The sequence below is a fragment of the Zingiber officinale genome, chromosome 3A (genome assembly GCF_018446385.1).
Source record: "Zingiber officinale cultivar Zhangliang chromosome 3A, Zo_v1.1, whole genome shotgun sequence".
Classification (NCBI taxonomy): domain Eukaryota; kingdom Viridiplantae; phylum Streptophyta; class Magnoliopsida; order Zingiberales; family Zingiberaceae; genus Zingiber; species Zingiber officinale.
The window spans coordinates 39,487,295-39,559,383 of NC_055990.1; the positions used below are offsets into that span (position 1 = coordinate 39,487,295).

At 40.8% G+C, this 72,089-nt stretch overlaps 1 long non-coding RNA gene across 3 annotated transcripts; it reads left to right on the forward strand.

Annotated features, from left to right (window-relative positions):
* Window positions 1-11,201: 11,201 nt before the first annotated feature.
* LOC122051769 lies at window positions 11,202-41,449 on the forward strand. 3 transcript variants are annotated; one of them, XR_006131538.1, is made up of 4 exons: window positions 11,202-11,811; window positions 11,884-11,994; window positions 12,143-12,250; window positions 41,253-41,449. It is a non-coding gene; the product is annotated as an uncharacterized LOC122051769 (long non-coding RNA). The 3 variants fall into 3 exon arrangements; XR_006131539.1 differs by having other exon boundaries at window positions 11,202-11,790; XR_006131540.1 differs by lacking the exon at window positions 41,253-41,449 and adding an exon at window positions 39,563-39,623.
* The last annotated feature ends 30,640 nt before the right edge of the window (window positions 41,450-72,089 follow it).

A 72,089-nucleotide genomic window follows, 5' to 3' on the forward strand; every position in this document is an offset into this window, starting at 1 on the left:
ACATTGGTCAAATGTCTACATGATTAGTGTAGTTGTTTGATTAATTTATATTGTATATAACATGGTATGTTGTGTCACACACAGAAGATCATGTTATCAGTTCTTTATAAATTATAAACAGTTGCTCACGACAAGATGGAAATGAACAAACCATTGGAATAGTCGTAGTGTAATTAGGTATTAATTTATCTTGACTAATAAATTACACTAGTACACTTTAAGTGTATTGAGTAGGACCATTTAAGGTAAGTTCTCTTTATACTGACTTAATAAAAGAACAAGACCTTAGTTATTATGGAAGTGTGTGTTCTTAATCCTAATATAATAACAAACACATATATTTAATATTTATTTCTTTGACTTATCAAAGGGTGAGATTTAGCTCAATAAATCAATAGGTCTGATAAGTTGGGAAATGATATTACTTATAGTGTGTGTTGTTGATTATAGAAGGAAAATGTGTTCTAATAATCTAGGTTGCTAATGTCTCCAAGAAGAGCTCATAAGAATTGTCATGTTAAACCCTGCAGGTGGACTTAGTCCGATACGACAATAAAGTTGAGTGGTACTACTCTTGGACTAAAAAATTAATTAAAGTGAGTTGTAAGTAACTCATTTAATTAGTGGACATTCGACATCTTAAACACAGGGAGACTAACACACTCATAATAAGAAGAAGCCCAAAATGTAATTTGAGATTGGTGCGGTAGTTCAATAATAATTCTTTAGTGGAAGGAATTATTATTGATGAAATTAAGTTGGGTGTTCGGGGCGAACACGGGAAGCTTAATTTCATCGGAAGACCAAAACCAATTCCTCCTCTCGGTCCCTATCGTAGCCTCTTATTTATAAAGTATTATACCCACCTATACCCACCTTTATACTCATCCTAAGGTGGTCGGCCAAGCCTTGCTTGGAGCCCAAGCAAGGGGTCGGCCAAGTTAATCCTTGGATGAACCAAGTGGTGGCCGGTCCTAGCTTGAGTCCAAGCTTAGGTGACCGGCCACAATAAAATTAAAAAGATTTTATTTTTTAAAATTTTTCTTATGTGGATTCCATGGTTTTAAAAGAGAGTTTAAAATCTAAATCTTTCCTTTTATACCTTTCTACAAAAGATTAAGAAAATATTTGATATCTTTCCTTATTTGTAGATTGAAGGAAGATTTTAATTTTGATAAAACTTTTTTTTTGTAACCATGTTCATGATTTAAAAAGAGAGTTTAAAATTAAATATTTCCTTTTATAAGTTTCTACAAAAGATTAAGAAAAGATTTGATATCTATCCTTATTTGTAGGTTGAAAGGAGATCTTAATTTTAAAGATAACATTCCTTTTTGGAAATCATCCACATGTTTAAAAGAAATATTTTAATTTATAAAATTTCCTTTTATAACCAACCATGAAGGGAAAAATTATTAGAGAAATTTTTATTAAAATTTTCGGAAACAAATTAGGAAATTTTAATTCTTGTGTTGTTAAAACTTTCCTTGTTTAGAGCTTTAATGTGGCCGACCATATGATTTAAGAAAAGGAGTTTGATTTTAATTAATTAAATTTTCCTTTTCATGGCAAAGAAATTAAGGAAGGTGATCCGGTGGTCAAGGCAGGGGACCCATTGCAAGAAGTCAGCGCCACGTGGAGATCAAAGGGCCGGGGGGTCCACCGGAGGAGGATGAGCCGACCGGACTCGGAAGAAAAGGATAGACCGATCGGCTAACCGTGGAGCATCCAACAGTAAAAGGTGCCCTGACAGGGGTCGGGGTTCCGACGCTCAGTTGAAACAATGTCTAAGGGCCGAGCGGAAGGCACTCGCCCGGAAGTCTCCTCAGCATATCAGTGCAGGCGACAGGCGAGACGTGAGGGGCGTGCCGCCCGGCCGACGCAGGGGATGAGGGTCGTCCGGACGACGGTCTCCGTCCAGCCGGCCGGACGTACGTCCCGGCTGGCGGTGGGTAAAGGGGGAAGGAACATCTTCTGATAGCCGTCAAGTCCTATGGCTAGGTCATACTCCAAGTCTGACAACGAGGTGTTCTGTTGTCCCATCGAAGACGTGATTGGACTGTAGCAGTATGGCGTCAGGTAAGCTTTCTGACACACACATATCGAAGTATGGGCTTCGGACATGTATGCGCCTCGGTGGGCGTGCGGGAGCTCTTTCACCGCTCTATATAAAGGGTCCTCACCCTTCGCCGGAGGTACGCGTTCAAGACCTTTGGAGCTACTTTTTCCACCACCTGCTTACCTGACTTGAGCGTCGGAGGGTCGCCGCCGGGAACCCCTTCCCGGCCCGACTTCTGTGCAGGTTCGCCGGAGCTTCGTGCCACCAGTCGAAGATCCACGTCAGCAGTCGAAGAGCGCCCCGTGCCCAGCGTCCGTTGACTCAGCATTCGGACAGGATCATAAGGTTTTATTTAAATTTTCCTTATTTGTTAAGACCAAGGATTATAAAAGAAAGGGTAGGGGTGCCTTCATGGCTAATAACTCTATTCTATTTTCCTTCCTCTCTTCCTTGGTGGTGGCCGGCCCTTGCTTCTTGTTCTTCTCCTTTTCTCTTCCTCTTTTGTGGCCGACGACATCAACACAAGAGGAGTCCTTGGTGGCCGGTTCTAGCTAGGAGAAGAAGGAGAGAAAGGAGGCTTTGTTTCTAGCATCCCTTGGAGCTTGGTGGTGGTGGCCGAACCTCACATCTCTTGGAGATTTTTTGTGGTGGCCGAAACTAGCTTGGAGAAGAAGGAGCTTGGGTGGTTCTCGTCTTGGTAGATCGTCGTCCACACGACGCCCAAGATAAGAAGAGGAATACGGTAGAAGATCAAGAGATCGTTGCATACAAAGAAAGGTATAAGTAGTAATTATTTTCCGCATCATGCTAGTTTTTCTTTGTATAAATTCCAAACACAAGAGGCATATAATTCTAGGTTTCAAATTTGTGATTCGAGTTCGTGTTTTTTTTATTTTTTGAATTTGTGATTCGTTTGTTCTTTTTGGTTAAACCTAATGTTATTTTAGGAAATTAAATATTGAATTTCTATAAAAGGCTTTGTCGAGACAGTGGTGGATGATCCCATACCCAAGAAGGCCTAGTGCCTCGCCATGTTAGACCTGAGAGCCGATTTTAGAAATAAATATTTAATCAACTTTGTAACATAAGTATGACTTGGATCAATAGTGTTAAGTTCCGCTTGCAATCTAAGTCTAAACCATTAAGAACAGATAAGTTAAATTTGGAATCAATAATGCTAAGTTCTGTTTGCGATTCCAAATTTAACTTCTAAAGAACACAATAGGTTGTTAGGAAAGGTTTGACACTTGTACAAAATTTTTGTACAGTGGAATCGGTACGATCTTCCTAGGACCAACCAACAACAATCATCTATTTAACAATGAATCATTAGAAAAAATAAGACATCTAAATTAGAAGCACAATAAAGAAATATACAACAAGATTTGAATTATAAATTACTACATCACACAAATTCTATCCAAAATAGGAATCATCCAATAAGTTCAATCCAAAATGGCATTCATCCAACAAGTTTGTCTTAAATAATATCATAATTGTTCAAAAACATATCAAAATATAAGATTCAACGACTTAATTCAAATATCTAATTCATTTTCTAATTGGTCGCATATGGGTTGATCTTGGAGAGATGCTTCATCACGTATTCTCTCTTAAATGCCTTTGGCAATGCAAAGAAGTTATCAACCTTGTGGTCATCCTTGAGAATGTACTCCCCGATATCCATAATTTCTTGTTGAGAAAAATTAGAAAGTTCCATTAACTCATCATATATCCTCATTTTTCTATTACTGTTCTCAGTTTGTTTCTTGAAGTAGGTGGGAATTCCCTTCATCTCCTCATTCGTCTATGTAATAACAGTGACATACTTGCTAATCTCTCCTACCAAGTCACCTAGAACATCATTAGACTTCCCTTTTTTTTTTCTTTCTAGTGGTTGCCTTGTTGTTTGATGGACAAATTGAATCTTGAGTCTCCATCTCAGATTTCTTTGTTTCCTCTCTGACATATTCTTCATCTTTGTGAAATTCAGCATGTTCATATATTTCACACTTAAATGTGTCAGTTTCTTCATCGCATAAATTGATCTCTTCTACTGCATCAGTTGGGGTTTTTGCACCAACTCCTGTGGCACGATCTTTCCCCCACACAGACATTAAGTGGTCAAGGTGGGGGAACTCTTTGTTCCTTAAACCAACAGTAGCCGGATGATTCTTATTAAAAATATATTATTAGCAAAAAAAACCCACAATCATCAAAGAAATGAAAACCTTATGAAATTATGGGAAAAGTTATCATAACCCAATCATCAAACACATCCTTTGATGCAGTGATACATTTCTCAACATCGCTCCACCCAAATCCACTGCCATGATTTATCATCTCGTTGATAGCATGGAACTGTCTCTTCAGTAGCTTGTACCTTGACTCGATATGAGGGGTAGCCTTCAGATTACTTGATGGCACTTTAGTAGCTATGAGTTTCTCTAAATGCAACAAGTACCCAATTCTAAAACCATTCTCGCTCTTCCAAGCTAAATCTTTGCTCAACTCAACTAGGCAGTCAACTAATGCAGCATCCTCTTGTTTTGTCCACAAGTGTTTGGTGCTATGAGTTTTTCTTTTAACCTTCATTGGCATTGAACTTTCTACAAGTTCAGTTAGGCTAAATAGAACTGGTTGTGAAGTTGGTACATCCTTGGTTATTGCTACACCCTTTAGACTCTTTTGACTCTTTCCTTCCATTGGAAACTGAAATTAAACAATCCAAATACAACATTGTGCATATGAAAAATATAATCTAATTGTTTAAATTGATAATATATAAATCTCAGATACAATCAAATGGTTTAACATAAACAAAATGTTCAAACATAATTAAATTGTTCAAATTTTTTCAAATGGATAATAAATTCAAATACAACATAATTAAATAGTTCAAATACATGGAAATGAAACTCAAATTTCAAGAAACAACACTATATTTAATTAACTAATGATTGTCAACTCATGAACATATCATCTGCAAGCTTGTCTCTCCATTCTATCCAAGCAACACTGGTCTCATAATACCTTATCAAATTATCATCATCGTCATCGTAATCATCGTCATCATTGTGACTTTCATTTGACTCAAGGACACTTACCTCAGTCTCTATTGGATCAATTGTCATTTCAGATCTTATGAAATTATGAAGAATACAACAAGCAGATATAATCCTACATTGAGTCTTTGATGAATAAAAAGACTTATCTCTCAATATAGCCCATCTAGCTTTTAAAATACCAAAACACCTCTCAATGCAATTTCTCGCTTGGGAGTGTTTCATATTAAAGTACTCTTTGGCTATAGTTGGTTGGTAACCTTGCCTCCATTTGGCCAAGTGATACCTTTGACCTCTATATGGTGCCAAAAATCCTTCCCCATTTGTATAACCAGCATCACACAAATAATAACAACCTATAAATATTACAAGTGAATATGTATTAATATATAGAAGAAAAGATATACAAACAAAATATTTGTTAACTATATTACAAGTGACTATTCTTTTATGACCATTATAACTTAATTACCTTGAGTAATCTTCAAGTAATTTCTTCTACTAATAGCATCCCTTAAGACTCTACCATCTGCCACAGATCCTTCCCAACCTGGTAAGACATAGCTAAATTGCATGTTCTGTGTGCATACACCCAAGACATTGGTTGCAATTTCACCTTTTCTGGTTCGATACCTAGGTCTATCATCTACTGGGAGTTTGACATTAATATAAGTCTCATCTAATGCTCCCAAACAACTCTACACTCAAAGAAGTATCATAAAATTAAATTAATTTTATTGCGTACATTAAAATAATTAAAAACAAATTTATGGAAATTATATACTTGTACCTTAAACCATTTCAACCTCTCATCTGTGTGATTTTCTGGTATTGATTATGGTTTCTCAAGCAAAATATTGTGTAACCTTAGAACGGAGTTCAAAACTAAATGAAATTGTCTAGCCAGATCTAGATGTTTGACGTTTTAGGACCCTATTCTTCACATTATGTGCAATAATGTGAACCAAAGATATTACAAGTTCACTAATTGACATATTTCTGGTTCCTTGCAATTGTCCACGAGTCGTTAGAAAATAACAAAGTTTGGCTAAAGTCCTTCTATCCATCCTACAATTATCCACACATTGTCGATCACTACGAAGAATCATCTCATTTAAGTTTATAAACCTAATATTATATCTATACAATGGTTGATCACCATATGATATACTCCTCCTGAACCTAGCATTTCTTCTCTTGACAGTTAAGACAATTGTCAATAACAAAAGCAAAAAAATCTTGCTTTCCATCATCTTCATATGCATAATGAATACAGAAACCATTTTCATCTCTTGCCTTACTGACAATCAAGTCATTGCAACCTATCATATAAAAAGGACAATGAACCAAATTGAAAATTAACAAGGTGGAAAATCCCAATAACTAATAAGAGAAAAACAAATACAAACATAGTGTATTGACAAAGATGTATTAGGCATAGATCACAAAACTGAATGGGATGAGCAAGTAAATTAAAGGTGGGTGATGGAGATTTGAAATGGTCAGAGTAACCACCATTGGACACAAATACAAACATAGTTTATTCATTCTTTACTTTTGAAGAGAAAAAAGTTGCCCTTAGAAAACACATAGAAAATAAAAGGATCGACATCAATGCAGTGAAATTTCGATTGTGAGGAAGATCTCAAGATTAGCTAATAACTTGAAAATAGTTTGCCAAAAAATTTCACAATAAAATGCAAACAGAATAGGCAAACTGGAGTTTTTTTATCTCTTTAAAAATGACTTTTTTTACCCCAAAGCGAGATCCTCTTGAAGTTGGACTCCAACTGAGATGGAGAAGCTTGCTGCCAATGATTCCAAGGGCCTGAGGTGGAGAAGCTTGTTGTCGCCGCCGATTTGAAGAAGACGAAGCAGGAGAAGTTTATCGTCATCGATGAAGAAGGCAAAGCGGGAGAAGTCTGTTGTCACTACCGGTTCGAAGAAGACGAAGAGGGAGAAGTCTGTCGTCGTTGGTTCGAAGAAGACAAAGTGGGAGAAGACAAGCCGAAGTCTGTTGCCGCCACTGGTTCGAAGAGAATCTGTCACCGCTGCTCTAGGGTTTGCGAAAAAAGGGAAGAAAGGTGTCTGATAAACAATGAAGGAAAGTTATATTTGAGAAAAAAATTTACTTAACCCCGGAATCGTCCAAAACCTTACGATTTAGAGGTTTTCTGATTCTGAGATATAACCTCATTTTGCTAACGTGACAAGAATCAAATATAACTTTGGAATCACTCATGACCCTGAACCAAACGGGGTTAAACAATATAACCTTGGTTGGATAACCAAGGTTATAGAGAATAACCCTGAACCAAAAATGCCCTAATCGTCTATGTCGATAATGGTTCATGGTTTAGAGCTGCTGGTACATGATCTCTACAAGAAAAAAACTAAAAGACAACGCTTTTTACGCGTTGTCTATGTGACTAAAAAAGCGTTGTTAAAAGCACTGTTATTAAAAGTCTGCTCAAAGACAACGCTTAAAAAACATTGTTGCTTTTTTGCAAAGACAACACTTTTGCAACACTTAAAAAGCATTGTCTTTTTTTTACAAAGACAACGCTTTTGCAAAACTTAAAAAGCGTTGTTTTTTTATTTACAAAATCGTCGTCTATTATATTTACACCATGAATTGCTTAATTAAACGATTATAAATAATATAAATTAAAATACCATGAAAGTACAACTAATCAAATTTCTTATTATTGAACCACAAATGTATCATACAATTTAAACAAAAAATATGTAAGCATAATCCACAAAATTTGGATCCATGTTAAGTCTTATAATAGCAAAAACCCTACATACTAGACATACAATATTAGTTCCAATATATCTTGTTTCTTCGAGTGGAACTTTTCTTCTCAAAAGTATATATATTGCATTCTCTGCAAGGAAGAAATATATTGCATTATAATTAAGATGAAGCAACTCACATAATCAATATATTAAATTGTTATATTATAATTAAGATGAAGCAACTCATATAATTAATACATTAAATCCGACCAATGAATGAATTTAACAAAGATAATAAGCTAACAACAGATGCAACATCTATATATTAAACTTAAGACAATAAACAAGCTCATATAATTAATACACTAAACTTAATGAACAAATTCTACATCTATAAAATGATATTTTTAAGTAACAGATAATGAATTATACTTTGAAAAACAAAAAGTAGATACCTTATTAGTGATGTTGCTAGAGAGATAATCAAGTCCTTCATACAAACCTTCACCTAGCACAAGTGCTAAACAAGTAAGTGTGAGTGATCAATGTGCAACCTCAAAACCTGAGTAATATGGCAGAGAAATAAGTGTCCCATAAACCAATAGAATTAAATTGTGAGGTTTAAATGGGTATCAACGATGGGTTAAGCTCATTAATTTAGCAAAAGATCTAATAACAGGAAGCCTAGATTCTTAAACATTTTAGAAAACTCAAATTCCACTACAAAAATGCTCTTAGAATATCAATTTTCATTAAATTGTTGTTTTATAGCTAATCATTCCTTATTCCATTTAAAGAAGTACATATTCTTACTCTACTCCGTTATCCAAAGAATATTTAATATACATGTTATAGAATTATGAAATTCCTTCACTGTCTAGAAGAACTTTATCACCTTCACTGTCTTCGTACTGTAATGTGTATAGATAGTAGCCAAGACTCAATCCTTATAAAAAAAATACATAATGAAGTACTAAGATCTCAACTTACCAAGAGTTTGATTTTGCATTTCTCTCCATCAATTGCTATTCTCTAACCAATACTCATTTGAATCCTTTTTTTTTTTGTAAAGGTAACAAAAGGATATATCACCAATACCAGCAACACTCAAATATAAGAAAAGTTCTAATAAAAATATACTTGTGTATATATATAGACACTAACTGCATGCATTACTGATGAAATCTGCAACAAATTGATAAACAAGAAATTATCTGCAACAAATTAGTTAAACTACCAAATTGATTTCCAAATTTTGAAATGATCATATCAGGAACACACAAATGAACTATCCAGCAATTCATTTCTAGATATGTAAAAACAAAGAGTTGGAAACTCTTGCTCGTATGAAGAGAAACTAAAACTTTTGAATTTTTAGCAACATAAAGATAACTGTTAGACAAAAGCTAAAAGGTGGCGTCTCTTACCGGTGCCCAATCTTTTAGCACTGGTAAAAAGATGAACTAGTATATATGAAAGTCAATGTGGAGACTGTAGAAGAGGACAATTGGAAATCCAAAACAAAATAGTTTAACTATTCCTCTCTCCTCAAAGCCCCTTGTACTTGCTAACAAATAATTTACAACATCCATGAGTATTTACTTGAACATATCTAACATCTAAATTTAAATCTTCAAGCTTTGAGCATGGTTCAAATTCAATACCTTGGTATCCATTTTTTCTAAACTAATTTATAACAGTTAGCAATATCAACAATTGTTAAGCGTCAACAAACTTAGAGAGAATATCATGCAAGGATATACAGAAGGCAGAATGGAAGCAAATATGCCTATTTAACTTTGTAAAGGGAAAAATGAAGTAAAGGTAAATAAGGTACCTCAAATTTGGTGCAACGATCTCTCATGTACATAATTCTCTCAAACGTTGTCTTCCCTGAGCCGACGACGGTGACTCGCTTTCCTCGCATGAGAGCGGTACCACCGATGTTGTCCATGTCAGAGTACTTTATCGAGTGCATAGTCATTCCATCGAACACCTAAGCTGCACCCCATCACGCAAAATTAGGGAAATTTGGGGCATTGCTCAACCTTCCGTTGCACAGGATCAAGAAATCCACCCAATAGATCTAGGGATTTGATGAGATTGAAGTTCAATTGCTGAAATTGGAGACAGGTATGAGCATCAAGAGAATCAGTTTGAGGATCTTATCTCGGTGGAGGGATCACCCTTATAGCTGCTCGGTGAGGTGCCATTCTCCCTTAGCGACACCAGTCCAGAGGTCCTACGCGGCGATCTCCTCTTCGGATGTCCCGACGAGGTCTATCAATACCACACTAGAGTGGAACTTGATACAGCGGAGTAGGTCGAAGTGGCGTGCATAAGATTCGAGGTAGTTCATGACCTGATCGTGGCAGGGGAAGATCTCAGTGACGTCTGGTCGTGGTGAGGTAGTTCATGACCTCGGTGGAGGAGGCTTGGTCACGGGCGGCGCGGATGGAGGTTTTGCATGGAGTCAAGGTCTTCGACGGAGATGGAGGTTTTCACCGGGAGGTTTTCACATGGAAAGTTTTTGCGGAGGGGTTTCAGCGGAGATGGAGGTTTTTGTTGCCTTCGCGTGAAAGGGGTTCGGGAGGAGACTGAAGACACGTGAGAGGGGTTCGAGAGGTATTCAGGAGATAAGTGGGTGCTGAGTGAAATCTAGGGCTTTTCTACTCCTTGATTCAACCGTTCATATCATCCCAAATTTAGATGAGAACTTAACAATAGATAATATTTTTTTAAAAATTATTATCGTAGACACTAAAAAAATACTAATAGACAACACTTTTCAAAAAAACGTTGTCTTTGACCTATAAAAATTAGTAATAGACAACAGGTTTTAAAAAAGCATTGTCTATTAGTAAGAAAATAAAGAGATAGACAACGTTTTGCACTAAAAGCGTTGTAAAAAGGAAAAAGACAACACTTTTTAAAAAAAACGTTGTCTTTTAAGTGTTGTTAAATCCCAATTTTCTTGTAGTGGATTCATCACGGTAGAGGTTGCACTTATTTAAGTTGTGTACCTATTTCTTTAGGGTGCATTTGGTTTAAGTTATCATATATAACCTTGGTTATATGATTACTAGGTAATCACATAACAAAGGTTATAAGGAATAAAATATAACCAAATGTGTAAAATACGGCGCCTAAATTAACCTTAAGGGAATTTTCAAGAATTTTTAGAATTTTTTGAAGCTCGTATGACGAGTTTAAGTGAGATCAATTATTCGGCCATGAGAAAGCCTGTTTAAGCTACCCATTTAAATGAGAAAAAGTTTTCTTTTTCTTTTTCTTTTTCCTTTTCCTTTTCCTTTTCTTTTTCTTCCCCCATCGACGAACCCCTCACTCGACGCCTCCTCTCCTATTCTCTTCCTCTTCGTCGTCGAACCTTAAGCTTCCCTAAAAAATCCCGATTCTTCCTCCTCTCTCGCGCCGTCTCCTCTCTTCCTCTCCCCCACGCGGCGTGGAGCACCGATCATCTCCCTCTCGCGAAGCCGAGCAGCATGGCTCCAACCACCTCTTTGCCTTCCCCAACCGGTGCTGCCGCGACACCCCATCTCCCTCGATCGTCGAAGCTCAAATCTCGCCGCCACCTGATTGGCGACGCAAGCAGCTTCATCATCGACGATCGAAGCACATCTTGAAGGCTAGCCGGCAACTCAATGGATGCCAGCTATCTCAAGAGCAACGGAGCTCCTCTCCCTCACGCGCCTTTGGCCTAGATCGACTGATTGTCGATCCTTCACCGCCGCCTTGTTCCTCCTCGCGTCTCTGCCCTATAGCGATCGTCGCCGATCCTCCCTTCACTCCGTGATGCCGCCGACCATCCATCTCCTCCCTTTCGATCAGCTGAGCATCAACAGGAGCTTTGGTTTTGGAAGATCAATAGCAGTTGCTCTTCCAGCAGTTGTCTCCGGTAGTAGGGTAAGGGATCTTTGGTTTTGGGTAAGAAATGCTTGGCTTCGATCTAATTTCATCTTTTAATTTTGAGATATTGAAGTTAGTTGTTTGATCCAGCTACTATAGCTCCTGTTGTGAGCAACAGGATGACCAAATTTGGCTTTGGCTGGCGGTGCTGTTAAGGAGGTTTTCCCAACAGTGGGTTGATTCAGGAACAAACGGATTTAGGTAAGTTGTGCTTGGATTTATTAGGTTAAAATCGGTTTAACTCTAGTTGAGGTGGGTAATCAGTAATCGTATTCGATTATGGTTATCCTAAATAGGTTTCAGTATGTGAATTTAGATAAATAAAATATATACATATTGATTGATGTAGGACTCTGATTCGAGACGAGCGTCTCGACGTCGGATTGGTTTGATACGATCTCCATTTTTTAGGCGGGCAACCTTACATGGGATTTCTTTTGGCACACGCTATTTTGAGGTGGGTATCTTGACTTATCTTTTAGATATTGTCATTTAATATGCATAGTGAATTTTAATGAGTAGTAATAATTATGTTATATCTGCATCGGTATATCATTGCTTGATTCCTTCAGCATGCTTATTTATTACCTCTTTTGCATCCATTACCCTCTTGATTATTTATACTCATAGAGGTAGTGACATACCATGCCTTATGATATATCAGACTACACATTTACCATATCTAATACGTGTACCTAGATCTTCTTATTTGAACCATTTATTTTTGGTACATGTTTTATGGAGATAGATATGGTTAGGATTTTCATGCTGTTAGTTAGATCCCTAGAGTCAATCATTTGATGATTGTTGTATGGACTCATTGTATCATATTCTTGTATATAAATAAAGGCATTTGTTTTTTGGTTATTATACTTACTTGTATTTGTGCCAAATAACTAAGTATAATAGCATCCTTGAGTAGAAGGTTCTTACATATATCAATCGATTGGTTGAATCGATAGTGAGATGATATAGGGAATACTACTCTTAATCATTTCTAGTCGAGTATTAACATTCAGGGACAATATTAATGCAACGAGACTAGCATGTAAGTCAACTCGATGACTTGATCTCACAAGTCATGGATATAGAGATATCAAGTTGACACATGGGTATGCATTGGAGAATGTATACTGAATGACCCGCCATGAGAAAGTATCATGGATCGTTATATGAGTGTCATATACTTTCTCATGTGGCTATTAGTATGACTATTAGTCCTTGGACCTGAAGTCACCATGGATCCCTACATAAGGAGTTACGTATTTGGCTTCGTCAAACGTCACCCGTAACTAGGTGGACTATAAAGGCGATTACTAGGTATGTAACAAATTATGCGGAGGGATGTGAGTGATATAGATGGGATCTATCCCTCCTATATGACGGGAGTGACATCATTATTCTTGATAAAATGAGACCATTAAGTGCATGGCCATGCTCAAATGAGTCAATATGAGATATTGAACTCATTTGATTGAGTGAGTCTACTTGGAGTTCAAGATTTAGATTGATTATAGGACGACACGGTCTATGCCTCACATTGATCAATCTAGATGTCTAGGATAGAAGGACATTGTCACATATTGTGAAGAGTCACAATTAGTAGTCACAAGGTGATATTGGATCTCAATATTCTTGTAACTTGGGTAGTAATGATGTGTTGCTAGATACCGCTCATTACTTATGCTACTAAATGGGTTTAGGAGCATTGCCTACGTTACAAGAACCTATAGGGCAATTAGATGGAGATTAGGTTCATTTGATGAACCTAAAGGATTAGGTTCATGTGATGAACCAAATTGGATTAAGAGTAATCCAAATTGAGCTAATTGAGTTGGACTCAATTTGGTTCATGTGTTAAGTGAGTCTAGTTTGGACTTAGACTCATTTAATTAATTTAATTCAATGAATAGAGATTCATTAAATTAAAATTGACTTGAACCAATGGTTAGATTAGATCAACCAAGGGAGAGAAGTGGTCAAGTTTGACTTGACTTGAGAGGAAGATGAAGGGTCAAGTTTGACTTGACCATTTGCCACCTCATTGGTGAGTTGGCATTAAGTGGGCTTATGATGATGTGCCACATCATCAAGACCACTTCATGGTGTGCCACCTCATGAGGGATATCAAGAGTTTTTGACTCTTGAAATTCCATGGAGTATATAACCACTCACTTGAAGGTGGCCGATCACTTTTGTGGAGTTACAAGCTTGAATTGATTTTTCATTCAAGTCATCTTCTTCCTTAAGCTCTTCTCTTCTCTCCCTCTCCTCCCTTGGCCGAACCCTAAAAAGGTGATAGCACACCTTTTGTTTGGTCTCTCCATCTCTTGCTTGTGTGGATACACATAGAGGAGTGTCTACTTTGACACTCTCGAGATCCGGCGAACTTTGGACGAGCGGGATTAAACGAAGGGCTTCGCATCAAGGGTAACCTCCTTTCCTTTGTAGATCTAGTGTAGATCTAGGTTAGAGAAAACTCATACTCGAAGTTTTACAAAATTTTAATCTTCGCACGGATCCGTGGCATGGGAATTTCGGAGTTTCCGCAACGCAAAAAGCGGTTTCTGCGGCTCGAAAAACCCAACAGTGGTATCAGAGCCACGTGCGAAGCGAGTATGAGTTTTAATTTGTATTTTTATGAAAATTACAGATCTATAACTTTCTGTGAAATTATGATTTTTGGTATTTTATGGGTATTTTTCTTGTAGAAGCGAAGCACAAGTGTTTAGACACTTGTAGGCTTCGATTACCGAGAAAATATTTTCGAAACGGCAAGGTTTCACCCCAAATCGTTTTGGGACAGTGGAGTAAGGCACTGTAGGATTGCTTAGGAACACTCGCGATGGTTATATTGCGGGTAGGGGTGCTGCCCCTGACCCCACAAGGGGCTTCGTTCCGCGATTGCGCCCGAAAATCGCTAAACGGGACCGCTAAGAATTTTTACTCATAAAAATTATAAAAAAATTGGAAAAAATTAGAGAAATTTATAGAAATTACATAATTTAGAATTATGTATTATTTTGTGATGATCACGGCCCAAAAGACCCAATTAGATTGGAAATTTGTGTTGTAATTCATATTATAGCCCGTGTGTCTTTTTCTGTGATGTGCGTGTTGTATATGATACGCGACCTACGCGTCGTGCCTTTCCTATTTTAATATTCCTGTTGTAAATAGTTTAGACTCGAATGTAAATCGAGTTTCACCTTTGTAATGTACAAATTGGAGCGGTGGAAGGTCCACTCTAGACGGAGTTACGAGGAGGGCGCGAGCAACACAAGGTAGTCAAAAGGAAGGAGCTTGAGGAGTTGTTGACCTTAGGTTGACCATCTGATCTTCTCATTGGCTTGAGAAGATCGTAGTAGGGCCATGACTAATCATAAAATATTTAATTAATTGCTTGTGTGTGTATATGTGATACATGCTAGAATAGTAATTAATTAGCGCCTTAACGATTAGATTAGATCTAAATCGCGTACATGATGCCCCCTAACGATTAGATTAGATCTAAATCTGGTATATGATACACCTCGTCGATTAGATTAGATCTCAATCGCGTCAACTGTAATACCTACCATGCCGTGATACCTATCACTACCTCGATCACATGTTGTTGTTGAATCAGCCGAAGCGAGGCACGTATTATCTTGGTAGTGCGGAGGAATGATCTTGGTCGCGCTATCGGCGTGGGTGGTCAACTCGATTAGATTGAGTAACTAGTTAACTCGATTGGATCGAGTTTAACTATGGGCATTTTCCAATGGTTGGTAGATAAGTCAAAATCACGTTTATATTAACTCTTGGGCGAAGCTAACTCGAGTTTTAATATAAATGTGGTTTTGATCCTATAAACAAGAGTTGCGTAGAGATGTAATTGGTTATCACCGATCATACTAAGTCTTGGGCGATTTAGCGAAAGCTAACTCAGTAGTATGATGTGGATCTTGTCCACATGAATTATAGAATTGGTGGGAATATCATTTAATTAAAGGCGTAATTAAATGATTAATAGAATATGATATTTATTTATTTTACGTATTTTTTTGTAGATAACCGTGGCGTCGAATCTGAACTCTTTCTCCTACGTTAGTCCTTGAGAAGACATTTCAGCCAGAGCAAATTTCTGGGATGCAGGGAACACGAAATCGTTCTCACGCGAAAGCGTATGCGTTCGGGCGGCCCGTTCAGGAGGCACCTCACATTGCCCGCGGTGGCGTGATGCTTCTGAAGCGTCGAGATGATCGTTAGATGTGTCGTGTCTTATGCTCGCGACCGTGAACTCTGAGCTGAAGCGACACGAGTTGATGGGCGCGTATGATATGGTGAACATCTTCGTCGACTATATCGAGACAGCGAGGCGAGAGATTCGAGATCTACAGGCCTTTGTTTGGTCTGAGATCAGATGAGACTCCGTAGGCCCGTATGTACTCGAAATGATTGGATGCATAGAAAACCTCTGAGGTTAGGATTCCCAGGCGAGATGGCGGTGATCGATCTTGATCCTTGCGGATAGCTATAGTCGATTAGTTACAAATTATAACGTGAGCGAAATTGACAAGCCATGCTTAGCGTCTGAAGGCTACGAGCTCGACCTTAAGAAGGTTAAGCCCATTTTATACGGTGTAAAGGGAAAGGCGGAGCTAAAGGTGAGGGAAGGTCGACAAAGCGAATCTTGAGCATAAGCACAACATTGGCCATGGTGGGTCTTTGAGTTAGAGGAACTGCAAAGTGTACCTGGAAGATCTTAAGAAGAAGTGAACTTTCAGTTATACATGTTATAGAAGTCGATCTATTTCTTCGTCATGGGTATTAGATATCGGATGTGCTTCACGTTTGTACTAATGTCTGTGAGAAATAGCAGGCGTTGAAGGCGAGGTGGCGAGTGGACCTCTGGCGTGATGGAGCCGAGTTCTTCTTTATTCTTGTAGGAACTTATCATCTATCTATACGCTTTTGTAGAATTAGATGAATGTTGTTATGTGCTTTAACTAAGAACGTAATTTGAGTTTCTTGTTTGGACAAGAAAGGTTTTCATTTATAATAACAAATGTTGTTCGGTTTATTTAAATGATATGTTATATAGTGTACCTCGATGAGCGGACTCATATTCTGACCTTGAAAACCTATCTATAACGTAAGTACGAGATTGAGTCGAATGGCGTGAACGAACCTATCTCACGCGTCGCTTGGGTCGTATAAATGACGCTTATCGACTCCGTAAAGATGGTTTCTTGAACTCGTTTGATTTTGAATCATATGAGACGTCTGAGTCGTACCTTTTAGTCGAGATGCTAAGACTCCTTTAGTGAACAGGTGAGAGGCGGTGACTTGTTGGGTCTTATCGTAGTGATGTATGTGACCGTTTCGATGTCATTGCTAGAGGTGGTTATAGGTGCTTCATTACATTTCTTGATAACCAGATATGGCTATATGTATTTGATGACCGTACGTCAATCCTTTGAAAGTTGAAGAAATTCGAGAATAATCTGAAACCGACTTGGCGAGTATTAAGATACTTGATCGGATCGGTGGTGAATACCTTAGCCGTGAGTTTCGTAACTATCTCTGAGTGTGAGATTCTATCTCGACTCACTCCTCCTGGAACACCATGAGTGGAATGGTGTATCCGAAAGGAGGAATCATACCTTATTAGATATGGTACGATCTATGATAGTCACACAGATCTTCCTATGTATCTTTGGGGCTATGCTGAATCTGACCTTCGTTCTCAATGAGTTCCATTAAGGTTGTAATAAAGGCCATATAGGATATGGTGGGAGAGATGCCGGGTGTCTTTTATGAGGATTTGGGGTTGTGGGGCTTACGTTCGACGTCGAGTCTCGAATAATGGGACCCAATCCGACCAAGTGTTATTCGTTGGATATCCGAGGAAACGAAGGGATATTACTTTACGTTCCCCAACACAAGGCGGTTGTGGCTAAGACTAGGGTATTTCTAGAAAGGGACTTTGTTTACAGAAAGACTAGTGGAATCGTTCGATCAAGAAGTTCGAGATGTGGACCATGCATTGAAGCCTCGATGGAAGTTGAGCTGGAACCGTAAAATGTTGTGGATGATGTTGTTCGGAGTTGAGGAACAACCGAGGTTCAATAGACTACCTCTTGGCAGTCGATAGGGGTGCGTCGTTGGCACGAGATATTCGTTTCTCTTGTCGATCGTGATGACGTTATGTTCGTTGAGGATGAGTCTACCTCTATCGAGAAGATGAGACCAGTTCAGAAATGACTAGATGAAGGGAGAAGATCATCGAAGTATACCAACCAAATATGGACTTTGGTTGATCCACTGAAGGAACCCGTTGGGTGTAAGTGGGTCTTTAAGAGAAGACTAACATGGATAGACTTATTTATAAGGGTCGCTAAAGGTTTCAAGCAAATTCGTGGTATTGACTATGATGAAACCTTTTCTCGATGGCGATGTTTAAGTCCGTTCGGATCGTGCTTACCACGATTATGAGATCTGGCGGATGGATGTCAAAGCTGCGTTTCGAATGGAAACCTACTCGAGGATGCATACTAGCAGAGTATACAAGCTGCATAGGTACATTCATGGACTAAAGCAAGCTTCTCGGAGCTGGAATCTTCGATTCGATGATGCAATCAAACAGTTTGGTTTCATCAAGAATGAAGATGAACCTTGTGTCTATAAGAAGGTTGTTGGGAGCTCAGTTGTCTTTCTTATATTGTATGTGGATGACATACTACTCATTGGGAAAGAGATCCCTTTGCTGTAGTCTGTCAAGACTTGGCTAGGGACTTGTTTCTCAATGAAGGACTTAGGTGAAGCATCCCGCATTCTAGGCATACAGATCTATAGAGATTTATTGACAAGGTAATTAATGGGTAAACCCCTCCTCTTACAAATGTTTAATTTTGTATACGTCCACACTGTCGTCACGGTGTTTTGAGGTGTTGGTGAATTTAAATAATATTGTTTGAGGAATCGATGTTATTTTAAATTCAAAGACGAATATTTGATCGAAGACGGATCGACTATTAATTTTATTCGTCGTAAAATAAAGTTGACAAGATAATAAAATTAATGAATAAAATCTCCTCTTCGATTTTGTATCGTTCACTATCGTGGCATACAAAATTTATGGGGATTTAAGGAGTTGATCTTGACCGAATATTTTGTGATTCTTAGGATTTAAAATGTTTGTCGATCCCTAGTCATACTATAGAAAGACTTAGTAGCCGATTGTAATGATTGAAAATAGGACTTGGACATTAAGGTGGATCTTCTTAGAATTAAGAACAATATAGGTGTATTTAATTCATTAGTTGAAACGTGTTTAGTGGTGTTATCTGCGGAACACGGTGTGAATCTGGATGTCGTTAATCGTGTCATGATTCGTTCTGAGGTTCGAAACCCGTGACTAAATGAAAATTAAAACACCGTCACATGGGCACTCTTGTAAAATGGTAGTTGTTGCGGTGGGAGATGTTTATCTTTTGATAAGAATAAAACATGAATTTTGAGTAATTGTCTTTACGAGTTTAGAAAGAACTAGTTTTCGGTTTCTAAAATATTAAAGAACTTGATATTCTGTCTCTTTAATATGAAGTTGTTATTAAGAAAAGAGGAAGTTATACGTTGCGTGCGTTGGTTAGCGATAAATCGATAACTCTCGTGATGCAACGAATGGAAATTAGTAACACGTCTTCTAACTTTAAGTAACCTTAATGAACCAATTATATCTTTGGCGTCTAAGGCTGGGTTATATTAACTTGAGTAGGATTCGTTGGTAGGTGATGAACTTTTGGGTTCGTTAGTAGTGAAATCTTTTCGACTGCGAGTGCTTGGAAGAAAAATAACGAAGCTTTTAAGTCAAGGGTATGGGTCGAAGATATGTTGAAATTGGTTCGTTCGATTAATGATCTATGTTATCAGACGAGAGGTAGTATTGAAATTTAAATCATTTTATGAATATTGAATCTGAATAAATTTACTTAATGTCCATGAGGTAAGTACTTTGATTAGTTGAAAGAGTACGACTGATGTGGAGAAATGTTAAAGTAAAAGTCACTATGGTAAGATCGTAGTGGCAGTACCTCTTGGGAGAATTTAGAGTCACTTATCGAAGTAGGGATTCAATCCCAATTGACTGCACCTGACAGAATGGTGTAGAAAAGGAATGTATAGGACTCTTATGGAAATAAGTAGATTGATGAGTTATTTAGAATATTACAAAATCATTTTAAGGATATACTCGGAAGCGGAAATTAATATAATACCTTCGAGAAGAACTCTACTCGTATAGAATTCTTTGAATAGGCGTAAGCTTTATTTGAAGCATATTCGGATTCAGATGATCGTAGCGTATCGTAAGAGCGATGATAAGTTGGACGAGGAATTCACTTGTTTGTGGGTTATCTAGAGAAATGAAAGTAGGTTTATAGTCTTAAAAATCGGAAGGTTATTATTAGCATCAATGACCGATTTTTAGAAAAAGGACTATGTAATAAACCCATGCCCATAAGAAAATTTTCTTAAGGAAATAATAAAGGCGTATACAATCTAGTACCCAGTCTGCAGATGAGATATCATGAAAGCTATGACACGTATCATGAATGATACGTGATTGCGAGAAAGTGTCTTGTCATCGCGATGGGAGGTTGTTAAGCGACTAAAGGATTAAATGTTTTGGGAGAGGTTTTGGACTCGATCACGGAGACGTGAACACGATATCGAACGTATATGAGCACTCGAGATAAAGATCTGACGTCTTGGCGAAGAGTAATGAATAATAGAATTAGAATATATATTACAATAAAATCTGGAAGCTTGTAGAAACACGAATGGTGTAAAAGCGTTTGGGTGTAAAAGGTACATAATAGGAAAGAGGATGAGCGGGAAGGTAGAAACTTTCAGCGGCTAGATGAAAAGGAAACTTTTTCATTGGTAGCCATGCTTAAGTCTATCCGATTCTTTTATCTATTGGCAGTGGATGTCGAGACAGCGTTCATTAATGGAAGTCTTGAAAAGCATCCGTATAAAGCGACGGAAGGGTTCGTTGTAAAGAAATTAGGCGTCTTGTGTCTGACTCGATCGATCCATGGTGAGACTTAGGTCTTGGAACAACCGGTTTATCAAGTAATCGAGACTATGGATTTATTGAGTAAGCGGATAAGTCTTGTGTATCTGAAAAGTGTGATGGAAGCGTGGTGGTGTTTCTTGTACTATCGTAGATAACATTTTGGTAGTTGGAAACAATATCAAATGTTGTCGGAAATAAGGGTATGGTTGTCGAATAATTGATATAAAGGACTTGGGAGAATGTATATATTTTGATATCAAGTAATAGGGATCGCAAGAAAAAAAAATATATTACTTATCCCAAGCATACATCGAAAAAATCCTTGCTCGTTTTAGCGTGAAACTCTAGAAAGGTTTCTTACCTTTTAGCGTGAGTGTCTTTATCTAAAGAGATGTCTCGATGACGTCAAAGGAGATTGAGGACATGTAGGCGATTCTTTATGCTTAAGCGGTTAGACGACCTAATGTATCTTTGCGAGATCAATCTATTTTGCGAGGCGTAGTTAGCGGATATCAAGTAACCCTAGAGGACGTTGGAGCGATAAAGCGTATATTAAAAGTACTAGAGCACTAGAGATTATATCTTTGCTTACTGGCGATTAATTTGGTTCACTGTAGGTTGCAGTTTTGACTTCGATCGGATAGGGACGATAATAAGTCGACCTCGGGGTTTGTGTTTACTTTAGGAGGAAAAGTCGTAACTATGGAAGAGTGATAGCGTAGGTGTTTTTTGGACTCCATGTGGTGAGTATGTAAGCGAGCCTCAGGGGTAGCCGTAAAAGGTGAATGACTTAAATAACCTCGAGATAGACTTAGATATGATTTAGTTTGTCGAAGATTATTCTGATTTTTGTAATAATAATGGTCTGATATGAACTCGAAGAAACCGTGAGTCCATAAAATGATAAATCTGATAGGTAATCTTACCAATCGATTGTATATGAGGAGAAGTTGTTGCGCTAGATTGCATCGGATGATAACTAAGATCCTTAAAGGCGAGCTTTTTGAAAGCGTGGAATCGGATGTATGGCGGATATGTGACAGTCTTTTAGTATAAGTGGGAGATTGTTAGAATGTATCTTAAAAGCCTAGCTTTTGGTATAAAACATTTATCTAGAAATAAAATTACGTTGGTCGAATATCTACATTTGTGATAAATATAGTTGTTCGATTAATTTATATTGTAGATAACGTGGTGTGTGGTGTCACACTGAGAAGATCATGTTATCGATGCCTTATAAATTATAAATAGTAGCTCGCGACCGTGATGGAAGGAACAAGCCATTGGAAGGTCGTAGTGTAATTGGGTGTTAGTTTATCTTAACTATATAATTACACTAGTACGCTAAGTGTATTGAGTAGGACCGTTAGAGGTCGTTTCTTTTATCTTGACTTTATAAAAGACAAAGACCTCGGTTATTATGGAAGTGTGCTCTTAATCTAATATAATAACAACGTATATTTGATATTTATTTCTTTAATTTATCGATGGGTGAGATTTAGTTCGATGAATCGATAAGCGATAAGTTGGAAATGATATCACATAGTGTGTGTTGTTGATTATAGAAGGAAGCGTGTCCTAGTAATCTAGGTTGAGAATGTCCCCGAGAGGACATAAGGATTGTCGTATTAAACCTGCGGTGGACTTAGTCAAACGTGGCGATGAGTTGAGTGGTCTTACTCTTGGAGCTAGATATTAATTAAGTGAGTTGTCGGTAACTTACTTAATTGGTGGGCGTTGTTATCTTAAACGGGAGACTAACACTCGTGATGAAGGGCCCAATGTAATTTGGGATTGGTGCGATAGTTGATAATAGTTCTCTAGTGGAATAAATTATTATTAATAAATTAAGTTGTATGTTAAGGCGGCGGGATGTTAATTTTATCGGAGACGAAACCAATTCCTCCTCTCGGTCCACTATCGTAGCCTAGTATATGAGATTTATACCCACCCATTGCACCCGTCAGTGGGGCGGCGAGCTAGCTTGGACCCAGTAAGGCGAACAGTGGATGAGCCATTATGGTGGTAGGCGAAGGTTGGGTCCCGAGCTTAGGTGGTAGCCAGCAGAATATTAAAGGATTTTTATTAAAATTATTTCTTATGTGGATATCGTGATTTTAAAGAGAGTTTAAAAATTAAAATTTCCTTTTATAGCTTCTAAAAGATTAAGAGAAGAGATTAATCTCTTTCCTTATTTGTAGTTTAAAGGATGGTTTTAATTTTTGGTAAAAATTTTAAATCATCTACATGTTTAAAAGAGAGTTTAAAATTTGAAATCTTTCCTTATTTGTTGATTAAAGGAGGATTTTAAATTTTAAAACTTTCCTTTTAATATTCATGATTTAAAAGAGTTTAAAATTAAATATTCTCTTTTATAAGTTTCTAAAGATTAAGAAAAGATTTGATATCTTTCCTTGTTGTAGATTAAAGAGATTTTAATTTATAGAAAACTTTCTTTTATCCACGTGTTTAAAGAAAGATTTTAATTTATTAAATTTTCTTTTATAACCCAATCGTGAAGGATAAAATTATTGGACAAATTTTTATAAATTTCGGAAGCGAATAAGGAAGTTTTAATTTTGTTTAAAATTTTATTTGCTTGGAGAATTTATGTGGTGGTGGCCATTCTATTAAAGAAAAATTATTTTAATTAAATAAATTTTCCTTTTCGATGGCAAAAGAATTAAGGAAGTTTTATTAATTTTTCCTTATTTACCAAGACCAGGATTATAAAAGAGGGGTAGAGGAGGCTTGAAGAAGGTCTTCTATTTTTCTCCTCTTTTCCTTGGTGTGGTGGTCGACCCTTCCCTTTCTCTTCTCTCTCTTGTTGTGGCGAAATCTATCGTCTCTTGGAGCTTGGAGGATGTGGTTGGATCGAGGAAGGAGAAGGAGAGAAAGCGTCGTCCTTGGAGCTTGGTTGGTGGAAAATTCTTCGTCCTTTGAAAGTTCTTGTGCTTGGCGAAACTTGAAGGAAGAAGGAAGAAGGTGCTAGGTGGTTCTCGTCTCGGGAAGATCGTTGCCCATCTGACGTCCAGGGGTTAGAAGAGAATCTGATGAAGATCGAGGTTTTTAAAAGGTATAACTAGTAATTCTTCTTTCCATCATACTAGTTATTTTGGAAATAATACTAAATCAGAGGCATTGATTCTAATGTTTTGAATTTGTTTTCGATATAGTGTTCTTTTGTTTTCTTTTCCTTATGATTTGATTGTTCTTTTCGGTTGACATAAAGTTATTTTAGGAAATTAAATATTAGCTTTCCTAAAGGTTTTATCTGTCGGTGGTGGTTGCTCCATATCCGAGAAGGTGTGCCTCTTGGCGTCGATCTTGGACGATTTTGGAAATTAATATTTAATGGAATTAATAACTTGGGTGATTTGGATCGAGCGTGTTAAGTTCCGGAGATCCAAGTTAAAACCTAAAAGAACAAATAGATTAAGTTTTGGATCGAACGTGTTAAGTTCAGGCGATCAATTTTAATTTAAAAGAACACGTGGTAGCTAGGAAAAGGTTTAGAACCTTTGCTGAAATTTTTATGCGATGGAACCTTTAGGTTTTACAGTATGACAATAATTGTCGTGGATCACTAAATAAGGAGTTACGTGCTTTGGCAGTCGAGCGTCACCGTGGCGGGTGGACTATAAAGCGATTCTTGGGTATGTAATGAATTATGCAGAGGGATGTGAGTGATGTAGATGGGATCTATCCTCTCATGTGCGGGAGTGACATTGATATTCTTGATAGGTGAGACCATTAAGTGCGTGGCCATTGCCAGAATGAGTCGATATGAGATATTGAGCTCGTTTGATTGAGTGAGTCTAGTTGAAATTTAGATTGATTAGAGGATGTGCGATGCATGCCTCGCGTTGATCGATCAGATGTCTCAGGATAGAAGGACGTTGTCGTATATTGTGAGGAATCCGATTAGTAGTCCGGTGATGTTGGATCTCAGCGTTCTTGTAACTTGGGTAGTAATGATGTGTTCTTGAATCTGCATTACTTATGTTACAAATGGGTTTGGAGCATTCTAGCGTTCTGAGAACCTATAGGTCATGTGAAGAGGCGATTAGATGGAGATTAGGTTCGTTTGATGAACACAAGGATTAGGTTAAATGTGATGAACGAATTGGATTAAGAGTAATCGAATTGAGTTGAGTTGGACTCGATTTGGTTCAGTGTGTTAAGTGAGTCTAGTTTGGACTTAGACTCGTTTAATTATTTAATTCGATGAATGAGATTCGTTAAATTAAAATTGACTTGAACCGATGGTTAGATTAGATCGACGAGAGAGAAGTGGTCGAGTTTGACTTGACTTGAGAGGAAGATGAAGGTCGAGTTTGACTTGCCACCTCGTTGGTGAGTTGGCGTTAAGTGGACTTATGATGATGTCCACATCACCATGGTTGCTTAGTGAGGGATATCAAGAGTTTTGACTCTTGAAATTCCATGGAGTATATAACCACTCACTTGAAGGTGGCCGGCCACTTTTATTGATTTTTATTGAATTGTTTTTATTCGTCTTCTTCCTCAAGCTCTTCTCTTCTCTCCCTCTCCTCCTGGCCGAACCACAAAGGGTCTTTAGCGCCTTTGTTTGGTCTCTCCGTCTCTTGCTTGTGGATACAGCCAAGAGTGTCTGCTGACACTCTCGAGATCCGGCGAACTTTGGATGAGCGGGATAAGCGAGCTTCGCATCGAGGGTAACCTCCTTTCCTTTGTAGATCTAGTATAGATCTGGTTGAAAACTTCATACTCGAAGTTTCTGAATTTTAATCTTCGTGCGGATCAGTGGCGTGGGAATTTGGGGTTTCCTTGTATAGGCGATTTTGCGGCCGAAAAACCAATCAACGTGTAGTGTCGTACCGTCTTGTATGATTACGTCTTTGAGCGATTGTGACTCCGTTATTGTTGAGCTTCATTGCGATTCATGGATCTGCTGACTCGTCGTTAGTGGTATATCGAGGCGAGGTGTGTGGCGGTTGCTCTATCGATTGCTCATTTGGTCCACTCGTGGGTAACGTGGCGTGGCGTGGTAACGACGGTCCCTCCTGGATTGTCTCGAGGAGATGAGGCGTTGAGCTCCCACTTATGATTTGGGGTAGAAGGATAGGTGTACTCCGACAGCATCCTATCCACTCGGTCACTTATCAGGAGTAGTGATGGTAGAGTGCACAGTTGTCATAGCCCTACCCACTCGGTCTCACCATCGTGTGTGAGATGGCTGACTGGCGTCATGGATGACCATGTCATTTGCATCATATGTATGGATTGCATTTATTGCTTGTGTTTGCTGCACTTTGTTTGTTGCATATTTGGTGGATGCATATGATTGACATACATACAGGAGATATGACATTTTCGGTATGACGACCTTATTATTTTGATAGGAAGTCCTGGTGAGTACAACTTCTCCCATTCCTTTCAGTTATTGTATTTTTCATTATTATTCCAAGAGATTGTACGCATAATTATTACTATTGGTTATTTCTTACTATACATGTTAGCTTGGTATCCGTTGAGTGTTGGACTCACCCCGTTGATTATTACCATTTCAAGTTGAAGTTGTTAGGAGGTTCCAGTCGCTAGTCCCCACCCTAAGTCGCGATGGTTTTCTACCTTTGGACTTGTGGTTTCCTTGTTACATTTTTATATATATTTGTGATGTATAACTGTACTCGTGGATTTTTATCGAGTTTTGGTCTACTGCCTTTGTTTTCCACTGCGTTGGATATTTGTCGTGGGTTTAAGTTTTCTGTCATATTAGTGGAGTAGATTTTATTTAAATAAACTACGTGGTTGTGTCAGCTAGAGGCTGAGTTAATATAAACTGTGTGGATTGTTAGTTATTTTTATTGTTATTATTTCGACCGTGTTGGCCGAGGTTTGTGTGACCCTGAGGGCTTTGAAGTAATGTTTCATATTGTCACCTATACATGGGAGATGCTGTCGAAATTTTCTCAGGCAGGGACTCCCCCTGGGCTTGCCAATTCTTTTGGTATCAGAGCCCAGGTTTTTGCGAGTCAATCTGGGTAATTTTCGGATTTATACAGATTTCCGTCGATTTTTAGGTTCGGAAGTCCGAGGTATTTTTAGACAAAAGACACTGATGGCCAATTTAAATTGTTAAAACTAATAAATTTAAATCGCAGTCGAGGAAGCATCAATGCAATAGAAGGGTGGTCTGGTGCTACAATTGCAACGAAGAAGGGCACATCAAGGATGACTGCCCAAAGATAAAGCTAAAGACAAAAGACAAAAGACAAGGAGAAGGTAAAGTACAAGTCAAAGTCCTCCAAGCACAAAATCCTGAAAGCCACTTGGGACGATTCGACGTCCTCCGAATCTGAAGCCGAAAAATTCTCGGGACGAGCACTGATGGCCAACCATCTCTTTGAAGATGACTCGGACTCAGAGATGAGTATAGATCAAGGGGGAGAATCAGAAGAAAGCTGTGACGAAGGGGGAGCATCACCAAGTGAGGTAAGTAAGGTACGTGATCTCACCCCTACTCAATCTTTTCAGTTTATCAAAGTGCTTACGAAAGATCTAGCAAAATTAGGAAAAGAAAACGCTGAATTAAAATTGAAACTAGAAAATTCATGCCCATTAGAATTATTTAACAATTTAAAATTAGGAAATGATAAATTGAAACTACAAATTGAAAAGTTAAAATCTGATGCATGTTTAAAAACTAATATTTTTCAAAAATCAAAAATTAAAATTTATGGAAAATTAAACTGGTATATAAGAAAGCATCAGGGACAACTTAGATGAATTCCAAGAAATTATATACCCCCTAAGTTCTTAAACAATCCTGTAGGAAGGAACCTATACTAGGTTCAAAAATCTTTGCTACTTTAAATTATTTTTAAGTTAGGGCTTACAGCGAGAAAATTAAAAATTACAATTTCTTTATAAGATTTTGTCTAAGGAAGTGGTTGTTGCTCCAATAACCAAGAAGGCCTAGTGCCTCGCGACGACTTGGAAACCAAAATATTGAAATAAAATGTTTAATTAACTTTCTGATAAAAGTATTAAAATTAAAAATAGATAATACTCTGAAAAGTTTTTAAATATTGTTTTGGAAATTCTTCAAAAAAATATTTTTTAAAATGCGTCTTAGAAAAATTCTCAATAAGAAATTTTTTCTAAAATTATCTTAACTAAAGTTTTCTCTTATTTAGAAAATCTTTAACTTAGAAATTTTTTTATACTTTGTTCCCCACTCTTTTTGCTGTGATCAAAGGGGGAGAAGTTAAGTTAGAGTTTAAGTTTAAGAGGGAGTTAGGAAAATTAAAAATTTTTTTACTAACTCATGTTGCAAATTCTATTATTGCAATCTTTGTACTTAAAATGTTAGTTTAGTAATTTACTTAAAATTACTATTTGTTTGTTTTTAACCCTAACTTGAACTTGGGTTGATGCACATCAAAAAGAGGGAGATTGTTGGATCCTGTGGTTGTTTTGATGTGATCAACCAAGTTAGTTATGTCCTGTTTGTTTATTATCCCTATGTCTAAGTGTGTAAGAGCTTAGGAGCGCAAGAAGTCGAGCGGAAGACGCAGCTAGCGAGAAGGACGACACAGGAAGAGAGCCGACAGGCTCGGTGTGTCCGAAGGACGAGAGAGCTGCGAAAGAGTACACCGGTGGGCGAGAAGAACGTGCATGACGTTCGAGGGACGTAAAGCTGGGACGGAAGACTGCTCGAGGAAAAGACCAGGAATTGGGTTCGGGTGAGCCATATTCCGGTTGGCCGCATTCACCCAAGCTATCGAAGCATTGGAAGTCAAAAGGAAGTATAAAGGAGCTGGAACGCTAGTTGGAGGCGCCCTCAATGAAGTAATGGAGGCGCCTGCGTTGTCCTCAACCTTGGAGGCTCCTCCAACAAGTGTTGAAGGTGCCTTCAACAATGGAGGCGCCTTCAACATTGCTTGAGGCACCTCCAAGCTGGTCAACTCGACCGTTTGAGCGTGGATAGAGTTTTATCCGCTTGACCTGATTGGAGGTGCCTTGGACCCTTGTTGGAGGCACCTTGACTTTCGAGATAGAATTTCCAAGAGCTATTTAAAGGCCCCTGGAGCTAGGAAATGATAATTCAATCAAGCATTCAATTCCTAGCAACTTGTGAACTCGTTTAGTGTGTAAAAAGACTTCTCTACCTACAATGAAGGCGACATTCTAGTGGAGATGTTCAACCGCCTTAGATTAACAACCGTCTTGGTTGTAACAAAGTTAATTTCTTGTCTCTCATTTTAATTCTGCCTTTACTTTAATTGTTGCTATTTATTTTGAGTTGAAAATCTAAGGAGGGTATACTTTCATTTTGCATGCAATTCACCCCCCTCTTGTCGGCCCCGCTGCACCAACAATCCTAGGAGACATATTCATGCTAAATCTAGTAAGAGTAAACCTAATAAGACCCAAACCACTTTGCCAAAGGGAAGGAAAGTAAGTGAAAACCTAAGTATTAATCCCAATAAAGGGAAACATATGCCTAGGAAGGTGGGTAGGTCTAGGAATGTTCAAGGTGGACATGTTGACTCTAGGGGTTAAAATCCTAGAGTTGGAAAATCAAGCCTTAAAGGAAAAACTTGAGGAAATGGAGAAAGTCCTAGAGAGGTTTATTATTGGACCTAAAGGAATTAACATGTATTTGGGTGATCAAAGACCCAAAAATGTCAAATTAGGTCCCTTTAAGACCAAAAGGAGGTCAAGTGCTAAGGTAACACATGACATTGGTAAGGGAGGTGTGACCAAGGACAAGGGAGAGTCATCCAAGGCCAATAAGAAGGAATATGCTAGGGTGACATATAATTATGGTAAGGATAAGGTGTCCAAGGTGAAGGACAAGAAGGAACTAACCAAATACAAGGTGTCTAAGGTTAAGAAGGTGAGTTTTGTAGGCCAAGTGTCATCTGAGGTGCACCGAAGTGGCCTAGCTATAGTAGATGAGTCACCTAGAGAGGTGGCTAAGACTAAGAGCTCTAGGGGGAGCTCAAAGAGTGTTTGGAATATATGGTAAATTAATCTCAAGCGGATCATGCTTGGGACTTAAATTGGGTCATCAAATGTGTCAAAGTGGTTTAGAGACAGACTTGAGTCTCAAATCTAAGAAATTAACACAATTAGGTTGAGTATCTTGCATGAAAATATGAAAAAAGTTTCATATTGCATGAAAATTAGTTTTGGATGTATAAATGTCATATAAACTATTGCTAGGGATGTATTATGGTTTAGTATGAGCAAATACATAAAGAAAAGTTCAAAACTAGGACTTTAGGTCAAGGTTCAATTGAACTATTTAGATAGTTTTAAATTTTGTGTCATTCTTGGGATCTGTGATAAATATATTTTTATATATATTTTTTCCAAATATACATGGATAAAATATACCTCTCCATAAAATTTGAGATTTTTTGGAGCTCTGTGGAATTTCTGGTGTATTTATGAAGTTGGGGTCAAAAGGCTGATTTTTTCTGAAATAGTATACCAGTCGACTGGTACAGTTACCAGTCGACTGGTAACAATAATTTTGAGCACAGAATGTCTATGTAAGCTTATTTTGATGATGACAGTCGACTGAGACTTATAGCAGTCAACTGATATGGTCTGAAAATGTTTTCAGCATTAGAAAATAACCAAAAGAGTGGTGAACATGTATGTAATCTTATTGGAGACTAATACATGATGCTTATGGTCATTAGAGGTCAAAGAGTTCAATAATTGGGATATTTTTGGAACTCTTTTTGATGTATGACAAAGGGGGAGAAGTTTAGGTTTAAGTGGGAAACCTATATACTTTTGCAAGAAATCCTAACTCAAGGGGGAGCTTAGGTGAAGGGGGAGCGATTGCTCATTTATTTACAAAGGGGGAGAAGTTTGCCTTTTACGGGGGAGCTTAGGTGAATGGAGAGCCTAAGATTAGATTCCATGATTTATGCATGTGTAGATTGCATGTTTATTTGCATTATTATTGCTATATTGTTTCCCTAACTTAAACGAGTTGTCAAACATCAAAAAGAGGAAGATTGTTGGAGCAATCTGGGTACCCTAGGTTTTGATGTTTGGACAAAGGTTTAAGTTAGGTTTATTATTGTATTTGATATACATTATGAGTGTACAGGATATGGGTACAACAAGAAAAGTTTAAGGGTGATCTTGGCAAAGGAGGAAAGTCCAAGGATGAGTCTTGGCGGTGTAAGTCCAAGCATGTAGTCTTGACAACATAAGTTCAAGTGACTTGGCAATGGATAAAGTCCTGGAGGCGCGACCTCTTGGCAAAGGAAGACCCGACAACAATGACAAGGCAGATGGAAGCTCCAGAAGGTAAGACGTGAAAGATGGGGAGACATCCGAGGGACGCAAGGTTGATGGAGGAGATTAGAATATTAGGTCTAGGTTGGTCAAGAGAGGACGAGTGCTGAGTGAATGTACTCGGGGGTTAAATCCTATTATTAGGATTTAACTATAGCGTTTCTATAGCAGCAATGCAGTGTTACTATAGCAGTACTATAGTAGACGACTGATGTTTTTATCAGTCGACTGGTGTGGTCGACCAAGCAGTCGACTAGGAACGAACAGAATGCTTCTGTTCATTCGGTTAGTGTGGAGCAGTCGATTGATGGAAGTATCAGTCGACTGGTATCGAGCCGTTGGATTGTAATAGTCGAATCTCCATAGAGGACAGTCGACTGGTAGGCAGGGTTTTCCAACTCGTGGCCTATATAACCAAGCATTGGAAGCTTAGTTAAGGTTGACGAAAATAGAGGTGGTTAACCCCTATTAGAGTCTCCAAGGTCTTCTTGAGTGATCAAGAGCTTGTGCGAGTTTGTGGCGAGGTTTCTCCACCCACAAGGAGCTACTCGAGCTAGCCGGAGGTTTTTCGAGGATTCATCCACCGACGGATCGAGATCGTCTGCCTTACGGGCAGCCGTAGAGTAAGAGTAAGTGATCTCCGAACCACGTTACATAAACGTGTTAGAGGTTTGATTGTCTTGGTTATTGCCTCTAGTTTTAGTTTTCTATTTGTTAGATTTGTTTTGTATTTCCAATGTGCACTAACAAGCGTAGGAAGCGACGATCTAGGTGAGACACTATTCACCCCCTCTAGCGAACATCAAGGTCCCAACACTTTACACCGACGCTTCTCTACAGGGTTTGTGCGCTGTTTTGATGTAGCACGGTAGGATAGTCTCCTATGCTTCTCGTCAGCTAAAGGAGCATGATAAAAACTACCCAGTACATGATTTGGAGCTGGTTGTTATTATCTTTGCTTTGAAGATTTGGCGGCATCATTTGTATGGTATTACATTTGAAATTGTCACTGATCATACGAGTCTTAAATATCTTTTTACCCAGAAGAAACTCAATCTCCAACAAAGGAGATGGATGAAGTTCTTCAAGGATTATGACTGTACTATTAGCTACCACCCGGGGATAGCTAATGTGGTTGCCGATGCACTTAGCCAGAAGTCCAGAGGGACTTTAGCTTGCCACCAAGTTGTGGTCACGGACTTGATCCAGGGTTTCTCCGAGTTGAGCCTTGAGGAGCAGGGACGGACAGAGCAGGGTATTTTGGTTACCATGGTTGCTCGGTCATCGATTAGGATGAGGATCCGAGAGGCCCAGACCGGTGATCAGTGCTTACAGTTCATTGGCAGCCAGATAGCTCCGGACAGCAAACCGTGTTCACCCGAGATGATGAGGGCATTATTTATTTCCGAGGCAAGTTATGCGTACCTCAATCTCACCCGGCCTTACAGGAGCTACTTCAGGAGGCTCACCGCTCTTAATTTGCGATACACCCAGCGGAACCCGCATGTATCGAGATTTGTGACGTTCCTATTGTTGGATCGAGACGTGCTAGAGGGGGGGGTGAATAGCGCTCGTGGCTTTCACTCGTTTCGTAATCGTAAAACAATCGAGAAGTAGCACGCAGCGGAATAAAGAACAAAACACAGAGACACAGGGGAATTTACTTCGTTCGGAGCCTAAATCGACTCCTACTCAAAGGCCCGCGATCCTTGATCACTTTCCGTGGGCAACAACTATAAGCTCGATAAATATTACAAATTAAGTACAATTATAAACTGAATTAAACTTTATACCAACAACAATAACGTCGAAACTGAAGCTCCGGGTCGTCGGTGTCAAGTTGTAGCACTTCCGGGTCGTCGATTTAGCAGCACGCAGCAAGAGGATCACTTAGAATTGGTTGTTTGAAGTTGTTGTTCGAAGTGCCCTTTTATAGTGTGCTGGAGGCGCCTCCAAGCACCGAGTCTGCCGCGGTGATAAGTGCAGAACAAGTCGCGCTTTATCCTGCTTGAGGTGCCTCCAGGCTGCTCCAAGGTGCCTCCAACATCTGGTCCAAGGCGCCTCCAGCCACGTCTGAGGCGCCTCCAAGTCTTCTGCGTAGACATGTGCTTGGCACCGGGCGCCTCAGAAGCCCGTGAGGTGTCTCGGACCTATCGTCAGAGGCTAAACTCAATTTTGGCCCTACTGAAACATGTTGGTTAAACTAGAAAACACGTCTTCTGAAACCAAGTTAGCCGGAGATAATATTAGATATGATAATAGAATATTATGACGGTCTCCGGGCTGTCCGAGTCTTTTCGATAGGAAACCCTAGGTCGACTGACGCCTCTGTTCTCTCTACGGGGAGCGTCCTCACCTACTCCTCGGAGATTGCACGATGTCGGTCGATCCTCGGATCGATTGGACTTTCTCGGTGCTCGATGCTTGGACTTTCATTGGACTTTCGCTTCATTGGTTTAGTCTTTCACCTGGTTCGCGACACCAAGACTTTCCTCCTAGGGTTACCCCCTAGGACTTTTGCCTGAAGCACTCAACCCACCAAGACTTTCCGCATAGGGTTACCACCCCCTATGACTTAGGATTACCACCCCTTAGGGTTTTCACCTTGCTTAACCGCAGCTAGGGCTTTTGCCTAAGTACACTTAGGACTTTCTTGCAATCTCATTTAGACCGTTAGATCACCACACATCTTAACTTTGAATCATTTGCCATTATCAAAACTTAGGTTCGATCGTCGGATGTTTCCCGCACTAACAATCTCCCCCTTTTTGATTATGGCAACCCAAATTCAAAGTTAAGTAAAACAAATGCATAAATATTTTAAAAGGTTTTAAGTGAGCAAGCTTAAGTATATAAATTCAAATAAAAGCATAACTTAAGCTAACACTTAAACTTTGTGACGCTCCCCCTTAATACAGGGCTTCCCTTTTAAATATTTACATTTAAATTTCCTACTATCCCCCTTTGCCATATATCAAAAATAAGCCAGTTTTAAGCAATTTTTCATTTTTCTTATTAAAAAATAGATTAGGCTTGAAAGACTGGATAAAAGCTAAATTGACTTTGGAAAAATTTTCACCTAAGTTTAAAAGGCTAATATATAGTAGATTGTGATGGACAATTTTAGCCACTTTTGAAACTTAGTTGTTTTTGAAATACACTTAGCTAAATTTTGAAAATTTTAGAGAAAATTGAAGTCTCTTTTTACTTAGCAAAAAAAATATTTTGAAAGCAATGATTTTTAATACTTTTAGGTAAGTAAAAATAGCTTAGCAAGAATTTATAAAAATGTTAGATTTGAAGGTTTGCTAAGTTTGAAAAAGTTTGAAGGTTTCTATATGAGCTTAGTCTTTTGCAAACATTGAATTTTGAAAATAGAGCTTAAGTTAAAAAGACACTTAGCTTAATTTGAATAAAACAATATTTATTGTTGAAAACATGGGAGTAAGAGCTTTTTAATTTTTAGGAAGAAGAGGGAGAAACTAAATATTTAATTTAGTTTATTTAATCAAATTGGTTGGTCCTTAAGTCCAAGCATGGGTCAAAATTTGTTTTGAACAGGTATCAGAGCCCTAAAGTACAAGCATGCTTAATCTTAATATTTCCTTCACCAACTGTCTAACCTTTAGCTACTTGCTGATTGCCTAGAGGGTAGCAGCTTTCACTTGGTTAGTCGAGTTAAGTCATTTAGTCCAGTTAGATTTGACTAGAGCTGGAAGACTTGACTTGATTATTATTAATAAAGTATTTAACGCCCAGACTCATATTGATGCACAGAAATAAGCATTCTTGAGTCCAGGTTGTACCCTATGCATCTCACTGCATTCTATGTTTTTCAAGCACAAGCAAGGTATACCTAGGTGTTTGTGAGATGCTCTAGCTTAAATCTAGGGGAACAGGATTTCTAGGATAAAGTCTAAACTAAGTCCAATTTTTGAAAATTCTAAGAAAAGGGGATTTTAAAATCATTATTTTTCATAGAATTTTTGAAAAAGAATAGAATGATTAAGTAGGGGATTTAGTTTGAAAAGCAGCATCTATTCTACCCAGCACATTCCTATTTGTCTTCTAAGTGCACTGAACTCAAGTTCAGGTAAGGGTTTTGTGAAAATGTCAGCTAGGTTTGATTTAGACTCAACATAGTTGAGTGCAAGTTCACCTTTAGCGACGTGATCCCTTACAAAGTGGTGCTTTACCTCTATGTGTTTAGTCCTAGAGTGGTGAATTAGATTTTTAGTTAGATTAATTGAGCTTATATTATCAATTAAGATTTTTGTGTTTTTGTATTCTAATTGATAGTCTTTTAAGGTATGCATCATCCACAAAAGTTGAGAGACACACTCTCCTAGGGCTATGTATTCAGCTTCAGTGGTTGATAGAGCAACACAATGTTGCTTTCTGCTTGACCGACTTACTAGGCACTGACCTAGAATTTGGCAGCTACCACTTATACTTTTTCTGTCTAATTTGCACCCGGTATAGTCTGAGTCAGAATAGTCAAACAGGTCAAAGGTGCTAGTTCTAGGGTACCAAAGTCCTATATTGAGAGTGCCTTTTATATATCTAAGTATTCTTTTAACATATGTTAAATGTGATTCTTTTGCATAAGATTGGTATCTTGCGCACATGCCAACTACAAATATTATATCTGGTTGACTTGCAATTAGGTAGAGTAGGCTTCCTATTATACTTCTATAGTACTTTGGGTCTACTGATTTTCCTTCTGGGTCCGAGTCAATGTTGATGTTAGTGGCCATTGGGGTATTTATGATTTTAGAATGTTCCATGTCAAATTTTTTAATTAGTTCTTTGGCATATTTAGTTTGGTAAATGTAGATTCTATCTTTTGTTTGTTTAATTTATTAGCCTAAGAAGAAATTTAGTTCTCCAATCATACTCATTTCAAACTCATTTTTCATTCATTTAACGAATTCTTTTAGAAATTTAGAGTTAGTTGAGCTAAAAATTATATCATCAACATAGATTTGTGCTATGAAGATGTCTTTTTCTATAGTTTTTACAAATAGGGTTGGATCTATGTGACCTTGGTTAAAACCTTTGGATGTTAAGTAATTGGATAAGCATTCATACCATGCTCTAGGAGCTTGTTTAAGTCCATAAAAGGCATTTTTCAATTTAAATACATGATTAGGGTAGTCTATGTCCTCAAATCCTGGGGGTTGGTTTACATAGACCTCTTCCTTAATGAATCTATTTAGGAATGCGGATTTTACATCCATTTGGTATAACTTAAACCCTTTATGTGCTGCATAGGGTAACAACATTCTAATGGATTCAAGTCTAGCTACTGGTGCATAGGTTTCGTCTAGTCTAAATCCTCAATTTGACTAAATTCTTTGGCTACTAGTCTAGCTTTGTTTCTAACTATTTCACCCTGATCATCCAATTTGTTCCTAAATACCCATTTGGTGTCAATTATGGACTTATCTATGGGTTTAGGTACAAGTTCCCAGACTTGGTTTCTTTCGAATTGTGCTAGCTCTTCCTGCATAGCAATAATCCAGTCTGGGTCAGGTAGGGCTTCTTCTATCGTCTTAGGCTCAATCTTTAAAATAAGGGCAATCTGACTCAGGTTCCTAAAGGAGGATCTAGTTCTGACTCCTAGGTTTGGATCACCCAAAATTTGGTCAGGTGGGTGAGAGGTACTTGCTCTAGTTGGTCTTATATTTGGGTCAGAAATTGGTTCCTCTGGTTTATTAGTGTTAGTATGAATTTCATCGTCTTCAATAATTCTTGGATTAATGTCAACATTTTCATTTAAGTTAGGTAGATTATTTTCTTCATCAAATATTATTTTTCCTAAGCCCCTTAAGTGTGATTTCTGGATTTTCAATATTTTTAACTAAACAACTAGATCTGTCAAAGGTAACTAAATATCCACTATCACATAATTGGCTTATACTTAGAAGATTAAAATTGAAGTTTTCAACTAATAGAACTTTTCGAATAATAAAATTGGAACTAAGTTCATTTTATTAATATCATTTTTCTTTTTACTCCCCCTGGATCATAGCCTCGATACGGTCTATCGAAGTAGTGTATTTGATTATTCGGGATCCAATATTGACCAAGTCCAACTTGATTAATCAATTTGGACTTGGGGACCCATGCTTGGACTATTTTTCTATCTGTTCTTTCTACAAAAGATAAGTATGATTTGTATTTCCTTTTTGGTTTAAATCCTAGACCAGTTCTATTGTAAATGGCTCTTTGTGTCCCAAGAATTAGGTCAAGATTCTTGGAACCTAAAGAAAACCGTTCTAGTGTTTTCTCCAGATCCTTGACTTGAGTTTTCATACTGGAGTTCTCTTCTTTAAGTTTTTGAACTTGAGTTGAGTTTCCAGTCTGAACTGTTTCAGTCAAAGACTTGGAGCCAGTCACTTCTTTAAGGATAGCTACTTCCTTTAGAAGTGACTTAATTCTAAGATTCGACTTAGCTAATTTTCGTAATAAATAATTGACTAAGTTATTGTGTTGAGGGATACTAACAGAGGGATCGAGCCCTTCGAAAACAGATACGGATCTGTGGCTTCGCTCGGACTCAGCCTCCGACTCGATCTCGCTCTCAGATTTGTTGATCTGGTCCCGGGCCATCAGCGCAAGTAAACTCGTCTGATCGAGTTTGTCGTCGTCGTCTTCTGAGGAAAATTCGTCCCATGTTGCCTTCAGTTGGCCTTGATGTGCCCCTTCTGGTTGCACCCGTAGCATATCACTTCGAACTTTACCTTAGAACTTGGTTAGGCCTCCTTGGATTGGACTGCCTTCTTTAGGTCCTTCTTGTTGAAGCCTTTCTTTTTCTTGTAGAGTCTATTCACAAGGTTCATGAGCTCGGTTGTTAGTTCTTCATCTTCATCATCTGAGTCGGGTTCTTCTTCTGACTCTGGTTCAGTTCTTCATCGTGATCTCGGTTCGCGCGTTCGACTGGTACCTGCAACCAAAGTAACCCCCTTCTCGGTTGGCTGTGCATTAGTCTGCTCATGTAATTCAAACTCACATAATAGTTCATCTAACTTTATTGAAGATAAATCCTTGGAGACTTTGTAGGTATCTACCATTGATGCCCACAATGTGCTCCTCGGAAACGAGTTTAGTGCATACCTTATGACGCCCCGATTCTCTACCTTTTGCCCTATTCCGTGGAGAGAATTGAGGATGTCTTGAATGCGCGAGTGTAGCTAGCTTGCCGTCTCATTTTCCTACATTTTTAAGTTATACAATTTATTGAATAGTAAATCACGCTTACTTACTTTGGTATCGGAAGTCCCTTCGTGAAGCTCGATCAGTTTCTCCCATAGCTCCTTGGCGCTTGAGAATGGACCGACACGGTTTAGCTCCTCATTTGTTAGTCCACACTGGAGGGTATAAGTTGCTCTGGCATTTGCCTCCACCTTCTTGATTAATGCAGGTTCCCAATCCTCGCAGGGTGTAGGATTGTCGTCTTTACCCATTGGCAGATCCAAACTAGTCTTGACGATCATCCACGTCTCGAACTGGATCTTCAGGAAGTTCTCCATTCTGCCCTTCCAGTAACCAAAGTCCTCTCCGGTGAAGAGCGGAGGGCGTACAGTGCTATAACCCTCTTGTTGGGTCATTTTAGATCAACTATAAAGAAAATAAACGACAAGAAAATTCCAGGACTTGGTCCTGGATTAGTAGTGCTGGAAGTATTTAAAAGAAAATGATCTCGAGTGGTGTTGCACCAACTTCGAGAAAAAACCGATTTGAGAAAAGAAATTAGAATATAGCTATAAGGCTAAATTCTAATTGACTCCGAAAACTCTGAAAATACCACGAAAAAATTGTTTTGAATGGTGGTTGCACCAATTCAAAACGACCCCACTCTGATACCAATTGTTGGATCGAAACGCGCTAGAAGGGGGGTGAATAGCGCTCGTGGCTTTCACTCGTTTCGTAATCGTAAAACAATCGAGAAGTAGCACGCAGCGGAATAAAAAACAAAACACAGAGACACAGGGGAATTTACTTCGTTCGGAGCCTAGATCGACTCCTACTCGAAGGACCGCGATCCTTGATCGCTTTCCGTGGGCAACAACTATAAGCTCGATAAATATTACAAATTAAGTACAATTATAAACTGAATTAAACTTTATAACGACAATAATAACGTCGAAACTGAAGCTCCGGGTCGTAGATGTCAAGTTGCAGCGCTTCCGGGTCGTCAATTTAGCAGCACGCTGATAACCATGATTTTACTGCATTATTCTGATTCATATATGCATGGTTTGATGTTGATTTCATAGTTTAAAATCATGGGTACATCACATTTTGTGCATTGTGTGTATTTTTGGACTTAATTGCAAATTACTTTATTTTTATATTATTTGATACTAATATTTGATTCTTATTTTGTAGGCATCAAAGGATCTTGAATTTGGATCTATTTGGACCGAAATTGGGCTCAAATCGGAGTTCAAACGAGAAGATAAAGCTTTGAAGCATTATGGGTCGTTTATCAAGAATAGGAGAGATCTGAACCATCCGTTGAAGATCTGGCCGATCCAACCTAATGGGAAGCATATATGAGCCATTGATGAAGATCCAAAAGTTTTGATGCAGATCTGAGTTCATCTAGCCATTGATCAAGCCGAATTAATCTGGGCCGTTCAATGAAGATTGGGCCGATCTGGGCCATCCAGTGATGATCTGACCCATCCGACCTACGGGAGGGTAGATCCAGACCCTATATCAACATCAGTACCTTCGGATCAGATTTTGGATGACTTTTCACTGTTGATTTAGCCTGGAATCATCTCAACCGTCCATTCCAGATCCAGATCTGATTTAAATGAGAAGCTACAGTACCTAGCTTCTTCGTCGACTCCTCCGCGCACAGCGCCGCGTCCCGCGAGATTTCCAGTGGATTCCGACCACCATTCCTTCTCCGATCATCCTCCCGAGCTTCTACCTTGGTGGAAGACTTCTTAACAGCTCATCCCGATTATCTGGAGCACCGGCGAGTGTTCTCTCCGGCGGAAAATCTGCTCACGGCGACTTCTCTGTTTTCGCCAGATTTGGAGGTGGTCTTCCAAATCTACGCTCCGATTCCCATCAGTGACGCTTGGAGGTGGTCCGCCGGCGTTATTGAGCTTCATCCGATGCCTATATGCAATCCACGACTTCCATCCAGATTCAGAGAGCTCCGGGATGTAGATTTCCATCATTTTCGGCATTTTTGGGTTTTGGGATGTTCTTAGCTCGTCGGGGGTAGTCCGTCGGCGTTGCTGAGTATACCTGGAACTGAGACGCAGCTTAGATGCTCCACTGAGGTCCGAAATTGGGTGGTCTCGATTTTGGCCTCTTGTGTGACGGCTTGAGTGTGAAGTTTGGTGAGATTGATTGTGAGAGGATTGGTTTTTATTTCATTCTAGTTCTTTTTCTTACTGTTCAACAGCTTAGAACAGATTTATTTTAATGGTTGTTATGTTTTAGCAAGTAGTTTAGCATTTCTTTATTTAATTGAAGCTTAGTTTAAGTCTTCTTTGAAGCTTGTTTAATTGATAAGTTGTAGGTTTCAAATTAGGGTTTAAATCATGCTTTAGATTAGATTTATTTCTGTCTTGTAATTTCATATGTAGTTTAAGTGTGGTGATGATTGTTGGCACACAAGTAGATTTCCCTATTGCTTTAGATTAATTTCTTATTCGCTATGCTTTACTTTTGTTAGATTTAGATTCAAGCTTAAACCCCTCATTTATTTGCAAAACTCCCCAAATTCCATTTATATGTTTAAAACCCCAAAAGTAGGAATAAAAAAATAATCCTAAATTACATCATACTGTTGGTTCCTCGAGAGCGATCCTGGACTCGTTACTACAACATTATTGTGAAATTAAGGGGTTCAGTGAATATATACATTTGTACAATTTGATTAGCGGATGTGACAGATTCACTGCACCAAATTTTGGCACCGTTGTCGGGGAGTCACTTTATAAGCATTGTAGTAATTTTAGGATTGTTGTTTAATTGTTTTCATGTTTATATATCCATGTGTTGATTTTATTTGTTCCTGAGTCTTCTGATTTTATTTGCTAGTTTTTTTCAGTGTAAGAACAGGAAATTTAGCAACCATGGATCCATTTTATCCGTATTTTAGAGATTGGAGGGATAGTTATTACTATCAGCCTCAGACTTAGTCCTACCTACCTATGGAGTAACGGAATAGGTATGAGGATGCACAAGAACAAATTGAAGAATCAATGTGGAAATGCAATGAAGTTATGCAACAAATGAGTGAGCATCAAGAGCAACAATTTGCAAGGATACAGAATATACAGAGTCAGTTAGATCAGATAGCATCATCTATTAATCAGTTACAAGCACAAAGAGCCAGTGAAGAGGTGGATTGTGGAGATCTTGTCAGGCCTGACACTACTTCTATTTCTTCACAAGAATTTTCTAATATTATTTGTGATGATGATGTAATTGTTCAAATTGTTGATTCTACTGATGTTGTTGCTTTAGATGTTGTTGAAGATGCAGGTATTGTTGCAGAAGATGATATAAGTGTAGGGGAGTGCTTACTAGAAGCATTACCTCAAGAATCACCAAGATTTGAAGATATAAGTGTAGGGACTTGTGCTATGGAGACAAGCACCCAAGGATCACCACATGAGGTTGAACATTCACCAGAAACAGAGCTTGAGCATTCATTTGATGAAAAAGAGGTAACAGTCTCCACTCCAGGTACCTTTCAACACGATAAGGTAAGTATTGTTTGTAATATATTAGAGAATTTCATAGAGGTACCATGCATTGACTTTATTAGATGTGATTTATTTCTTGATATATTTTCTACCCACACTAATGCTCTCCTATTTTCTTTTTATCCCACATGCGTGTGGGAGATGTTTTTTTTTATTGATTGTGTAGGAGAACATAAGCTTCCGGAGTGGGTGCTTAAACTGAACCGCCTTCGACCTCCAGAAAAAGTTTTCAAGGGAAAAAGGATGAATAAAAAGAATTTAAGTGGAACCATGATTACTCCACTTCCGGGGTGGCTTCTTCTTTTGCTAGACCTTCTTCAACCACCGGGAAATGAAAGGGGAGTTGGTTCTAATTTTGCTTCCTCTTGCATTTTAATTCATGCTTTGTTAATAAATTCGTTATACGTTTCTTTGGTTTAATACTTTGCATTTGCACTTTGTTTTTACATTTTGCATTTTACTTTCATACTTTGCATTTTATTAGTTCATAGCATTTCATTTAAATAAAAGGCACTATGGGAATTTTCTAAGTAATATTTGTAAGATGGTAAAAGTCTCTTAAATTTGATCATCAATTTTAGGTCATTGTGACATGATTGGATGCTTTTCTCACATGATATTGGTTAATTTGGTGGAGGATTCCAATTTGATTGATTGAGCTTGTTGCATTAAAATACCTAGTGAGGTCCACTTTAAGCCTATACACTATTATTTTTTCTTGTGTGGCATGCACTCATAGCAATTGAAATTCTAGAACTTGCTTAGTTTCTTTTCAAAGTCACAATAGCAAAAGGATGCATGGAAAGGAAGGATGATTTTTATTAAACTCTTTTCTTTTGTCTATTTCAAATTCTAATTCCTTTTCCTCACAAATTTCTTTAAGCAATTTCATTCAACATTTTAACCCTTGATCACTTTGTCTTGTCTTCATTCCATTATGAGTATTGGTTTAATTGCTTGATGAGTTGGATTGATAAGATGGACACAGATTAAGTGTGAGGGAGGATTTTCTATTGATGAAATTATGGAGGTTTCTTAATACAAGTTGATAGGGCATTTCGGAATTATGAAATCAGTTGTTATTTGATTTTCTGAAACTGCCCAGTTTCATGTAGTACAAGGATCAGTAAGATGAACAAAGGAGATATTAGCCCAATTTTGGATTGAATTCTGGAGTTTCTAATTTGAGTTGTCGATTGTTGTTTCTTTTCTTCGTGAGACTTACTTTTCTATTGCTTTAAGTGCTGATAATTTCAAAATTCTGCATTGCGCAAATTTGGACAGTAATGAAATGGCACAGGGAATGAAACTAATCTTCTGAATTCAATCTGTTCAGTAAGTTTAAAATTCAAAGAAGTGTCAATTACTTAAGCATGGATTCCTTCAATGTGATTGCATTCCTTTTAATGCTTGTGAGTGTGCCAATATCAGTGAACATTATTGAAATCTGATTTCTGAAAAATTGCGTGGCAAGATTGTGTGGAAAGTTACTGATAAGAGGGAAGATTTTGTGAAGTTCTTGACTACTCAAAAATATGCTTCAAGCTGAATTTAACCTAAGTTTCAGCTGATATTCACAGTTGATTGTGCAGAAACAGAGAGGGATTCTGTTGCTGAAAATTTGATCAAGGAGTAAGATGTGAACTTCAGCTAGTGATTGCATTCAATTCAAGAAGCATTCAAGAGGGAGTCATAAGCATTTAGAAGGAAAAATTGAGGACTTTTCTGTGCTGATTTGCAAGTTTTTAAGTTCAAGAGAATACATTCCAAGGCTCCTCAAAGCTGAATTCTGAATTGCATTTGCTGCTGTGAAGAACATTGAACTATTGAAGTTGATTTCTGATATGCATTCTTCTTGCTATTGCTGTGACAAAATGTGTTGTTTTGCTTGGTATAAAATTCAGTATACTTGATATGTATTCCTTGTTACATAAAGATCAAGTGTTAAGGAATTGGAATGCTTAAGAGGATTACTAGAGTTTGTTAAGGAACATCACTGAAGTTGAGGTAGCAGGAAGCAGTTAGTTTTGATTTGTTTCTGTCGTGGATACAAGGTTTTTGGATGCATGCAAATATGGTAATTATAATCTGCAAAGGTCTAATGGCTGGAATTGTAATCTGATATCTCAGCATTGAGATGATATACTTTTGAAAGTATAGTTCTTAGTTATTGAGCCAATCTTTTTTCTGAAAGATCCTGTTCTAAAATCTGATATTTCATTTCTTATTTTAACTAGTTGAAATGGTTGCAGCTTTGTGGAACATGCAAGTGTGATGTATCAGTTGTTATAGGTTGTGTGCCAAGATTCAGTTTCAGACTTGAAGTTAGCGAGAAAGTAGTGTTAAGCCCTTGTATTTACACACACAAATTGTATTCTTCTATCTCCATGACCTCTAGATGCTGTGTACTGAATTCCAGAGCTGTGAATGCAGTGTTGATTCTGGACAGTGCATGCTGACCTTAGTTGATTAAGTCGGAAACATTGTTTAGTATTCAAAGAAGTTTAATGTACAGTGAGGAAAAGCAAGTGTCATGATTCAATCTACACAATGATAATGCAAGCTTCAAAAATCAAATTCGGCATTCCAACTCAATTACAGCAAGTTCATTTATGAAATTGTAGTATCAATGGAGTCTTGATTTGGTACAACAATGTATGCTGAAATTGATCCATTGAAGCTGATCCTTTTGTCTGATTTCTGAATCTAACCAGCAAACTTCAGTGCAAGAATTCAATAGGTTGGCTTGAGTTAGATTTGTCATAGTTCTGTTTCGGAATGGGCCTTTTTGATGGGTAGTCTGTAACTTAATTAAGTAAGTTCATGCTTACAAGTTTAATCCTTGTTGTAGAGTTTCAATAGAGAACAGAACTGCAGTTCAGTTTCAGCGGGATTATACTCCATTCCCTTAGCAAATTTCCTGTTTTCATCAGTTTTTAAGATACGAGCTGCTGTGAAAAATTCCAGCAGTATTTCTGATATCATTAGCACTCACAAAACAGAATTTTGGGCAGCTAAACTCCATTGAATCCTTGCTGAATTGGATCTGAAATGTAGAAAATTAAGCAAGTTGCAGAAAATTTCAGAAGCATTGTTTTTAGCAGAAATTTTAGGAGCAACATGTGGAAGCCTAATGCTGAAAAATCTATTGTGAATTTCAGAAATTTGGTTGCTGAACATTGCTTATTTTGGACAACTTCAAGGTTCTAAAATCTGAAGTAGAAGAAGCTATTTTAGAACAGAAATGTGCAGAATCCGGCAGCAGGAATTAAAGGTTAAAAGGGCTGGCTACATAAATGAAAACAAGAAGAATGGGTAGCTTACATGAATTATACCAAGTGCATGATTAGTGCAAAACATCTATGCTGTAAAATCCAGAATTCAATGCTAAATGGGATCTCCTCTCAAGCTAGATCTTTTATGACTTTGATCAGTATGCAGAGAGAAGAAAGAAGTCAATGAAACTCAAGACCGAAATGAAATTATGAAGTTGTGGAATGAATGTATCAATCTTAGTCGTTATGCCAATCTATTGTTGCAAGTTTCTGTTCTGAAATCTGATACTTCATTCTATAATTTAACTTATGGAATGCAGTTGTAGGGATATTTGCAATGTCATTTGAGGTTATGTATTCAGAAGCTTGGAAGAATGCAGTTGCTGGAATTTTGATGCAGTGAGAACAGAAATTCCAGAAGCTGAATTTCCAAGCTGAATTCTGTGATCAAAGTGGCTGCAGAGCTTAAGCTGGAATTCAAGAGCTGCATTCAAATGTTATTGCAATATTCCATGACAACATTCTAAGAGGATGTTTTTGCACTTGAATTTCAGCACTTGTAGCATGATGTAGAGCATTTCCAAAGATGCAGAACCTGGTATCAACTGCATTATAGAGCTGAAATCAGTAGTTGGGTTGCTTAGTAGGGGCTTTAAATGGATTGTCTTTCTGAGGATGGATTGAATAGGAGTATTTCTAAAATGCTCAAGCTGAATCCGTAGGAGGTAATTTGTAAATGGTACAATGGATGTTGGAGATGCAAAACAGTAAAGAAAAAAAAACAGTGGCACAAAGGAAGTGTATCAAGTTGTGTGCCAACTGATGATGTTTCGAATTAACTTAAATCCTTTAAATTGTGAATTTTTGTGCTGTTGGAATTTGATTTTCTGATTTCTTGAATTCTGAATCTTTGTGCCAACTAAAAGCTTTCCAAGTTGACAATGTGATTTCTGCACATTGTGGATAAGCAAGTTGTTGAAATTCTGATTTCTAAGTTGCTGTAATAATTTGAGCTCCTGTTGGAATTGAGGTTTTGATTCAATTTGGTTGGTTACTTGAATTCCGAAAGAAAAAAAAACAAAATATGCAGAATGATGCAAACAGTGGCAAGATTAGTATCAATTAAGTGAATGCATGATGTTTTTCATTGTCCGAGACGGGCCAAGTTTAAGTGTGGGGGAGGGAACTCTTCTCCATAAGTTGAAGTGAGATATTAGAGCTTTCAAGTGATGGAATGAAGTGGAAAAAACATAAACAAATTGTTGGTAAATCAAGAGTATCAAGTGTGAAGGAAGAGTATCAAGATTTTCGGTTTGCTATCAAATTGAAGGGGAGGTTAGCTTGATATGTTTAATTGGTAATAACAAATGGTATACAACTCTTTTCACATCAAAATGGTCAACTCATCAAGTAAATTCTTCCAATACTCTCATCTTCTCATTTTCTCTTCATTGATGCCTTTTCTTTTGCCTATTTCACTTACTTTCATTGTTCTTCTTGCTTCCATTTCAATTCTTCATGATAAATTCCTTTTGATTCATGTATGCTATGTTTATAGTGGTGGAGAAGTAGGAAATAAGCAAGCTTATAGTAGTGAAATGTTGTGAGTTGCATTGAGTGAGCTCCACTTATACACATGCTTGAGTGTGAGAGATAGATTAGGTAAATCCCTTGTGAGATTGCAACTTGCTTAATTTTTTCAATTGGATTAAAACTACCATACCTACTGATTAGTGTTTGGATTATATTCATGATTGTTTGTGATCTTTAAGATGATCTTAGTTAAACTCTTTTTACTATCTTTTAGGTATTGCTAGGGAATTTTCTATGGAGATGATTTTGAGTTTTCTTTACTTTCACGGGACGTTCAAGACTAAGTGTGGGGGATTTGATAATCATAATTTTACTGCATTATTCTGATTCATATATGCATAGTTTGATGTTGATTTCATAGGTTAAAATCATGGTTACATCACATTTTGTGCATTGTGTGTATTTTTGGACTTAATTGCAAATTACTTTATTTTTATATTATTTGATGCTAATATTTGATTCTTATTTTGTAGGCATCAAAGGATCTTGAATTTGGATCTATTTGGACCGAAATTGGGCTCAAATCGGAGTTCAAACGAGAAGATAAAGCTTTGAAGCATTATGGGTCGTTTATCAAGAATAGGAGAGATCTGAACCATCCGTTGAAGATCTGGCCGATCCAACCTAATGGGGAGCAGATCTGAGCCATTGATGAAGATCCAGAAGTTTTGATGCAGATATGAGTTCATCTAGCCATTGATCAAGCCGAATTAATCTGGTCCGTTCAATGAAGACTGGGCCGATCTGGGCCATCCAGTGATGATCTGATCCATCCGACATACGGGAGGGTAGATCCAGACCCTATATCAACATCAGTACCTTCAGATCAAATTTTGGATGACTTCTCACCGTCGATTTAGCCCAGAATCATCTCAACCGTCCATTCCAGATCCAGATCTGATTTAAATGAGAAGCTACAGTACCTAGCTTCTTCGTCGACTCCTCCGCGCACAGCGCCGCATCCCGGGAGATTTCCAATGGATTCCGACCACCATTTCTTCTCCGATCATCCTCCCGAGCTTCTACCTTGGTGGAAGACTTCTTAGCAGCTCATCCCGATCATCTGGAGCACCGGCGAGTGTTCTCTCCGACGGAAAATCTGCTCACGGCGACTTCTCTGTTTTCGCCAGATTTGGAGATTTCCATCAGTGACGCTTGGAGGTGGTCCGCCGGCGTTATTGAGCTTCATCCGATGCCCATCTGCAATCCACGACTTCCATCCAGATTCAGAGAGCTCCGGGATCTAGATTTCCATCATTTTCAACATTTTTGGGTTTTGGGATGTTCTTAGCTCGTCGGGGGTGGTCCGTCGGCGTTGCTGAGTATACCTGGAACTGAGACGCAGCTTAGATGCTCCACTGAGGTCCGAAATTGGGTGGTCTCGATTTTGGCCTCTTGTGTGACGGCTTGAGTGTGAAGTTTGGTGAGATTGATTGTGAGAGGATTGGTTTTTATTTCATTCTAGTTCTTTTTCTTACTGTTCAACAGCTTAGAACAGATTTATTTTAATGGTTGTTATGTTTTAGCAAGTAGTTTAGCATTTCTTTATTTAATTGAAGCTTAGTTTAAGTCTTCTTTGAAGCTTGTTTAATTGATAAGCTGTAGGTTTCAAATTAGGGTTTAAATCATGCTTTAGATTAGATTTATTTCTGTCTTGTAATTTCATATATAGTTTAAGTGTGGTGATTATTAAATTATAATGTAGGGTGACAATGCATTATGGTTTGATTGTTGGCACACAAGTAGATTTCCCTATTGCTTTAGATTAATTTCTTATTCGCTATGCTTTACTTTTGTTAGATTTAGATTCAAGCTTAAACCCCCCATTTATTTGCAAAACTCCCCAAATTCCATTTATATGTTTAAAACCCCAAAAGTAGGAATAAAAAAATAATCCTAAATTACATCATACTATCGGTTCCTCGAGAGCGATCCTGGGCTCGTTACTACAACATTATTGCGAAATTAAGGGGTTCAGTGAATATATACATTTGTACAATTTGATTAGCGGATGTGACAGATTCGCTGCACCACACGCAGCAAGAGGATCACTTAGAATTGGTTGTTTGAAGCTGTTGTTCGAAGTGCCCTTTTATAGTGTGCTGGAGGCGCCTCCAAGGCTGTCCTAGGCGCCTCCAGGCACCGAGTCTGCCACGGTGATAAGTTTAGAACAAGTCGCGCTTTATCCTGCTTGAGGCGCCTCCAGGCTGCTCCAAGGCGCCTCCAACGTCTGGTCCAAGGTGCCTCCAGCCACGTCTGAGGTGCCTCCAAGTCTTCTGCGCAGACATGTGCTGGCTCGCACCCGAGACGCCTCCAAGCCCCATGGAGGCGCCTCGGACACTGTTCATCCGAGGCTAAACTCTGAATTTTGGCCCTGCAAAACATGTTAGTCTACAACTACAAAACACGTCCTGCAAAACCAAGTTAGCACAGAGATAATATTAGATATGATAATAGAATATTATGACAGTCTCCGGACTGTTCGGGTCTGACTTCGGATTTCCAACCGAAAACCCTAGGTCGACCCAACGCCTATTGTTCTCTCTACGGGGAACGCGTCCTCACCTACTCCACTCAGGAGATTTACCTGATGCCAGTGCGATCCGCCAGATCGACTGGACTTTTGCTCGGTGCTCGATATTTCCGGACTTTCTGCTGGACTTTCGCTTCCCGGCTGGTCCAGTCTTTCACCTGATTCGCGACACCAGGATTTTCCACCTAGGGTTACCCCCTAGGACTTTTGCCTGAAGCACTCGACCCACCAAGACTTTCTGCATAGGGTTACCACCCCCTATGACCTTGGGTTACCACCCCCTAAGGTTTTCACCTTGCCTAACCGCAGCTAGGGCTTTTGCCTAAGTACACTTAGGACTTTCCTGCAATCTCATTCAGACCGTTAGATCACCACACATCTTAACTTTGAATCCTTTTCCATTATCAAAACTTAGGTTCGATCGTCGGATGCTTCCCGCACCAACACCTATTGGTGCAACGGCATGAAAAAAGACATCACAGAGTTTGTAGCTAGATGTTTAGTCTGCCAGCAGGTGAAGGCTGAGCACCAAAGATCTGCCGGATTACTTCAGAGGATTCCAATTTCATAATGGAAATGAGAGCACATCACCATGGATTGTGTGGTGGGTTTTCCTAAGACACGACGAGGCCATGACGCGATTTGGGTGATCATTGATCGATTAACCAAATCTGCACACTTTTTAGCGATCCGAAAGACTGATTCTCTGGATCGATTGGCAGAGTTGTATTGTCGAGAGATCATTAGATTGTATGGTGTTTTAGTGAGTATTATATCGGATAGAGACCCACAGTTCATGTCTTGATTCTGGCAAAGTCTGCAGCAGGTCTTGGGGACATGACTCTGATTCAGTACAACCTTCCATCTACAGACAGATGGGCAGTTAGAGTGGACCATCCAGACATTAGAGGACTTGCTAAGGTCTTGTGTTATGGATTTCGGAGGCAGCTGGGAGGACCACCTACCATTAGTAGAGTTCACCTACAACAACAACTATCATTCAGCTATCCAGATGGCACCGTTTGAAGCGTCGTATAGTAGACCTTGTCGGACACCCACCCTTTAGGAGGAGGTTAGGGAAGCCCAGCTGCTAGGACCTCAGAGAGCTCAGCAGGAGGCAGAGTCAGCCCGCATTATCAGACGGAGGATGTTTGAGGCGTAGGACCGTTAGAAGAGTTATACTGATTGGAGACGTAGACCCCTGGAGTTCTCTATTGCCGACCATGTATTCCAGAGAGTTTCACCCACAAAAGGGGTGAAGAGATTTGACCTCCGAGGTAAGCTAGCTCCACGATACATTGGGTCTTTCTAGATCTTGGAGAGGATTGGAGCAGTAGCTTATCGTCCGACGCTACCAACGGCTCTGACAGACATTCATGATGTGTTCCATGTGTCTATGCTGAGGAGATACATAGCCGACCCATCACATGTTCTGTCAGATATACCAGTTCTCATTTAGCCTGACGTTACCTACGAGGAGGTTCCGGTACATATTCTGGACCATAAAGAGCGTCAGTTGTGGAACAAGACGATCCGATTGGTTAAAGTCGGATGACAGTATCATTCTGATGAAGAGGCTACTTGGGAGTTCGAGGATACGATCTGATCTCGATACCCCCATCTTTTTACCTGAGGTATGTGGGTTAATTTTCGTTCAGCATTTATACTATCTATCTATTATTAGTACTTGCTGATGATAAATAACAAACATTTTGGGACCAAATTTTTATTAGTCTAGGAGAATATAAAATACGACACCTAAATATAACTTTAAGGGAATTTTCAGGAATTTTTAGAAATTTTCTAGAAAGTTTTCGGAGCTCGTATGACGAGTTTAAGGGAGATCAATTATTGGACCACAAGAAAGTCTCTTTAAGCTACCCATTTAAACGAGGAAAAGTTTTATTTTTCTTTTTCCTTTTCCTTTTCTTTTTCTTGCCCCATCGCCGAACCCCTCACCCGACGCCTCCTCTCCTCTTCTCTTCCTCTTCGTCGTCGAACCCTAAGCTTCCCTCAAAAATCCTGATTCTTCCTCCTCTCTCGCGCCATCTCCTCTCTTCCTCTCCCCCACGCGACGTGGAGCGTTGATCATCTCCCTCTCGCAACACCAAGTAGCATGGCACCAACCACCGCTTCACCTTCCCCAACTGGCGTCGCCGTGACGCCCCATCTCCCTCGATCATCGAAGCTCAGATCTCGCCGCCACCTGATCGACGACGCAGGCCGCTTCAGCATCGACGATCGGAGCACATCTCGAAGGCTAGCCGGCAACTCAGTGGACGTCAGCTATCTCGAGAGCCACGGAGCTCCTCTCCCTCACGCACCTTTGCCCTAGATCGACCGATTGTCAATCCTTCTCCGTCGCCTTGTTCCTCCTCGCGTTTCTGCCCTAGAGCGATCGTCACCAATCTTCCCTTCTCTCCGTGCTGCCACCGACCATCCATCTCCTCCCTTTCGATCAGTTGAGCGTCAACAGGAGCTTTGGTTTTGGAAGATCAACAACAGCTGCTCTTCTAGTAGTTGTCTCTGGTAGTAGGGTAAGGGATCTGGTAATAGGGTAAGGGTTGTGAGCAACAGCATGACTGAAATTGGCTTTGGCTGGTGGTGCTGTTAAGGAGGGTTTTCCAACAGTGGGTTGACTCAGGAACAAACGGATTTAAGTAAGTTGTGCTTGGATTTATTAGAGTGAAACCGGTTTAACTCTAGTTGAGGTGGGTAATCAGTAATCGTATTCGATTATGGTTATTGATAACCACGATTTTGTTACATTATCTTGTTTCATAATGCATGTTTTTAATGATCTTTCATATCTTAAACTCATATTTATTTTACATTTCACAAATTACATTTGATCTTGGACTTAATTACAAATTAACCTTTAATCATGGTATTTAATGCTAATAATTGATATATTCTTTGTAGTAATCAAAAGGGTCATGGACCTGATCAGATCAGACCATATTTATGTTGGTTGCTACTCGGAATATTGTACTGGTTCCACTGTACAAAAATTTTGTATAAGTGTCGAACCTTTCCTAACAACCTATTGTATTCTTTAAAAATTAAACTTGGAATCACAAACAGAACTTAACATTATTGATTCCAAATTCAACTTATCTGTTCTTAGAGGTTTAGACTTGGATCACAAATGATGCTTAACATTATTAATCCAAATCCACCTGATCCGGTGGTAAGGACGGGGGACCCTTATGGGCGGAGGGTCAAAGACACGTGGAGGTCAACCCCAAGTTCGCGCCGAACGAAGGATGCCGGGCCGAACGGAAGGATGCCGGGCCGAACGGAAGGATGCCCTGCCGAACGGAGGATGTCGGGCCGAACGGAAGGATACCCTGCCGAACGAAGGATGCGGGGCCGAACGGAAGGATGCCGAGCCGACCTGACATTCGGCCAGGAGCTTCCCGGGCCAGACAAAAGACAACCCGACCATGGGCGGGTTTCCGACGCTCATAGTGAAAAGGGTCACCTGGCCGAGCGGATAGCCCGCTCGGCCGAAGCATAAATCATCGTTGCTGTGGAACACTCTCAGCCGAGCACCCGGTCGGACCGATACCTACGCCCGGTCGGACCGATACCTACGCCCGGTCGGACCTATGCCTGTCGAGTGGCTGGTCGCTCGGTGCGGGAACAGAAGAGACAAAAGGACAAAGGAAACATCGGGAGAACATCTCCTGACAGCGGGTATGTTCAACGACCAGGCCATACGCAAGATCTTACAACAGAGGATCCCGTTGTCCCATCATAGATGTGCTCGGACTGTAGCAGTATGGTGTCAGGTAAGCTCTTCCGATAAGCTCATACCGAGGTATGGACAGAGGACACGTATGCACCTCGATATGTGTGCCCGAGCCTCTTCACAGCTCTATATAAAGGGTCCTCACCCTTCGCCAGAGGTACGCATTCTACGATTTTTGGAGCCACTGCTTTGTTGTTTGCTTGCCTGACTTGAGCGTAGGAGGGTCGTCGCCGGGAACCCCTTCCCGGCCCGACTTCTTTGCAGGTTTGCCGGAGCGCCGTACGACCGGTCGGAGATCTACGTCATCAACAAGGAGAGAGCCACGTGCCCAGCGTCCGTTGATTCAGCGATTCGGACAGGATCAATTTTGTGATCCGGTGGTAAGGACGGGGGACCCTCATGGGCGCAGGGTCAAAGACACGTGGAGATCAACCCCAAGTTCGCGCTGAATGGAAGGATGTCGGACCGAACGGAAGCATGCCGGGCCGAACGGAAGCATGCCGGGCCGAACAGAAGCATGCCGCGCCGAACGGAAGCATGTCGGGCTGAACGGAAGGATGCCGGGCTGAACGGAAGGATGCCCTGTCGAACGAAGGATGCAAGGCAGAATGGAAGGATGCAGGGCCGAACGGAAGCATGCCGAGCAAATCAATATAATGTGTGCTGTATATTTTCCGGGGCAGGGTGAAAGGATCAACCATGAAGCATGCCGGGCAAATCAATATAATGCAGGGCCGAACGGAAGGATGCAGGATCAACCATGAAGCGCAAATTATCTCCAGCCTTTCCGGGGCAGGGTGAAAGGTGCACCAATATAATGTGTGCTGTATATTTTCCATTTGGCTGTATATTTGAAATGCAGGAAGCAAAATGTCAAACGCAATTGGCATTATCTGGCGAGCGGCCTATCTCCATGATGTATAAGATCCGAGGCACCGACTCAATGTCGAAGACCCCGGGCCGATCGGCCGGGCGTAAAAATTATCCGAGCCAAGTCATCGAAGACGAAGACCCCTCGCCGCTCGGTAGGGCGTATGTCATCAGTGTTAAAATTAGCCTTAAAGACCGTCGAGCTCCGACGTTAAAAATCGAGAGACGAGCCGGCGTCTATAAACCCCCCGAGCGGAAGATCGTCGAGCTCCGACGCTAAAAATCGAGAGACGAGCCGGCGTCTATAAACCATCCGAGCGGAAGACCATCGAGCGCCGACGTTAAAAATCGAGAGATGAGCTGGCGTCTATAAACCCTCCGAGCAGAAGATCGTCGAGCTCCGACGCTAAAAATCGAGAGACGAGCCGGCGTCTATAAACCATCCGAGCGGAAGACCATCGAGCGCCGAAGTTAAAAATCGAGAGACGAGCCGGCGTCTATAAACCCTCCGAGCGGAAGACCGTCGAGCGCCGACGTTAAAAATCGAGAGACGAGCCGGCGTCTATAAACCCTCCGAGCGGAAGACCGTCGAGCTCCGACGTTAAAAATCGAGAGACGAGCCGGCATCTATAAATCTTCCGAGCGGAAGACCATCGAGCTCCGACGTTAAAAATCGAGAAACGAGCCAGCGTCTATAAATCTTCCGAGCGGAAGGCCATCGAGCTCCGACGTTAAAAATCGAGAGACGAGCCGCTTATAAACCCCCGAGCGTAAGACCGCCGAGCCCGACGCTAAAATCGAGACGAGCCGCCTATAAACCATCCGAAGGAAGACCGCCGAGCCGACGTTAAAATCGAGAGACGAGCAGGGGTCTATAAACCTCCGGCGGAAGACCGTCGAGCGCCGACATTAAAAATCGAGAGACGAGCCATCGTCTATAAACCCCGGGGAAGACCGTCGAGCTCCGACGTTAAAAATCGAGAGACGAGCCGGCCTATAAATCTTCCGAGCGGAAGACCGAGAGCTCGACGTTAAAATCGAGAGACGAGCCAGCTTTATAAACCATCCGAAGGAAGACCGCCGAGCTCGGCGTTAAAATCGAGAGATGAGCGCGTCTATAAACCCTCCGAAGGAAGACCGCCGAGCTCCGACGTTAAAAATCGAGACGAGCCGGCGTCTATAAACCATCCGACGGAAAAGTCGAGCTCCGACGTTAAAAATCGAGAGACGAGCCGGCGTCTATAAACCCTCCGAGCGGAAGACCGTCGAGCTCCGACGTTAAAAATCGAGAGACGAGTCGGCGTCTACAAACCCCCTGAGCGGAAGACCGTCGAGCTCCGACGTTAAAAATTGAGAGACGAGCCGGCGTCTATAAACCTTCCGAGCGGAAGACCGTCGAGCTCCGATATTAAAATTCGAGAGTCAAGCCGGCGACTATAAACCCTCCGGCCGGAAGATCGTCGAGCTCCGACGTTAAAAATCGAGAGTCGCGCCGGCTACTATAAACCCTCCGGCTGGAAGACCGTCGAACTCCGACGTTAAAAATAGAGACACGAACCGGCGTCTATAGACCCTCCGATCGGAAGACCGTCGAGCTCCGACGTTAAAAATCGAGAGTCGAGCCGGCGACTATAAATCATCCGAGCGGAAGATCGTCGAGCTTCGACGTTAAAAATCGAGAGATGAGTCGGCGTCTATAAATCTTCCGAGCGGAAGACCGTCGAGCTCCGACGTTAAAAATCGAGAGACGAGCCGGCGTCTATAAATCTTCCGAGCGAAAGACCGTCGAGCTCCGACGTTAAAAATCGAGAGACGAGCCGGCGTCTATAAATCTTCCGAGTGGAAGACCGTCGAGCTCCGACGTTAAAAATCGAGAGACGAGCCGGCGTCTATAAATCTTCCGAGCGGAAGACCGTCGAGCTCCGACGTTAAAAATCGAGAGACGAGCCGGCGTCTATAAATCCTCCGAGCGGAAGACCGTCGAGCTCCGACGTTAAAAATCGAGAGACGAGCCGGCGTCTATAAATCCTCCGAGCGGAAGACCGTCGAGCTCCGACGTTAAAAATCGAGAGACGAGCCGGCGTCTATAAATCCCCCGAGCGGAAGACCATCGAGCTCCGACGTTAAAAATCGAGAGATGAGCCGGCGTCTATAAACCCTCCGAGCGGAAGACCGTCGAGCTCCGACGTTAAAAATCGAGAGTCGAACCGGCGACTATAAATCATCCGAGCGGAAGACCGTCGAGCTCAACCGTTAAAAATCGAGAGTCGAGCCGGCGACTATAAATCATCCGAGCGGAAGACCGTCGAGCTCCGACGTTAAAAATCGAGAGTCGAGCCGGCGACTATAAACCCTCGGCCGGAAGACCGTCGAGCTCCGACGTTAAAAATCGAGTCGTGCCGGCGACTAGAAACCCTCCGGCCGGAAGACCGTCGAGCTCCGACGTTAAATATCGATAGTCGGACCGGCGACTATAAACCCTCCGGCCGAAAGTAATGCTGTTTTGCAGTAATTCTAGTTAAAGCCATGCATGTATTCAACTAAGCGAGTCCGGCGGACCAAGTGTGCAAGCGGGAGGGTTACCAAGAGTACCCCGTAAACATCTGACAAAAATCCCATTTGCGAAACGAGATATATTCAGCCGAGCGGACTAGCTATACAAAATACTTCGAGAGAAATGCCTTGCAAAACGCAAGAGAGGTGGGATGAGAGGCGATTAACGAGGAGAAGCGGAGGATGGTTTCTTGGATGCGCCGCTCGGCACTACGGGCGTCCAGTCAGTCGGACTATGCACCTCCTCCGACTAGACTTGAAGGGGAGGCATGTGATCCGGTGGTAAGGACGGGGGACCCTCATGGGCGGAGGGTCAAAGACACGTGGAGGTCAACCCCAAGTTCGCGCTGAACGGAAGGATGCCGGACCGAACGGAAGCATGTCGGGACGAACGGAAGCATGTCGCGCCGAATGGAAGCATGCCGGGCTGAACGGAAGGATGCCAGGCTGAACGGAAGGATGCCAGGCCGAACGGAAGGATGCCCTGCCGAACGAAGGATGCAGGCCAGAACAGAAGGATGCAGGGCCGAACGGAAGCATGCCGAGCTGAACGGAAGGATGTAGGGCAGAACGGAAGGATGCAGGGCCGAACGGAAGGATGTCGGGCCGAACGGAAGGATGCCTAGCCGACCTGACAATCGGCCAGGAGCTTCCAGGGCCGGACAGAAGACAACCCGACCATGGGCAGGTTTCCGACGCTCATAGTGAAAAGGGTCACCTGGCCGAGCGGATAGCCCGCTCGGCCGAAGCATAAAGCATCGTTGCTGTGGAATACTCTCAGCCGAGCACCCGGTCGGACCGATACCTACTCCCAGTCGGACCTATGCCTGCCGAGCGGCTGGCCGCTCGGTGCGGGAATAGAAGAGACAAAAGGACAAAGGAAATATCGGGGGAACATCTCCTGACAGCGAGTATGTTCAACGACCAGGCCATACGCAAGATCTTACAACAGAGGATCCCGTTGTCCCATCTTAGATGTGCTCGGACTGTAGCAGTATGGTGTCAGGTAAGCTCTTCTGACAAGCCCATACCGAGGTATGGACAGAGGACACGTATGCACCTCGGTATGTGTGCCCGAGCCTCTTCACAGCTCTATATAAAGGGTCCTCACCCTTCGCCGGAGGTACGCATTCTACGATTTTTGGAGCCACTGCTTTGTTGTTTACTTGCCTGACTTGAGCGTCGGAGGGTCGTCGCTGGGAACCCCTTCCCGGCCCTACTTCTTTGCAGGTTCGCCGGAGCGTCGTACGACCGGTCGGAGATCTACGTCATCAACAAGGAGAGAGCCACGTGCCCAGCGTCCGTTGATTCAGCGATTCGGACAGGATCAATTTGGCGCCGTCTGTGGGAACGCTCCTACATCCGATCAGAAGCAATGGACGAGACTGGATGACCGCACACGGTGATGCTCTCCACGAAGGAGCTCGACGCTCTAATCAAGGCAAGAGCAGCTAAGCTCGTGGAGCAACAGAGAGAGAATGCGCAAGCCGAGCGGCTGAAGCGACAAACAACGTCAGCATCAGGTGGCCGAGCGGAGGCAATGATCCCAGAGCGGACGCCTCCCCCGAGACAATGATCCAACCGGCATTCAAGGGGGAGCACCGCCGAGCGGATGAAGATGGATTGGGACTTGGATCAACCATGAAGTGTAAATTATCTCCAGCCTTTCCGGGGTAGGGTGAAAGGTGCACCAATATAATGTGTGATGTATATTTTCCATTTGGCTGTATATTTGAAATGCAGGAAGCAAAATGTCAAACGCAATTGGCATTATCTGCCGAGCGGCCTATCTCCACGATGTATAAGATCCGAGGCACCGACTTAATGTCGAAGACCCCGGGCCGATCGGCCGGGCGTAAAAATTATCTGAGTCAAGTCATCGAAGACGAAGACCCCTCGCCGCTCGGTAGGGCGCATGTCATCAGTGTTAAAATTAGCCTTAAAGGCCGTCGAGCTCTGACGTTAAAAATCGAGAGACGAGCCGGCGTCTATAAACCCCCCGAGCGGAAGACCGTCGAGCTTCGACGCTAAAAATCGAGAGACGAGCCGGCGTCTATAAACCATCCAAGCGGAAGACCGTCGAGCGCCGACATTAAAAGTCGAGAGACGAGCCGGCGTCTATAAACCCACCGAGAGGAAGACCGTCGAGCACCGACGTTAAAAATCGAGAGACGAGCCGGCGTCTATAAACCCTCCGAGCGGAAGACCGTCGAGCTCCGACGTTAAAAATCGAGAGACGAGCCGGCGTCTATAAATCTTCCGAGCGGAAGACCGTCGAGCTCTGATGTTAAAAATTGAGAGACGAGTCGGCGTCTATAAACCCCCCGAGCGAAAGACCGTCGAGCTCCGGCGCTAAAAATCGAGACGAGCCATAAACCATCCGAAGGAAGACCGCCGAGCACCGACGTTAAAAATCGAGAGACGAGCCGGCCTATAAACCCTCCGAGCGGAAGACCGCCGACAGCCGACGTTAAAAATCGAGAGACGAGCCATCTTAAAACCTCCGAGGGAAGACCGCCGAGCCCGACGTTAAAAATCGAGACGAGCCGGCCTATAAATCTTTCGAGGAAGACCGCCGAGCTCGGCGTTAAAATTGAGAGACGAGCCGCGCCTATAAACCCTCCGAGGAAGACCGCCGAGCCCGACGTTAAAAATCGAGACGAGCCAGGTCTATAAACCATCCGAGAGGAAGACCGTCGAACCGCCGTTAAAATCAAGAGACGAGCGGCGTCTATAAACCCTCTGAGCGGAAGACCGGCGAGCTCGACGTTAAAAATCGAGAGACGAGCCGCCGTCTATAAACCCCGAGCGGAAGCGTCGAGCTCCGACGTTAAAATTGAGAGACGAGCCGTCTATAAACCTTCCGAGCGTAAGAGGCGATCCCGGCATTACAAATCAAGAGTTGAGCCGGCGACTATAAACCCTCCGACGGAAGACCGTCGAGCTCGACGTTAAAATCGAGAGTCGCCGGCGACTATAAACCCTCCTAGGAAGACCGAGCTCCGACGTTAAAATCGAGAGACGCCATAAACCCTCCGGTCGGAAGACCGCCGAGCTCCGACGTTAAAAATCGAGAGTCGAGCCGGCGACTATAAATCATCCGAGCGGAAGACCGTCAAGCTCCGACGTTAAAAATCGAGACGAGCGGCTTATAAATCTTCCGAAGGAAGACCGTCGAGCTCGACGTTAAAATGAGAGACGAGCCGTCTATAAATCTTCCGAGCGGAAGACCCCGAGCTCGACGTTAAAATCGAGAGACGAGCCGGCGTCTATAAACTTCCGAGCGGAGACCGTCGAGCTCCGACGTTAAAAATCGAGACGAGCCGGCGTCTATAAATCTTCCGAGCGGAAGACCGTCGAGCTCCGACGTTAAAAATCGAGAGACGAGCCGGCGTCTATAAATCTTCCGAGCGGAAGACCGTCGAGCTCCGACGTTAAAAATTGAGAGACGAGCCGGCGTCTATAAATCCTCCGAGCGGAAGACCGTCGAGCTCCGACGTTAAAAATCGAGAGACGAGCCGGCGTCTATAAATCCCCCGAGCGGAAGACCGTCGAGCTCCGACGTTAAAAATCGAGAGTCGAGCCGGCGTCTATAAACCCTCCGAGCGGAAGATCGTCGAGCTCCGACGTTAAAAATTGAGAGTCGAGCCGGCGACTATAAATCATCTGAGCGAAAGACTGTCGAGCTCCGACGTTAAAAATCGAGAGTCGAGCCGGCGACTATAAGCTCCGACGTTAATAATTGAGTCGCATCGGCGACTAGAAACCCTCAGGCCGGAAGACCGTCGAGCTCCGACGTTAAATATCGAGAGTCGGACCGGCGAGTATAAACCCTCCGGCCGGAAGTAATGCTGTTTTACGGTAATTCCAGTTAAAGCCATGCATGTATTCAACTAAGCGATCCGGCGGACCAAGTGTGCAAGCGGGCGGGTTACCAAGAGTACCCCATAAACATTTGACGAAAATCCCATTTGCGAAACGAGATATATTCAGCCGAGCGGACTAGCTATACAAAATACTTCGTGAGAAATCCCTTGTAAAACGCAAGAGAGGTGGGATGAGAGGCGATTAACAAGGAGAAGCGGAGGATGGTTTCTTGGATGCGCCGCTCGGCACTACGGGCGTCCAGTCAGTCGGACTATGCGCCTCCTTCGACTAGACTTGAAGGGGAGGCATGTGATCCGGTGGTAAAGACGAGGGACCCTCATGGGCGGAGGGTCAAAGACAAGTGGAGGTCAACCCCAAGTTCGCGCTGAACGGAAGGATGCCGGACCGAACGGAAGCATGTCGGGCCGAACGGAAGCATGCCGCGCCAAACGGAAACATGCCGGGCTGAACGGAAGGATGCCGGGCTGAACGGAAGGATGCCAGGCCGAACGGAAGGATGCCCTGCCAAACGAAGGATGCAGGGCAGAACGGAAGGATGCAGGGCCGAACGGAAGGATGCCGGGCCGAACGGAAGGATGCCTAGCCGACCTGACAATCGGCCAGGAGCTTCCCGGGCCGGACAGAAGACAACCCGACCATGGGCGGGTTTCCAACGCTCATAGTGAAAAGGGTCACCTGGCCGAGCGGATAGCCCGCCCCGCCGAAGCATAAAGCATCGTTGCTGTGGAATACTCTCAGCCGAGCACCCGATCGGACCGATACCTATGCCCGGTCGGACCTATGCCTACCGAGCGGCTGGCCGCTCGGCGCGGGAACACAAGAGACAAAAGGACAAAGGAAACATCGGGGGAACATCTCCTGACAGCGGGTATGTTCAACGACCAGGCCATATGCAAGATCTTACAACAGAGGATCCCGCTGTCCCATCATAGATGTGCTCGGACTGTAGCAGTATGGTGTCAGGTAAGCTCTTTTGACAAGCCCATACCGAGGTATGGACACAGGACACGTATGCACCTCGGTATGTGTGCCCGAGCCTCTTCACAGCTCTATATAAAGGGTCCTCACCCTTCGCCGGAGGTACGCATTCTACGATTTTTGGAGCCACTGCTTTGTTGTTTGCTTGCCTGACTTGAGCGTCGGAGGGTCGTCGCCGGGAACCCCTTCCCGGACCGACTTCTTTGCAGGTTCGCCGGAGCGCCGTACGACCGGTCGGAGATCTACGTCATCAACAAGGAGAGAGCCACGTGCCCAACGTCCGTTGATTCAACGATTCGGACAGGATCAATTTTGTGATCCGGTGGTAAGGACGGGGGACCCTCATGGGCGGAGGGTCAAAGACACGTGGAGGTCAACCCCAAGTTCGCGCTGAACGGAAGGATGCCGGACCGAACGGAAGCATGCCGCGCCGAACGGAAGCATGTCGGGCTAAACGGAAGGATGTCGGGCCGAACGGAAGGATGCCCTGCCGAACGAAGGATGCAGGGCAGAACGGAAGGATGCAGGGCCGAACGGAAGCATGTCGGGCTGAACGAAAGGATGCAGGGCAGAACGGAAGGATGCAAGGCCGAACGGAAGGATGTTGGGTCGAACGGAAGGATGCCTAGCCGACCTGACAATCGGCCAGGAGCTTCCCGGGCCGGACAGAAGACAACCCGACCATGGGCGGGTTTCCGACGCTCATAGTGAAAAGGGTCACCTGGCCGAGCGGATAGTCCGCTCGGCCGAAGCATAAAGCATCGTTGCTGTGGAATACTCTCAGCCGAGCACCCGGTTGGACCGATACCTACGTCTGGTCAGACCTATGCCTGCCGAGCGGCTGGCCGCTCGGCGCGGGAACAGAAGAGACAAAAGGGCAAAGGAAACATCGGGGGAACATCTCCTGACAGCGGGTATGTTCAACGACCAGGCCATACGCAAGATCTTACAACAGAGGATCCCGCTGTCACATCATAGATGTGCTCGGACTGTAGCAGTATGGTGTCAGGTAAGCTCTTCTGACAAGCCCATACCGAGGTATGGACAGAGGACACGTATGCACCTCGGTATGTGTGCCCGAGCCTCTTCACAGCTCTATATAAAGGGTCCTCACCCTTCGCCGGAGGTACGCATTCTACGATTTTTGGAGCCACTGCTTTGTTGTTTGCTTGCCTGACTTGAGCGTCGGAGGGTCGTCGCCGGGAACCCCTTCCCGGCCCGACTTCTTTGCAGGTTCGCCGGAGCGCCGTATGACCGGTCGGAGATCTACGTCATCAACAAGGAGAGAGCCCACGTGCCCAGCGTCCGTTGATTCAGCGATTCGGACAGGATCACCGCCCATGTTATAAAGTTGATTAAATATTTATTTCAAAGATCAGCTTCCAGGTTAAACATGGCGAGGCACTAGGTCTTCTTGGGTATGAGATCATCCACCACTTCCTAGACAAAGCCTTTCAACGAAATTTAATATTTAATCTCCTTATAGTAACCCTAGGTTTAACCACTAAGAACAATCGAATCACAAGATCGATAAACAAAAGAAACACAAAATCGAAACACAAAATCGATTGCCTAAAACCGATAGCCTCTTGTGTTTGGTATTTCAAGATTCATACAAATAAAACTAGTATGATGTGGAATAAGACAACTAGTTATACCTTTCTTTGTAGCTAAAGACCTCTTAATCTTCTGTTGTATTCCTCACCTCCTCTTGAATGTCGTGTGGGCGACGATCTACCAAGATGAATTCCACCGGGACCACTTCTTCTTCTCCAAGACTCTTGAGCCATCAAGGGATGCCAAAATAGGAAATTTCCTTCTTCTTCTTCTCCTTCAAGCAACCGGCCACCAAGTGCTTCTCCTCTTCTTCTTCTTCCTCTCCAAGCAACCGACCATAATGATATAGCAACCCTTGATGCCGCCGACCCTAAGGAAGCAAAAGAGGTGACAAGATGAAGGTGGTGCCGCCTGCCATAAGAAAGAAGAAAGGAAGGGAGCATGGCCGGCCACCAAGGAAATAGAGAGGGAATAAGAATAGGTTGTCTTATGCATGAGACACCCTCTCCCCTTCTTTTATAATCCTTGGTCTTGGTAAAAAAGGAAAGTTTAATTAAAACTTCCTTTTAATCTTCTTATGGCTGACCACATCATGGTATACTAAAAAGGAAAAAACTTTTACAACAAAAATTAAAGTTTCCTTTTAAACCATGATGTTTACAAAAAGGAAAGTTTTGAACATAATTAAAACTTCCTTATTTGTGGCCTCTCTCTAAAAGAGAAAATTTTAATAACAATTAAAATCTCTCTTTTTAAATTTCCTATTGTACATGGCAATAGAGGAAAGTTTTAAAATTAATCTCTCTCTTTTAAAACATGTAGACAACTACAAAAAATGAAAGATTAATTAAAACTTCTCTTTTTAAATCATGGTTATATAAAAGGAAAGTTTTATCAAAAATTAAAATCTTTATTTTAAACATTATAGACAACTACAAATAAGGAAAGATTTTAATAAAATTAAAATATCTCTTTAATGTTTTGTAGATATCTATAAAAGGAAAGATTTTAAAATCTAAAACTCTTTTTTTAAAACCATGAGGATGACTATAAAAGGAAATTTTAAAAATAAAATTTCTCTTTTAAATCCCTTTCATAAATGACAATAAAAGGAAAATTTTTAACAAAAATTAAAATCACCTTTAATTTTATGTGGTCGGACCCATGCTTGGACACCAAGCATGATTTGGTCGGCCATTGCTTGGGCTCCAAGCCTATACTTGGCCGACCCCCTTGCTCCAAGCAAGGTTGTGTCCGACCCATTACTTGGATAAGAAGTGGACTTGGTGGATACAAGGTTTTATAGAGGCTACAATAGGGACCGAGAGGAGAAATAAGTTTTGGTCTCCTGATGAGCTTGAGCTTCCTGTGTTCGCCCCGAACACTCAACTCAAGTTCATCAATAATAACTCATATCACTAAAGAGTTATTATTGAACTACCGCACCAATCCCAAATTATATTATGGGCTCCTTCTTATTATGAGTGCATTAATCTTCCTGTGTTTAAGTTATTGAATGCCCACTAATTAAATGAGTTACTGACAACTCACTTAATTAATAGCTCCAAGAGTAGTACCACTCGACTTCATTGTCATGCCGGACTAAGTCCACCTGCAGGGTTTACATGACAATCCTTATGAGTTTCTCAAGGGGACATCATCAACCTAGATTACTAGGACACAGTTTCATTATATAATCAACAACACACCATATAAACAATATCATTTCCCAACTTATCAGGCCTATTGATTTAACGAACTGAATCGCACCCTTTGATAAATTAAAGAAATAAATATTAAGTATACATGCTTGTTATTATATTATGATTAAGAGTATGCACTTCCATAATAATAGAGGTTTTGTTCTTTTATATAGTCAGTATAAAAAGAAACTACCTCAAATGATCCTGCTCAATACACTCATAGTGTACTAGTGTAATTTTATAGTTAAGATAAACTAATACCAAATTACACTACAACCACTCCAATGGTTTGTCCCATTTTATCTTGGTTGTGAGCTACTATTTATAATTTATAAGGAACTGATAACATGATCTTCTATGTGTCTCCTTATACCATGTTATCTACAATATAAATTAAATGGACAACTACACTTAGCAAAAATATAGACATTTGACCAATGTGATTCTTATAAATGTTTATACAAAAGCTAGACTTTTAATATACATCCTAACAATTTGGACTCAAATATAGGGCTAAACAAGTTGATCAAGCCTTCGAGCAATTTGGACCATTCATTGAAGATCAGAGAGATCTGAGTCATCCGTCAAGGATCTGGTCCATCCAAGCCAAGAGGAAGTACATCATAGCTATTGATCAAGATCCAGAGCTTTTGACCCTAATCTGAGAAGTTTGAACCGTTAGATGAGATCAGAGCATTCTCAGCCGTTGATTAGATTTGAGGTTGATTTAAAAGGGCTCGAGAAGCTACAGTGCCCTTTAAGCTTGGCGTTTCTTGCGACAAATCCACTGTTCATCTTCGTTCCCGCAGCTCCTGTTCCATTTCCAAATCCGTGAGTAAGTTTTCTTCATCGCCGGTGATTCCTAAGATGTCGACGTTCGTTGTCCGAGGTCAGAGAGCGGCAGAGGGTGTTCCCCAGTATGTGAGTTTAATTTCTGATTTTCGTTCGCGATCCAGACAAAGGGTGTTCCCCAAGATCTGATATCTCCATCAGCCAACAGAGCTCGAAGGGCATTCCCAGAAGCTTCTGATTCCATTACGACTTCCATTTCATCTGTTGTACTCGAGTTGAACTGATCAATCAATCGAGTGATGCAAATTTCCAGAATTGAGCTACTATTCTTCCTGCAATGAGAGTGCTAGCTAGTTCGTGAGCTCAAAGGGCGTTCCCAGAAGCTGTGATCGAAAGGCTGCACTAGTTGGGAGCTTAGATCTTCACCAGTGATTATCCGAAGGGTGTTCTCAAAGATGACTCTGCTTTCTGCAGAGTGAAGAAGCTGAAGCATGGATTTGAGTTGTGAACGATTTACTTTTCTTGCAATTTAGTTTTCTTTTTCATTAAACTTGCTCAAATCTTCAGATCTGAATCCTTACATTGTAATTTAATTTTTGTTTGAGTTCTTGTAATTCCAATTTTAATTTCTTGCTTGCAACCCCGACCTTGTTGAACCTTTGTAATTGATCTATGTTCTATTTTGAATTGCAATACTATTTACTGTTAGTTTGTAGGTCTTTTGTTATTTAGTTAGCAATTCCGTGCTCTATACAATCAATCTTTGTGACTATGATCTTGTTTAAATGTTGGATGCTTAATTTGATATTTTGATTGTTTACCTCTATTCATTGTTATTGAGAATGAGCTTTTGAGTTCAATTGTTGAATTAGATTGTAATTGTGAATTGGATGATATTTAGGTACCTACAAGTTTGTTCGAATCTTTGAGTTTTCTTATTACTGTGATTGAGAATAGAAAATATGGAAATTAAATTGTTTGATTTAATGGTGCATTAGAATCCAAATTTAATTGGTACTAATTTGATGAAAAGAAAGTGGATCATGTTTAGATAAGAATGAACCTTCTTTGATCTTATTTTTGATTGTAGAAGAATTCAATTTGCAATGTGAATCAAATGGAAGAGCTTAATTGACCTTGTTGATGGAAATTCAATTTGAATCAATACTAGAATTCACACACATTCACTAGTTACCTTTGGAAAAATACGACTTGGAACTCGTTGTTACAACACTTATCTTTAGTTAAGTTGAGTTCCCAATTTTTATTAATTTGAAGCGTATAATGACATGTAAAATGACGATTGTCAGTTATCCTAAATAGGTTTCGGTATGTGAATTTAGATAAATAAAATATATACATATTGATTGATGTAGGATTCTGATTCGAGACAGGCATCTCGACGTCGGATTGGTTTGATACGATCTCTATTTTTGAGGTGGACAACCTTACGTGGGATTTCTTTTGGCACGCGCTATTTTGAGGCAGGTACCTTGACTTATCTTTTAGATATTGTCATTTGATATGCATAGTGAATTTTAATGAGTAGTAATAATTATGTTATATCTGCATCGGTATGTCATTGCTTGATTCCTTCAGCATGCTTATTTATTACCTGTTTTGCATCCATTACCCTTTTGATTATTTATATTCATAGAGGTAGTGACATACCATGTCTTATGATATATCGGACTAGATATTTATCATATCTGATTCTGATACATGTACCTAGATCTTCTTATTTTAGCCATTTATTTTTGGTACATGTTTTATGGAGGTAGATATGGTCAGGATTTTCATGCTTAGTGTCATGCACCATCTTGCATGATTGTTGGTGCGGGAAGCATCCGATGATTGAACCTAAGTTTTGATAATGGGAAAGGATTCAAAGTTAAGGTGTGTAGTTATCTAACATGTTGAATGAGTGTTTCAAGAAAGTCCTAACTGCGGTTAGGCAGGTGAAACCCCTAGGGGGTGGTAACCCTAGGTGGAGAAAAGTCCTAGCTGCGGTTAGGCAAAGGGAAAACCCTAGGGGGTGGTAACCCTAGGTCATAGGGGGCGGTAACCCTATGCGGAAAGTCTTAGCAGGTCGATGGCTTCAGACAAAAGTCCTAGGGGGTGGTAACCCTAGGTGGAAAGTCCTGGTGTCGCGAACCAGGTGAAAGACTGGACTAGCCGGGAAGCGGATGTCCAGTAGAAAGTCTAGAAGCGTCGAGTGCTGAGCAAAAGTCCAGTCGATCTGGAGGATCGCACTGGCAACAGGTAAATCTCCTGAGTGGAGTAGGTGAGGATGCGTTCCCCGTAGAGGGAACAGTAGGCGTCGGGTCGACCTAGGGTTTCCGGTCGGAAATCCGAAGTCAGACCCGGATAGTTCGGAGACTGTCACAATATTCTTTATCATATTTATACTGTCATTTTATGCTAACTTTGTGTTGCAGGGTGTTTTTTGTGATTAACATATCTTGTAGGGACCAAAGTGCACAACTACCCTCGGATGAACAGTGTCCGAGGCGCCTCCATGGAGTTTGGAGGCGCCTCGGGTGCAAAACCTGATCTGGCTACAAAACCAGCTTGGAGGCACCTTGGAGGAAGCCAAGACGCCTTGGATAGAAGCATGAAGGCGCCTTGAAGGGCGTTGAAGGCGCCTTCAGGTCCAAGCAGTCAAAGGCTTATCGTAGCGAACTGATCGGGATAGAACTCAGCTTCAAGGCGCCTTGGAGCTTGTTTAAGGCGCCTTGAACACTGTTTAAATGCAGGGTTCGAGCATCACTTCAACACAATAATTTACAAGCTTTCCTTCTGCTGTGTGCTGCTCAAGAGTCGATTCTAAAGTGTTGTTGTAGTCGCCGACGACCCGAAGCTTCATTTATTATTATTCTGTTGTCGGTATTATTTCAATTTCAGTTGTACTTATTTCCTTGTACTTATTCATGATATTTTAGTTGTTGCCCACGGAAAGCGATCAAGGATCGCGGGCCTTCGAGTAGGAGTCGATCTAGGCTTCGAACGAAGTAAACGACTGTGTTCTTGTGTGGTTGCTTATTTTTATTCCGCTGCTTTAATTACTCGACGATTGTTTTATGATTCCGATAACCGAACGAAATAGCCGCAAGCACTATTCACCCCCCTCTAGCGCTTCTCGATCCAACAATTGGTATCAGAGCGGGGTCGCTTTGAACTGGTGAAACTACTATTCGAGCATTTCTTTTGTGGCTTTTTCGTCTATTTAGGCTAAAAATAAAAACTTACGCCTTTCGTTTTTTCCCTCCAAAATTATTTTTGAAAAATTCATTTTCATCCTTTCACAGTTTATTAGTGTAACGACCCAATTTCCCCTATTTCAAGTTCTAAAAGTTAATAAAAATATTTGGAAACACTTTTAAAATATTCTAGAGATTTTTAGAAATTTTTAGAGTATTTTTATGTAATTTTTGAAGGTCGTTTAGTATGGTTACAAAAGAAAGAAGTTTTGACCAAAAATTATTGAAGGTGAGACTTGAACCAAAGACCTCCGGCCGAACCTGACCCAACCGGACACAGCCAACCAACTGGGCTACGTGTGGTTTGTTAATAAGTATGAAACAAAATATAATTAAGTTATAGTAAAGGACAGAAATAAACCTAGGTATTAAAAGGAGAACTTAGGTTTTAGCCCAAACCTAATTTATCCTCCTCCCTCACGCGTGCGACGGTGATTTCTCTCGGGCGGAACTGCAACAAAGCTAGGGTTTTGTTCTTCGGCGCCGGCGAAGGCCTTTTTCCGGCCGGTCTTCACAGATTCGAGGTCCCCTCGTCGAAGAGAGCTCGTGGGCACGAGGAAGGGTTGAAATCTCGAGGTTTGAAGCTTCACCCGAACCCACCCTAGACCTCCTTCCTCCTCTCGGTTGTAAGTCCAAGCAAACAAGGGGTAAGTACTACTCACCTGTGGTAGGAGTTGCTCCGCGCTTTAAGTTCTCGTTTATTTGCTAAACTAGAACCTTGCTGTGCCGATTTTGAAGTGCTAGGGTTTCTTCCTTGCTTTGTTGAGATGTCATTCTCGATTTTGCTGTAGAACAGAATCATATGCTAAGTTCTTTTAAGATTTTCTATACCGAATTTGATAAATTAGGGTTGCTGTGCCAAATTGCTATGATCTGTTTTTTTTTTGCTAAGAATGTAATTAGGTTCCTTATTTAAATTGCTAGAGGAACTTGCAAGATGTAAATGTTATTCCTTGTTGCTAGGGGGTAGTTGATAGATTAAATGCTATAGTAGTTGTTGCTGGAATTAACTCTTACAATGCTGTTGAGGAGTGCTTCTATGTACTGCGGGGATGTTCGGACTTGTCATGGCTAAAATTAGTCTTCCTAGAACCCTTTTATGGTACTTGTCGTACATGTTAGTTCAGTTTTCATTGAGCTGTTACTTTAGCGTTCGGCTGGAATTGTATGTGTTGCTAGAATCCGGAAATTTGTTGCTATGTAAGCATCCCTTTAGATGGATTAGTTGATTTTCGGTTTTTCCTATGATTTAGCAAGCATGAACTAGGCAACTTGTATGAAAGTAAGCAGTTGGGCTTCTTTAAGTTCCAGCAAGTTAAATCTTTGTTACCATGCTAGTATTCAGTTTTAAGACCTTATTTCTAGCCATTTAATTTTAAGCATGAAGGATTAGTTTTCTTGCTACTACACAAACATGTTAAACTCTTCTAGAAGGTTATGAGAAGTAATAAGTAAGAAAAGATCAAGTCTTAAGTTGATTTTGAATTCCAGCAAAGTTGCTTTCTTTTGCTCTATTTTATAGCATGATTAGTAAGCTCAAAGTTATTTTCTTTTATTCTATTTTATAGCATGATTAGTAAGCTCAAAGTTGTTTTCTTTTGCTCTATTTTAAAGCATGATTAGTAAGCTCAAAGTTGTTTTCTTTTGCTCTATTTTATAGCATGATTAGTAAGCTCAAAGTTGTTTTCTTTTGCTCTATTTTATAGCATGATTAGTAAGTTCAAAGTTGCTTTCTTTTGCTCTATTTTATAGCATGATTAGTAAGCTCAAAGTTGTTTTCTTTTGCTCTATTTTATAGCATGATTAGTAAGTTCATATTTGCTTTCCTTTGCTTTGTTTTATAACATGCTTAGAGAGTTCAGATCTGCTTCCCTTATGTTATTTTTATATAGCATGCTTGGTTAGTTGTAATCCTACACTTGTTAGATATATCTACAGGATTCTAATAAGCTCTAATCAAGGAGTATGAGAAGTATGAGTAAAGAAAAGACTAGAGTTTAGTTAAAAAGAAATAACTAGTAAATTAAAGTAAGAGGCTAGTACCCGACTTCCAAGGTTATCGTTAAATAAATCCAGGTGACCAATTCCAAGGTCTTGGCCCTGGTAAGACCAAGGTCTTTACCTCATAGGACTAGAGGCTCGCTACCTCAGTCACTATTAGAGAGCGCGCAAAACAAAGATGGTACTAAGCCTGGGCCCAAAGAAGAAGAAAAGAAAGAAGAAAAAGAAGAAGAAAGTAAAAGAGAAATTAAAAGATTAATTTCTGATATAAAGATATAAGAAAATGAAACAAGTATTATGCTTAGAATCAATAGAAGTTAATTTCTTTAATTCTGAGCCTACAGTAGTAGTTTCATTATTTTCCTATCAGTTAGTGAGCATGTTTAGTATTTAGTTTTATTTCTGTATACCATGAGTTCATGCAGCTTTGCTTTTAGCATTTCAGTTTTAGTATTGTTGCATTCTTTTTATACACTTCGAGTTTTTATGAGATAGATTAGTACTTACTAAGCGTTTCGCTTATAGTTTTATTTTTCCTCCTACTGCAGATAAAGGAAAAGCTAAGATATGAAAGGGAGGTGACAGGGTGGTGGTGGTGATGAAGGTGTGTGATGACTGGACTATGAAGAGATCCAGAGTTTGCTAGCAAACCTTCAGGACCTATCTGTTTAGAGTTTATGTTTTAATTCTCTTCTTAAATACTATTATGAAGTTTTGTGAGATTGTGATTGAGTTTGATTCGTATTTGTAGCTTATCATGTCCTACTCTTGGAGTTATGTTTAGTTCTTATTGCTAGACTAGTTTTCGTTGATTATAGTGTGATTTTATTACTGCGTGGTTGTGAAAAGTGTGTTCCAGCCGCCTGTGGCTGCGTATATATTGTTTGTATTATGGATTTGGTCACCGGTACAGGGGAGATTCTACCGAAATTTTTCGGTAGGAATTCCTCTGGGGCCGTGATGAATCTAAGTGTTGCTAATATTAGCATAAGTGACACTAGTAAGTAGAGTAGTAGTTAGGTAACGGTTGCCCTTAGAGAGTAGTAGTAAGAAGGGTGGTCCTTACAATTAGTATTGATAAAATATTGAATTTGGCAAAATTTGAAATAATATTTTTTAATAATATTTTTTAAATATTTTTTAATAATATTTTTTTATTATTTTATTATTTTTTCTCGAAACTCATAAATTTTTATTTCTATCTTTCTACCACACTACTAATCTAGGATTAAGTTCTGGGATAAGTTTTTTTTTGCTCACTTTTTCCGTGCAAGATTCAATGGCTCTCCAAGAAAGCTATAGCACCACTCGACCACCGCTCTTCTTCGGTGAAGACTTCGGCTACTGGAAAGGCCGAATGGAGTCATACTTACAAACCGAGTTTGATGTCTGGATGATCACCAAGACCGGGCTTAAAAT